The 72,089-nt window shown below is 34.2% G+C and overlaps 1 long non-coding RNA gene across 1 annotated transcript; it reads left to right on the forward strand.

Moving 5' to 3' along the window:
* Nucleotides 1-35,847: 35,847 nt before the first annotated feature.
* LOC308667114 lies at nucleotides 35,848-56,831 on the forward strand. Its single transcript, XR_014026232.1, has 3 exons — nucleotides 35,848-35,963; nucleotides 54,503-54,580; nucleotides 56,598-56,831. It is a non-coding gene; the product is annotated as an uncharacterized lncRNA (long non-coding RNA).
* Nucleotides 56,832-72,089: the final 15,258 nt, after the last annotated feature.

Consider the following 72,089-nt stretch of genomic DNA (forward strand, 5'->3'; position numbering starts at 1 on the left):
GCTTTTCGATCTATCTGGCCTGGACTGAGGGGGTTTTTAGTTTTAAGTTTTTAACATTGTTTTATTGTTGGGCTATTATTAATTTAATTCTTTTTAATTCTATTTTTATTTTAATTTTATAGTGTCTTTTAAATATTGCCCTGTAAACTGCCCTGAGTCCATCGGGAATAGTGCGGTATAGAAAACTAAATAAATAAATAAATAAATAAATATCTGGTTCTAACGATCATTATTTGGTATATCATATTCTGAAAATAAACAGTGTAGGAAAATAATTGTGTATTAAATGCAAACAAAGAGAGTAGTCTATAACCTAGGTATGGTATATTAGTGGATCATGGTTCAATGGATCACTCCTTCAGATGCTGGGGTTGAGAAACTATGACTCAGCATTTCCAGATCATGTTGGTAAAGAACTGAAGCAAATGGCTGAATTCTAACAGTGTGATTTTTGGCAGATTAGGGGAATTTAAATGTTGGGGATGAGAGACTTTGGCTCCTAGGTGTCTCCTAGTATAGTACCATTCCTATTTTAAAATTCCAATAAAACTCAAATAATTATCTTGAAAAAAAGTGTGACCATACTCCTTTCAGTGAGGTTACAGCGTTGTTGGACCACCCTCCAGAAAGTAGAAAGACTGAGTAGTGGCACCTGATGTCACAAAGATTGCTATCTCCATCCTAATTTCTGTTTGACACAGGACACTGGTCAATGCAGAAGCTAAGGAAATAGCTTTTCTCCCTATTTTGCTCTAGATATAACTGCACATCTTTAAAGCACATTTTTTCTCTCTAGCTAAGGATAAGGGATGGGAATGAAAAGTTTCTGATAAAGCAGTATGAAAAAATTTCCCATTCTTATGAAACAGAACAACATTTATTATCCGTCTGGCCATTACAAAGGCTGCTGATATTTTTTTATTTGTAAGGCACTTAAGCTTTGGTAGAGATTGGATTAAAATCTTGCAACTTGTGCCAAAATATTAGGGATTGTATCTTTCAGCAATAAGTGAAGTAAATTGTATGAATTGTGCTTTAAACCTTTTAATAAATATAGTTATCTTAGTTGATATCTTCCTTCTTTACCGCCATCAAAATTGTGGTGGCAACTAAGCCTTTCAAATCTACAATTAGACCATTCCCATCAATTGAGCTCTTTTGCTTATGATCTGTTTTTCCACAATCAAAAAGAGATTTGCAATATATGGTATCCTTTGAGTCCATGAGCATGGGTCACATAATTCTCATGAAAAGAAGTTACTTCTAATAACCTATTTTAATTTATTTTATCACAAATTGCTTAACTCCAGAAACTATTACACTTGCTGACAGTCTACTCCCATTTCATAATACACATGGATGCATATATACAGATATTCTAGCTGTATTGTCTGAATCTGCTCAAACATATTCTTATTGCTAGAGTTTTGTATAGCCTTAAAAGTTAAAAGACATAAACAATTTGCTTTCACTTTAAATGTTAATTGCAATTTGGGTTGTAATTATTTTGTAAGGAAGCTAGAGGAATAATGCAGTAATAAGCTTTAAACATGTGCTCCCAAAGATTTAAATAATTTATTACAGTATTCTGCCAGAAAGTGATGAAAATATTGCAAAGCATTCTGGAAATTTTTATTATTCTGAATAATTTATAGGAATTGGAAAGTATATTTCCCTTTTACAATTTCACTGTTTTGCTTCAGGAAAAAATAATAACAAGGAGATGAAAATCTTATTGTGACTTATTCACCCTATATTCTATGACTGAGACCATCAGATTCATGAGATCACTAAAATTCACATAATGTAGAAACAATATAGTGATAAGAAAAAGAAGGGACAGTTTAACTTTCCATAGGAAAATTATATGGAAATTTCTTTCTTTCTTTCTTTCCTTCCTTCCTTTTTCGTGTGTGTGTGTGTGTGTGTGTGTGTGTGTGTGTGTATATATATATATATATATATATATATATATATATATATATATATATATATATATATATATATATATGTGTGTGTGTGTGTGTGTGTGTGTGTGTGTGTGTGTGTGTGTGTGTGTGTGTAAATTATTCAAATTGCTAATAAAGAATTAGGGAGGCTGATATGGCAATTTCGAACTTATTTTGTTCTCATCAGTCAGTCATACCCTTTATCTGAGATTCGAACCTGGGCTAATTATATACGTATTAGGCAGTTGTTTTAACCCCTAGGCCACAGGCTCTTTCTCTCTTTATTAGCTAGGAAGCAAGTGACTAGATAAATACTTAACACACACACACACACACACACAAACACACAAACACACACACACACACACACACACACACACACACACACACACACACACACATATATATATATATATATATATATATATATATATATATATATATGTCTTAAGTGGTTTTTTTTAACACCCAGTGTCTTTTTTCTTTTTTACACACACACACACACACACATACACACACACACACACAATGTGTACACACACACATTCCATATAAGCCACTACTAAAGAATACAAAGCACCTATGGTGTTTTCATAACCTGAAGACAAAACATGGGGAAACAATGGGAGAAAGAAAATTTGCCATGTGAGAATGGAGAAAAAAAGTTGGTTTGATTTAAATAGTATCAGAATGTTTAAAATAAATTAAGCCTTAAAATAAACCCCATACCTTGAGATAGTGGAGTAAGGAGAATGATATGGCCTACTACGTGCCCACAAATCTATTTACATAACGTTTGAGGGAATGCCACATAACTGTATATATATGCATTAAGGTGGTTAAAAATAAATGCCTGATTATATTTGTGTTAGTCCAGGAATAGCTCACCTGATTCATCCAAATTTTAAAACATGAACTGTGAAAAACAACTGTCCACCTTCTAATTATGTAGCATCGACAAATAACATCATACAACATATGTATACAACATGTAGTATACAAAATGAGCATACAATGTGTTCCTTTATTTAGAATTTTTAATATCCATTCTGAACATGACAACTTATGAATACACATTAGAAGTGATGATTGGAGGAGGATTAAGAAATTGGAAAGAGACCTAATGTGTACAATAATAAATGATTCCTTTGTCCCAAGGTTCTTGTTTTGTGGATTTTAAATATGTGATTGTTTTCTTTGTATATCCTCCATAGCAAAAAAATAAAAAAATAATACTGATGAAACAGTTGATGCCAAATGACTGCAGCAACAGAAGAATTGGCACTTAATTAATTCTAGCTGCACTGAACAACTACAAAACCCTATTAATTACTGTTGTTACTTTGTGCCTTTGAAAGCTGACCTCTTAATTGTTAAACATTTTGAAAGACAAAAATGTTGGCATTACTTATTTATATGATAATGAATATATTGTTCCAAATTAAATACATACAGAATGGATTTTAGCAACATGATCAGCAATATTTTATTTATGATTTCTTTGCATAATAGAAAGAGGAACATGCTGTTACTTTGACCTGCTGCATAAGAAGCAATTAGTTCACAAACAAAAAAGTTCTTGTATCAATACATATAAAACAACTGGAAGAAGCACAGAACTGTTAAGGGCAAATAGTATATTGAGTGTGTGCTAGAATAGCTGTAAATGATTATCCCTAGAGAGCCATTTGTTTTGGTGTATAAATAACAGGTCTATGGCAGTGTGACATTATACTGTGATGTGCTTTTGCTGGGGATGATTTACCGATAAAAGTTTACTATCCTCCATGGCATAACGCAGATGATGAAAAAAAAATGACAAGCATTTTATGTCCCTATACAAATTTCACCTTTTTTTTCTGCATTTCAACATCCCATGACAAAGTCCCCAACATTAGTACAATGCTAGCAGTGATTGCAGAAACAATATAATTATTAGCCATTGATAACCTAATCATTAATTTGTCTATTTTCCTTTTAAATTTAAATTAGTTTTCATTATAACTTGTAATACAAATTTTACCTGCTATGTAAATAAATACTTTCAACTATCCTGAATTTCCCAATAGTCAAATTCATTACAAGTCTCCATTCCTATTATTATACCAAGTAATTTTTCTGTATTCATTGCACATATCTGCATTGTACATACTTTTATATATCTATGCATTATATGTTCTTATTTTTTATTTTTATAAATTCAGTCACCTCCAACATAGATTGTTACCTTTGCTATACACATTAAGACAGATGCAGTTGCACCACAGACTCAAGTTTTATGACTGTGAGATATTTTTAAAAATATTATTTTCTATTAAAAGAAAATACAAAAATATAATTGAGTCAGAATGATAAAATAAGTGTCTAGGTATATTCTTCACTTTGAGTAAGAAATAGTGTATTTAGAAAGGAATCGTATTTTCTTCTTTTTCTTGCACTACCAAGGGAAATGCTTATGAAACCAAGCCTTTTTTCTGCAAAATGCTGGCCCTGATTCATTGAAATTAAGAAAGAAAAAAGCTCTCTGGGTACTGTTATTCATACTGGCCTCAAGTAAGTGTAATTGGCAATAAGTTCAGGGAAGCAAATTACTACACCTTAGGAATGTTTAATTACTGAGGATGTCTTTGATAGGTTTATGAGCCCTTGACCATTATGAAAACTCTAATTGCAAAGCCTGTTTCCTTAGAAGCTAATTCAAAATTGACTTCTGTTGACTTGCTATTATGATTCATAACCTCATCTTTTCATATTTTGTCATAAAAATTTTATATAGAACATAAATCATGCAAAACCATTACATTGTTATCTCATTTTAGTCATAATTGTTTACTGGCTTAGAAAGGTTCCTGCTTGGTTACTACAAAAAATAATTTACAACGTTTTTGTGATGGCGGTCGTGGTATGGGAGGAGGAGGAGGAGGAGGAGGAGGAGGAGGAGGAGGAGGAGGAGGAGGAGGAAAATACTTATATACAGGAAAACTCCAAACAATAAAACACTCTACAATTTAAGTATTGCAGATACTTACATATCTCTTCCAGATGATGTTTTCAAGCAGAAAGTCTCAATTAAATATTTTATGTAACCATGATAGTGATTTTTAAAAAATACACAAAACTCACACATATATACATTTTCATGCTGGAATTTGAGATTTCCTGTAACATGAGTTGATAGGGCAGGTACTTTTCCTGACTGAAAGTTTTCTGTTAAGCACTTAATGGAGTGTTTCTGCAGTTAAATTGCATGGCATACAGAAGTATGGGATGTAATTAAAATGGCAACCTGTATTTGGTTCTGTAGGCCAATCCTCAGAGGCTGAGCATATATTTTGCATGCAGATGCAGTCGTTGGCATCTCTGGGTACAGAAGCAAGAACTGCCTGAATGCAGAGATACTTTGAGGATTGATGAGCCAGTGGTTCCTAAGTTTTACCTGCTATTGGTTCATTGACTGAGAAGGGCATTTTGAAGCTCAGGTATTTTGGTAAAATAAGAATTAGTACAAGGTAAGAAAGATGTTAAACTAGGTAGAGGAAAAAAGAGGGCAATGGGAAGCTCTCTGCCCCCCAGTAATGATTTGCAATGAATTATTCAGTGAGGAACAGCAAGTAAAATTTTGCTGCACCAAATTTCTTATCTCAGATGAATTCAGCAAGCCAGGTGACATTGCAGGAGGAAAGTCTTCTTGTATGCAGGGAGCTGTTGCTGTTCTTCAGGACAAGTGAAACAACAGATAATGCACGTTTGCAATAGTGGTGAATATCTGTAGCTCAGGTGTAGGATTAGGTTGAAGTTTCTTTCCCCGAACTTGTGGGTTGGTTTCCAAACGTTTCATTACCAGGTTAGGTAACATCTTCAGTGGCATTTAGGGAATGTCTGTACCAGTGCTCTTCTATTTATAAGGGCTTCAGATGTGGATGTGTCAAGTGAGGGTCTTGTGCTGAGTCATCAGAGAGCGCTTGTGATGGTTCTTGTGATGGGGAAATTACAGGGTCGTTAGAGGGTGTGAATTATCAGTGGGTCAGGGTGAGTCATAAGTGAGAGGCAGGTGATGGATCTTGTGATGGGGAGATTACATAAGGTCAGGGTCATTGGAAGGTGAACTGCTAGGGGAAGAAAGAGGCTTGAGGGTTGGTGCTGTCTCCAAATGGCTGTGAGATTGATTTGGACTCTGAGGGCTTCATAGGCTGGTTGTAGATCAATGTATCTGTTGATGGAATTGCTTGTGGAGTGCCAGGGTTCAATGAACTCAGAGCATGGTGGGTGGTAGCATGGCCAATGATTTTAGTGTTGCTCAAATTGAACTGGTGTTGGTCGGTGTGGGTAGCGATTAAGGATTTGGGATCATAGCATTTGACTGCTAGCTGGTGTTCGTGGATCCTTACTGCATAGCAACTTTCTTGACTAAGCTTCCAATTACACAGCCCGGCTGGTGATGGACTTCCCTGGTTTTATGGTTCTGGGAGGTCTTCAATCTGCCTTCTATGAGAAGCAATTCAAGAATTCGTAGCCAATCATTTCTTAGGCAGCCTTAACCAACCATCTATATCTAAAAGTCAAGTAGCTGAGGTCATAATCTGGAGGATCTTGTCCACACTTTCAGGATTACAGTTTCTGGCCCAAATAGTTCTACTGCTCCAGTTGTTTATACTGGACCTGCCCAATTGAAATATAACACCAAGAGAATCCAAGTGACTTTATCTACCAGATAACAAGCATAGTCATTACAATGGCCCCAAAGACATTCCTGTAGGCCAGGGAGTTCCTGGCAGGAAACAAGCACCTTAAGTGTCTTTTCTAACATTCAATCTCCAAACCTCCCGGGCTCAGCCTACAGAGAGAATGATCCAGAGCCCAGTCATTTACTTATTCCAAGCAGCAACTGAACTACCCATCAGATCCTCATGGAAGTTCCCATGCTCTATCTGGAGCCTATACAGATTCATCTGTCAGACCATTGTTATTAAGTTGAGAATTCCTCAAAATGACAAAGTATGCATTATGACATCATGAGTTCTGCTTGTTACATATGTATCATAATGCATGTTTAATTCTCTTATTCCCCATACCATCCAGTGGTCACTAATGAGTGAATATGCATGACTGTGAGTAATATGTTATATTCTTTCTAGTTTTCTGTGAATAGACAATTAAAATATGATAATAGAAAATCATTACAATTTAACTTTTAAAAATTATTTTAAAATGAGGACTACAATGATTTATTTGCCTTCTTATATTTTTCTTGGGAGTAAGGGAAACAAAATATTAGTATTCACTTCCCCCAGTTTGACTTAACCTTCAGTAGATGCTTCAGAGTGTTATTTATCAAGCCCAGAATCAAGGACATAAATACAATGCATGTTCCAAAGTCCATTGGAAATTTAGACACTCATTATTAATAACTCACTGCAAAAAAAATTGCATTGATGTACATATGGATGTTCAGCCAACGTATCTTCAACTTCTGTTCCAACAAATGAGGCACATGCATAAACCTTTAATTTGTCTTCTGTATAATTTGATCAAATTATAACTTATTTTCTCTGCATTACTTTCCCTGAGCTGTTGTTAGTGGAAAAATAGAACATAAACCTGATGGATGGTGGATCTGATAATGATGTGAAATGCCTGTGGGTACAGTACAGAAATGTCTTGTTAAATAAATCTTCTGTGGAGAGATGACTTGGACTCACAAAAGAAGATCTCATATGACCAATTTTCTCCCCCTAGTCCATGGATATTTAAATGTTGAAGTAGATTTTTCCAAAAAAATTAATAGAGTGTCATGAACAGTAGCTGGGGTAAAATTGATTGAATTAATCATCCATCATCTATTCTTGCAATCTGTTAAAATGCTGCTGTTTATATCTATAGAGTGGGTACAACCTCACTGCTCATTGATGCTATAGCCATAGTAATCCAAAATAATCTAGATGGAAGTCCATGCCTGAGTACTTGGCTAGGCAGGTTTTGGATTGAAAGTTTTGGATGGGAGAGGAGATTTTTTCCCCCTACTGTATGTCCCTTCTTTTAAATGTTAGTATTCAAGAGACCTGTTATCTAAAGAGGAGAAAAGTTATACTGATATGGTTTCTAAATTTGATTTAAAATTTAAATGGATTCTAAATGTAGACTGAGGTAATAATTAAAAAAATATAATTTTTCCCTTTTTCTGCTTTACTTTATAGGTCCCTAAAATTTGGAAGGTCCTTAGTAGTTGTAACAAAACACTTAGCTAGAAACTTGCACTTTTCTCAAATATATTTTTCAGAATTCCTTTCATATACATTGAATGGGGGAGTATACATTGACATGGACTAATTCATGCGAAATTTAAATACCTTGAATTAAATGGCTACCTCATTATGGGTCTACTCTATATCATTTTAGATCTGTGTGATCAGTGGGAATCCTACTATATCTATTAACCTGCTGTATGTCATATTGTATGTATTAAAAGGAATCTCCCATGATTTTTTTCTGAGTTTTATTAAATCATCCTGTGTTTATATAATTCTAATTGTTACACAAAACTTGTGCTTCCAAAATAATGGCTTACTTTCACATGTCGCTATTTTCACCATCTTCCAGAACAAATCTACTGAGGATACCTGTTTCCTTAAAATTCAGAAGCAGTAGTAACAAATTTGCACAGTATTTTTTGACACAGAAAAGTAATATGGTATTGTTAAAGGGAGGATGAAAGTAAAAAGGTCAGCCACAGCTTTTTAATAACTTTTTATAACATTATGATCCCCAGAAAAAGCAAAAACAATAACCACCACAAAACCTGACTTAGATAAATTGCCCATAATGCCAGATATCATTTCAAAGATGGGAAGATACCGAGAGTACAATCTGCCATCATTTCACAAGAACAACATTTTCAAATATAGGAGCCTTCACTTAAGCACATAAATAAAGAGTTGGCCAGATTGCTTGCTTATTTCCCAAAGGTTTTGAACATACCTTGTTCAAATTCACTTCAAGCTATTCAGTTTAAAAATGCTGTTTTCTGCTATCGCAGGACATGGTCCTTGCCTCATGTTAGGGACAGACATATAGGAAAACAACCACGGATGGTGCCTTTTTTTATCAAACTCATGATAACTTCCCAGGAATGTTGTTCATTCTAATAGAAATGTAGGGCGATTAATAAAAGCCATACAAGTTTGGGTTTATGACTTGCTAAGGGGGATCATTTCTCATTTGTCTGTTCATCTATAAGAGCAGTACACTTAGCCAGCCAGAGTATGAAATGTGCTCTGAATCTGACATCATTACAGTGCCAGATTGGATTGCTGAAGCAAGTGTTTTTGTCTTATCCAGTTCAGCGTTGAAAATGTTAGCTACGTTATTAACTTTAATTTAAATTGATAATATTAGAGTTGCTTTTTTGTGCATGTATATAGAAATATCATACTTGGTCATACAGTTAGCCAAATGTTTAGACTGAATTTGGTATTTTTGTCAACCTATTGGGTTCTTCCCAAGGATCTGGGATAAGAAGTTATTGTTTAATAATATTAAAGATATTGTCACAGGATACACTCTAACTTGTAACAAGTATAGCTCCTTTTTGCAATTGAGTGGTGGTGATTTTGTCAGTGCTGATGGTGTTCATACAGTGCTGCAGATGTTTGGAATTGCACCCAAAGCACCTATTGATAATACCTTTGTTTTCTTTTGCCACAGTCATTCTGTACAGGTCTTTATATTTTGTAAATTTCTCCTGGTATTGTAGTGTTCATTAACTTTTTTGTCTTTCTTAACAATATGTTAGGTCTGGGATGTTATTTATTTATTTATTAAATTTATACGCCACCTATCTCACTATGCAAAGCAACTCTTGGTGGGTGTTATGTGTCAGACCCTTGTCTCTTTAAATTTTAAAGTTCAATAGAGCCTGAGCTTTTCATATTTTATTATTTTGCTGATGTTATGGTCCCACTAGTTTTTCCTTGCAAGCAAACAATATTTCTTGCAGATATTCCAATGCAACATTATTGTCATATGATTGCTTCTAATTAGTTTGTGTGATTTTCATGTAGCAGCTAATTTGATGGTCCACTACTGCTTCTTTAAAGAGGCAGCATTTTCTGTCTGTTGCTGTCTTCTCAATTCTGGCTTTGTATATGTTTGTTCTTAAGGCTTGGTCTTGTGCAGCCAGAATTAGCCCCTCTGTCTCTTTTTTCAACTTTTGTGCTCTTAGCCATTGCCAAGTCTTCTTGTTATCTGCTTCTTGTTATTTTACTTGTGTGTGTTTTGTGTGTGTGTGTGTGTGTGTGTGTGTGTGTGTGTGTGTGTGTGTGCTGGCCATGCAATACTTGGCCTTACCATCTCTCTTTTTTATTATTCACTTGAACCTTCTTATAGACCATTTTGCTCTATTTGGGATGCAGTAAACGCAGTGGCTTAGTAGGTTAGGACGCTGAGCTTGTCGATCTGAAGGTCGGCAGTTTGGCGGGTCGAATCCTGAGTGCCGCGTAACAGAGTGAGCGCCTGTTACTCGTCCCAGCTTCTGCCAACCTAGCAGTTTGAAAGCACATAAAAATGCAAGTAGAAAAATAGGGACCACTATGATGGGAAGGTAACAGTGTTCCATGCGCCTTTGGTGTCTAGTCATGCCGGCCACATGACCACGGAGACGTCCCAGGACAAGCGCTGGCTCTTCAGCTTTGAAATGGAGATGAGCACCGGCCCCTAGAGTCGGAAACGACGAGCACGCATGTGTCGGGGGGAACCTTTACCTTTACCTTTAAATCTTCATACTGCCTTCAGTTCATTTTCTTCACTGCTCTTCAGACATTTTTTCAATGCCCATTTTTCTACTTCAATTAACTGATGTGCTTGCAATATTCCCCACCCACCTATTTTCCTTGGTAAGTAGTGTCTGTCAATGTTACTGTGAGGATGAAGGGCATGAATCATTATCATTATTTTTCTGGTCTTCCTATCCATGGCTTCTGGTTCAGCTGGAGTTCAGTCCACTATTCCAGTTATATATGTAATGACCGGAATTACTAGGTCTTAATTGCCTTAATGGTATTTCTGTAAATGAATTTGCACTTTAAGATCTTCACTCTTCTGAGGTATTCACTAATAACCTTTAAAAAAAACTTTTATTATATGGCAACTATGTTCGTTATGTATTTCAATGTTTTACTCTATTGCTTTACTTCAACTACATAACCTATTTTCAAATTATAGAAAAACATATTTAGTCTAAAAAAATTTACTTATTGGAAATTAATAATTTAATGTATCTTCTCACTTTTGACTTTGTTTCATTGTTATCTTTTTGTACTATTGGATCACTCTTCTAATGTTTCTTCCTATCTTAACCCTAACCCTAAGACTATTTGCTATTTGCAATGACAGTATGATAATTATTTACTGCAGTCTGATTATAAAATTAATGTGTGCTTACACTGGTTAACTTACATAAGTAAACAGATGCAATAAACCTGTATTCTTTTGACCTGCCTTGGCTTCTGATTTCCTGCATTTTCCACATATACTTTTATTAAAAATCTCTTTTTTTATTGGTTTGTCAAGTGAAATTAGATGGGTCATTACAAAGCAAAGGACTTTCTCAACAATTGCTTGTAAAATGCCATAGCTAAGAAAGAATAATTTAAAAGTTCCAGGTTTTACTATTTGCTTTTATGCTGGGTTGGTGGCTTTATATATTATAATGTACTGCTTATTAATTATTCTATTGCTATTTCCCAACTTACCATTTTTGTTTTCTATTTTTTAATCTTTTCAAGCAATATTGCTATTGATTACTGAACTTTTAAGAGGTTTGAAAGAATGATAATGTTGTGTGATAATCCCAATCCCCAACTTATTTTTAGATGGAGAAGAATTAAAGATATGCACTCAATATAAATATCCATTTAACATCACATGTACAATAGTACTAAGATTAGGGAAATTTAGAAATGAAAAGTTTATACACAGTAAAAGGATAACGTTGAATCTGCTGGAACTTATAAAGATTTCTGAAAACGTTTGAAGTCTGAACTTTTCCAATTTAAAAAAAATCGGATTGAAAATGATAATGTTGACTTTAATTATTAGGGGACCAGTGGCACACTAATATTCTAGCCAAATGTCACTTACTAACATGCTATTTTGAAACCATAAAAGTAGTAGTTCTAATATTGAACATTTATAGTATATTTTAAATATAAATGCATGTTTTCCCCTTTATTTCTTGAGTAATAATAATGGTGAGATTGCTCATATTAACTGTTACTTAGCATATTATCATGTCTCTACAATCAAGATAAATGTATTGAATGCTATAACAGAATTGTTAAAATCCAATATTTCAAGGAGAGAAAAAACAATCGCATTACATTACCATAAATCAGTTGAAGTGAAATTGAATGGGATAATAAAACGATCAAAAAGTGGAAGCAATATGACAGTTTTCAGACAACTGATAAAAATGGGAATTTAAAAAGACCTATAGCTTTCAATTAAAGCCACTCTACTTCTTAGCACTGCAATTCCAGGCAACATTTTAAATTTCAGACTGATAGATGCATTCTAAATTTCATCCTAGTAATTTTTCATAACACCCAAATGAACTGAAAGTCATGAATTATTGAAATTATTGGTTATCTAGTAGATCCTTTTATCAAAATGTATATATTGCAAAGCTTATACTGTAAAACCTATATTTCAATGAGCTAATCTGAGAGTAAAAAGATCTATCCATTCCAATAGCTTTAAGTTCAATTACATTCAATTGTATCTTATTTTTCTTTCTAGGAAAAATGCACATTTTTCAAAAAAGATAAAAATGGCTTTACTTATTCATGGTGTGGAAAATAAAACTATTATAACTAATAACAGGTATTTTCCTTTGTGAGAGAGGAATTTCAAAATGTATATTAAAGTCATTTGCAAAGGATAGCTTAAAATGAAATGTTCTACCAATCTTTTGCCAAGACCCAATTGTGAGAGAAAATTATCCATCTGAATTTGACTGTCTTAGCTAACGTGATTGGATTTTGCTTGAACAACTAGATGGGCTATAAAGGAAGGTAACAAAGGTACTTAAGATCTGGAATCTTATTCCAGCCATCCATTTAGAGGACTACAAACTTTGGAATTTGGGGGAAGCATACATTTTCCTCTGGAATTAATCAAAAAGATTGAGGCGAAATCTAATGCATCCGTTATGTTTTTTAGATTATTAATATAAATCTGAATATTCATTAAAAGGTATAAAGTCAATTGGCTTCAAATCTTCTCATATAAAAAAATAAAATAAAAATGGCACCTTTCCCAGTGCTGTTGCTGAATTTCATACTATTTTCTAACAAAGGTACCCTACTATGCTTAGCTTTGCTCCTATTGACAAGCTCAGTAATCATTTAATATTCAAGAGTGTGAACTGAATTACCTGAATAATTGAAAAAAGACTATATGCCTGCATTTGCATTAGAACATAAACTCTAATTCCAAGTGAAATAATTCCTTTTTAATTGCTCAGTTATTTTCATTTCTCTCTGCAATAATTTGTATAATTGCTTTTATCTCTCAACAGGTTTAAGAAAAGTAGAAAATGTATCTGTTATTTTCATGGTTATATGCAGAGTGCAAACATGCAATGCCCTTATCCTATAATCAATTATATTTGTATAATTAGTCAAAAAATATTTGATGAAAAATGAATAATGTTAATGATAGTTTTCTGAGACAAGAACTGAAGAAAAAAAAGCAAAGAACATATTCCTAGTTTTCTGCTTTAAATATTGTCATCTCATTAAAGCTAAACATTGCTAAGAAATTGTGTGATCTGATATTGCATATTGCTTGAAACTCCAATAGAGAACAAAATTAAAATCAATGCAGCAATATATTGATAACACAGGAGACAGCTGGAATGTCATTGTATCAAATTATTCATCCAAATCCACTATCACTGTAGGCTATTTTCAACTGATGCTGCATATGGTAATATTACCTTTAGCCCAGTACTTTGTAGTTAATATTTACAGATGTTCTACTTGCTCTATATTAACAAGAATGGAGTCAAACTTTCACAAGCACTTTTGCAGTAGAATTATTATGCAAATAGAATTCTGAGCCAGCTGTGTAATGAAGAGAGAACAGGTGGTCATCCATACTAGGAGCATGTTAAAGACAGTACAATGCTTGAGGATCATCTCTGGTGGTGGTTGTAGGCATTGTTAGATATGTGGCTTAATTGGAGCCCTTGAGGGGAATTTTGCATACCAATTTCCTTTAATTTTTTTATGAGTGGAAAAAAGAAATGCTATACTATGCATGGGTTTAAAGAATTTGACACACAAAACAATTTCTGAAATCAAGTACACAGTTTCATAGAATCTTAGAATCAAGGAACTGTAGAATTGGAAGGGACTAAAAGGATTTTAGCTTAGAAATAATTTCTACAATGTGGCAGAACATAATTTAAACTTAAAAACCTCTAGAGAAACACAACTCAGAACCTTCATAGGTAGATTGTTCCACTGTTCTATAAATCTTATTTAAATACACAGGGAACTATAGTATATTAACAATATTTATTGCCAATTTAAGTAGACACATCTTGATCAAAGTCACAGACATCAGTTTTATAACATGAAAAGAGCTATTTATTATTAGTTTATTATTTAGACTTTTGCAAAACAGCATAGCTTTTCTGTCTTCCACAAAATTTACCAACTAGATGGAAAATTGTCATTGACATGTGAAAACGGAATTAAGGCTTAATAATAAATGTGGCACAGATACTTGATTACTGCTTATTGGCTGCTAAGATACTGAAGAAGAATTGATACCAACAACTAACAATCTAAATCCAAGCATTTTGAAAATGTCAGATGTCTAAATTCTCAAGAAAATAAGGACTATTTTTCATATGTGCAAAGAAACCAAATCTCACATAATAGCTGTGAAAGTAATATTTTTGGTGCAACTGAGTGAAAAACTGAAAAATTTTCTGTACAAAAAAGCAACAACAGTTGTAACATTAAAAACCCAAGTTAGAATATTTGGAGGGGTGATAGGAAGAGTCGGGCTATTTTATCTGAATGAGCAAATGAAATATCTGCACATAATTGTCTTCCTTGAAATCAAAAACATATTAAGGAACCTTGATTTTTGCAATTAGGATATGTTTTTGTTCTCATTAATAAAATGAGTTAAATAATCATGGTTCTATTTATGTACAGCTTTTATTTTATTTTTTATACTTTGAAGATGGAAGTACAAAAAACAGACTTTATGACCAGAGGCAAAAATAGTGATCGTATGGTGAAGAAAAAAAATAGCTTGATAAAAATAAATATGAGAAATGAAGAAAAATATATATAAAAAGGGGGTTTATACAATGACTATGCATAAACTTTCAGAAATTTGCTGCATACTGTATGTTGAGACATATTTAAAACAATAAATACAGATCACGACCAGTAACCCTGTCCTCTCAATGTTTTTCTAATCTCAATGCCATGAAGAGAGAGGCTATATTTACATTTTACAGATTTTCATTTCACAATTTAAAAATGATGACAATAAGCGCTTTTATATATCCTGAATCTTCACCATTCACCTTCATTTGAAGCCCCCACCTTCTCATATTATGAAAAAAGCAGAAAAAAATTATTCCTGTTTACTTTCTCCTCATCATATATCATCTTCCTATAAGCTAGCATTCTATGCAGCTTTTATGGGATCTACAAAAGGAAGTAAACAATTTGCTAGGAATAAAATGAGTGTTTTAGAAATACAAAACTGTTTTGACAAGCTCAGTACATAACATAACATATATAAATGTTTGTTTAAAAAAGAGTAATTTCAAATAAAGTCATTTGTTGCTATTTAGCCTTGACACCTTAATTTTAGCAAAAATATTCCCATTGAAGATACCTCAATAAGAGTTATTTTTTCATGTGCTTTAATAAAAAAGTGGTGCTTCTTTAGGTGTTATTATTCTACATTTTAAAGGCTATTAATAGTTCAGTGCAATCCAGATATGGTATTTTCTTTGCTCCAGTTTTATTTTGAAAATCCATTTTGATATATTTTCATTTAAGCTTGAAAGCATTTGCCTCCTTCCCCTTTTTCTTTCCTTTAAGAAAAAGCACCCGATGCAGAATCCAACTTAAGAAGTTGTTTTGATGACTAAATAAAGTTAATTATTATGTTTTTAATATTATGTACCCTACATTCAAAGCTTTGTCACCTTTAATTACTTGATTCTTAAAAACTTCATTTTTTGTAAGATGGAACAATATTGCCCAGTATAACATCTATCATGTTTCTGATTTATTGGCTTCATAATGAGAAATAAATTTACATCTTTATTTAGTTTTGCTATAACACCAACTTGACACTTTGCAGAGTTAGCCTGGTTATGACCATGGAAAAGTAGGGAGAAAGAAAGAAAGAAAGAAAGAAAGAAAGAAAGAAAGAAAGAAAGAAAGAAAGAAAGAAAGAAAGAAAGAAAGAAAGAAAGAAAGAAAGAAAGAAAGAAAGAAAGAAAGAAAGAAAGAAGGAAGGAAGGAAGGAAGGAAGGAAGGAAGGAAGGAAGGAAGGAGAGAGATAGGGAGAGAAATCCTAGAAGAAAGCAACGACAACTGCACTTCCATACTGAAGCAAAGAAAATGTATGAATTTGTTCATGAAGTCATTAGCAGATCAAAATTAATTTGAAAGAGATTTTACTTTTGCCTTTTATATGCTATTACAAGAAAAAAAAACAGAGCTACCAGAATACCTCAGAGCTGCTACTAACTTTCACTTATTAATATGTTCTGAAGGCACCAGTTTTATCAACAATTAGATAATGTGAATGCTGTCATTTTTAGCAACAATGGCAAGGTATTCTTTCTGTTATAGTGCATATGTCTCAAAAGAAGTGGATAAGATGCTTTCTGGTATGACTGGCTTCTTGTATCCTTGAATTATGGCCTTCTGATTTTAACACAAGGCATCTCTCTCTCTCTCTCTCTCTCTCTCTCTCTCTCTCTCTCTCACACACACACACACACACACACACACACACACACAAACTATGTATGTGTGTGTGTGTGTAGCAACCTGATTTCAAGAGAAGCCAGGTTTTTCTTCAAAAGTGGTGATGCCAGTAGCTTTTAGAATAGCTGTGAAATGCTTCCTTCTTAAAAGGTTCTCACTGGATCCAAGGGTGTTTGATCATTATTGATAGTTTCCACCTTCTTTTTCTAAGAAAGCTTTCGAGTGCATGTAGGGGATTCAGCAACAGATCACCATAAGGCACGGGTGTCAAACCCTCAACGTCACCTGATGTGTCGCGACGTATCACGACTTTTTTCCCATTGCCAACAATGGGGTGGGCGCGGCTTTGGTGTCACACATCTGGCCTATGGTCCAGCAGTTTGACACCCCTGCCATGAGGGAAGGAAATGTTCTGGAGCATCTGAAAATGTTTTTACATTATGGCTCCCATATAACTAGTCTGCTACTAAAAGCTAGACTGACCTCCTTGGCCTTTGAGAAGGTAATGATAACTATACTCTTCTAGAAGGCCCTAGAGGATTGATTGAACATCCTTCGAATCAGATTTTCTTAATTAATTAATTAATTTGTTAGCATTTTTGTACTTTGGTTTGATCTGCCAATACTGTAACAGTTTTGTTTAATTTGTTGTAAGGTGCCATGAGATATTTAAAACATGATGGCATATAAGTCTGATTAACAAATTCTTTAAAAATTCAAATAAACATTCTTTATTTTGGTAAAAATAGTAACTTTGAATATAAAGGTATGAATATTTCCACTGATGAATTTAATATTTAACATAAAGAATGATAGAAATCTGGTCTAGATTTGTGGTTTCTTCTGGGCAGTCAATAAATTAATTTAGAAATATTTAATATTATTCTATGACTATATTTAAATGACACTTATTCCACTAACATTTATATATACATATATGTGTGTGTGTGTGTGTGTGTGTGTGTGTGTGTATATATATATATATATATATATATATATATATATATATATATATATATATAGAGAGAGAGAGAGAGAGAGAGAGAGAGGGGGGACGCGGTGGCTCAGAAGGTCGGCAGTTTGGCGGGTCGAATCCCGAGTGCTGCGTAACAGAGTGAGCGCCTGTTACTCGTCCCAGCTTCTGCCAACCTAGCAGTTCGAAAACACGTAAAAATGCAAGTAGAAAAATAGGGACCACTACGGTGGGAAGGTAACAGCGTTCCGTGTGCCTTTGGTGTCTAGTCATGCCGGCCACATGACCACGGAGTCATCCTCGGACAAACGCTGGCTTTTCGGCTTTGAAACGGAGATGAGCACCGGCCCCTAGAGTCGGAAACGACTAGCACACATGTGCGGGGGAACCTTTACCTTACCTTTATATATATATATATATATATATATATATATATATATATATATATATATATATATATATATATATATATATATATATATATATATATATATATATATATATATATATACACACACACACACACACACACACACACACACACACACATACACATGATTGTACAGTGTGTGTATATACCAGTAATGAAACCCTGTATTTTATGTAAAATAGTAAAACATATTTTCCTGAGCTGCACAGAATTATTGGCTAATGTATTTAATAAGAACATTTAAAATGCATATTAATGCATATAATTCAAACATTAAAAATAACTATTTTCTCAGTGTGATTTTCCCACACTTGGTCTGTCACTTGTATGCATAATATGTGGAAGTTAATAGTATTCCAGTTATGTATCAAGTGATGCAAACGGTATCTTTCTAACAATGGTCCATTTCCTTGTGAAATGGATTGGAAAGAATATGATAGAATACAGAAGACTATACTAAAATGATGATCCTTCAGTCTGATGAGCAATAGCACTATCGGAATTAGAAACATCCATCTACACAGTTTCTCGATAGTAAGAGTATACAGTTCTGCACATGCTTAAGTAGGTATTACTGAAGAGTTTATTATCACATTGCTTTCAGGGTCTTCCAGTAAAAAAGAAAAACTTGAAATTGTTTTTATCAATTATCTTTCTAGGTATTATTCTTAACAACATTAAAAACAATCTTGTGAAGGTTAATACTGAATTCATTCCACTGTTTAAATCTGCATGGCTTAATAACCTCATGATAAATAGAATTTGCTATTAATTTCTTAACCTTTAAATTTGCATTAATGTAAACTTAACATGGAAACATTTGGAAAAATGAACAGAAATATCTGGTGTGCCACACAACTTGATGAGTGTTTACATAGAATTCCATTCTACTGTACAATAGCTAATAACTGCATTTAAGAACTGCAATTTTTTAATTAATAACGTAATTACTACTATCCTCATTTGATTCTGGTGTGATATTAATTTGAAAGAAAAAATACAGAAGATCATTGATGTTTTTTCAGACATTATTTCTAATTGGTGGGTCCCTCTCATGTCAAAAAGCACTGAAATTGGAATGTTGTTTTTGTAAGTGTAATCAACTAGTAGTTCAAAGTAAAAATAACCAATGTATTTTGTTATTTTAGTCATATCTTCCCCTTTGTCTAATCTGAACAATATCAGTTTACTCAGCTTAATAAAATAATCAAGCAAAGTTTTTATATATTGAAAGCCAAAGCAAGGTAGTCTGATTCCAAAGTACATTAGAGAATAAACAGAACATCCTAAACGGCAACTAACTAGTACTAGTATATCATTCAGTTCATCATTCTGACAAAAATGCTCCTTTAGAGCCATCTTACTATGAACAGTTTTATATGAGAAATTTAATAAAGTTCCTCCAGCTTTCCAACGTGCTCTTTGATATTGATGAATCCATGTTCATTTTAGGATGATAGCTGAAGAAGCCTCATCTTTCCTTTGTTATTAGATATCTTATGTTGTCTGATAAATTTTATGATATTTTTTTGTTAATCAGATAAAAAATAGGACCTAATATTCCAAAATTTGGCACAGCTGTTGCCAATATCCACAAAAATATACCTTTCCACTGAGTAAATGCTCTTAATTGTCATTTTTATAAATTTTAACATTATTGGTATTAATATTACTTTTTTCATTTTATATATTTTGATTTTTGTTCAAAAGAAATTGGATTGCAGCTTATCAATACAATTAAGGACACTGAAATTTTATTCATGTGGTATATCTGAAGGGTTTAATTCATGCAATGATTATTGAACTTGATGTGTATCATTTATATAAATTTCTGAACATAATTAAAACATAAATATACATCAGCTTAGAATCAGGTTATGTTAAGGATCCACTATGTATATATGATCTCATATAGTTCTTAACTATGCTGACTGGAAATAATTTGAGGTTACCAAGTTCAATGTAGCAGATCGGAGAAGATTATTTTATGCATATAATTTGAAATAAAAGAATAATGTTTAGAACATAGGGCTGAATATGTGATCATCTACAATTCTCTGGCCTGTGTAGAAGAATACCATTTTGATGTTATCAAAAGCCACTGAGAATTCAAACAGGGCAAGGATAGATACACAACAACCATTTCACCCATTACAGACATCATCCAAAAGTGATAAATGATGTTTCCACCCCATACCTAAATCTGAATCCTGACTGGAAAGGATTAAGATAATCCATTTCATCCAAGATGTAGGTGTCACACAACTATCTTCTCAAACACTTTCTCCCCAAAAGGGAGGTTAGTTACAAGATGAAAATTGTCCAGTACAGTGGGGTCTAGTGATGGCTTCTTGAGGAAAGGATAAACCAAAGCATCTTTAATAGGTAAAGAAACAAGAATTTCAGTAACAGAAGATTTAACCACCACTAGAACCCACTAACTCAAAACTCTCTGCGCAGCTTTAACAGATCTGGAGGGGCATGGATCTAAAGAAGTGGCAATTGAACTTATAGTCAATATATACTGTCCACTTCATATCCAGCAGATTCAAACAGTTCCCAGTTAACTATCATGACTCCTCCCCAACCAAAAACAGATAGTACAGGACAGATCATACAGCAATAGCAAAAGTAGTGAAAAATAGCAAAAGCAGCATCTAGCAACAAAAAGCCACAGCATTCAACAGCAACAAAAGACAAGTAGTTTCTTCAATACAAATGAATCCATAGGCACCAGAGATCCCCCAAAGCTTGTTTTCTGGTCCTTTCCTCAGTTCACTCTTCTAAAAAGCAGCGACCAAGTCCAAATATTGTCAGATTAAAAAAAAAATGCACTGGCAGGCACAGCCAGCAAAATGCAATGAAAGTTGCAAAGCTGCAGACTTAAGAAACATAGCAAACAAATGCAGCTGCCCTCCTACATGTTGTGTTCCACTCCAGACCAGTCTACTCCTTTAAACCAAACAGGTTGAAAAAGTTTACTCAGTCTTGGTAAGTGGCACAAAAACATCTTCAGACACATCCAACCAACAGTTATGAGGACAACCCGTCAATGGCTCCCTCTCTCTGCCATCTTGATCATTTTATGGACAAGCCATCTTAAAACAACACAATGCTTCAAGCAGAAATGTCCTATTTCATACTGTATGCAATTAGTGTTCAGATAAGTCATTGTATTCCCCCCCCCTTTTTTTAATTCTAGCAGAAGCTATAATGGGGATGTGTGTGCAATAATTGTTCTGGAAGCAAGAAGGGAAATGATATTCATTTGAAAATAACAGCTTGTGAACTGTGCTCCTATTCTTTTTCAATTAATACTAATAGCAACAAACAACAGAGTGATATGACTCTTTATTTATTTGAAAAGCACCTGTGTGTACTACCATATGTTTTTGATTTCTAGCTACATGGTTGTTAATAATAAATGAAACATTACAATCAGTGGGACCACAGTGAACATCAAATGAATGCCCCATTATTCAGATCCTCAGAGGATACAAGGGATAACCATTAAGTACAATATAAAGAGCTTTGAGCTGCATGATTCCATGTATTAGCTAAATCATATTGACCATACTGACCAGCATTTGCTTTAGCAAGGCAACTTTTACTGTGATAGTAGGATAATATATATTGCACATCTTTAAAATGTGTTATAATCTATAGTTCTGTTAGCACAAAGAAGATCCAGTGTTATTGTACATGAAGGGTGGTGATTCTATGGACATGGCTTGACAGCTATATCAATGTGAAATCCACCAGCATCAATTCTCCTTTCCTGATGTCTGAGTTCTATTCTGATGAATAATATTAGTAGAGAGTATTGCTGTTCATACAGTTTTAATGCAGACAGTTCAAGGAGAGCATTTGGTGCATTCCCCTGCCTTTGTCTCCCTTCCCATCAAGTGTCACCTGCTATCAGGAAAAGCAACCAAAACTTTCAGTAAGATGGGTGGAATGGAACTGGATAACTGTAGGTGGGTATGTGGAATGGTAGAGTTAATCTCTATTAAATTGCTCAAATAAGAGGAGACACGCATAGAGATGTTCCACAGTTGTTACCTGTTAGCAAGGCTATTATCTCAATGGATTTAGCATTCTCTTGAAAGAGTAGTAAACTCATGCCCAAAAGTAATACAGCAGAGAGGTTGCTGTGCTGGCATGGAGGAAGGATGCAAGGTGAAGTGGGAGGTTGCTTGCCTGACTTGGGGGTACATAATGAACCTTCTATGCTGCCTTAGGCTACTACTAAATGCTATTGCTGGATTTGTTATATATTAGTGCATTATATGTATTCTTCTTCTACTGACAAGAGAATTTATAGACTGTACTTTTTTTACTGTTTTTATTATTTTCGTGAAGGTAATAGCACCATTTTGTACATTCAGCAGGAACTACTTGTTGTCAGCAGTGATAACCTGATGACAAGACTTCCATTCCCTTGCATCCCTATTTGAAATAAAGTATACTTATCATTGTATGTTCACTTTCAGTTCATCCTGTGTCTCTCCTCTGTGTTATGATTTGTCAGCTGGGCTATTTCTTTGACATGCTCTTAAAAAATGTTAGATCTGTATTCCCTCCCATGTCATCCTTTAATATTGGAATTAAATTCAATTTTAAGTTGCCTCTGCTGAGATGAGCAATGGGTCATGAGAACATAGATTGAACTTCAAAGCTGGAAAAATTACATTATATGTTTAAGGCATGTGCTGTTTATTTGAAATTACATTTCTTCCTGCTTATCTGCTATGAAATTCTGATTCTTTCAATTTTAAATTTATAACTCATCACTCCACTGTGAAATTTGTTCCACTGTCAAACTATTCTTGTTATTAGGAACATTCAATAATAATTCTAATAATTCAGCTAGAAACTTGCTTCTGTACCTGAAGGCCATTAATTGATGTCTAGTACTCAAAGTGAACAGGTTTTAAACTTATGAGTGACTCCCCCTTCAGGCTTTTGAACAATAGTATTGTAGTTATCTTCAGTTATTTTTTGTTAAAGCTAAATATGATTCCCTCCCTTGATCTTTCCTCATGAGACTTAGGTTTTCTGTTTTTGTGACCTTCTTACTGTTAATAGATGGTTGTCATATCAAGATTTATTCAATTTATTTATTTATTTATTTCAATTTCTATACCTATCCATCTCACACCAGTGGGGTGGCAAACAATGCAGTATTTCAAGTTATACCAAACCAATACAGAATTAAGTGGATTATCACATCTTGCATCTTAAAAATCAAATGTTTATTGATGCAAACAGATCAGGGAATATCAACCCTCACTCTCTTATAGGTGCATGGAAAATTGTCTCACATATAAAAAGAACAGGCCTCGGCATACGATGTTAGGCATACCATTTGGTATATTTGGACATGCAGATAGACACCCTGGTGCACACTTATGGGAATAGACTCTAAAACAGCATTTGCCTACTATGCAGCTACATTTATACTGGTGACACAAAAAAATCCTTTTCATACATACTATTATGAGGTCAGTGGTTCTGTATTCTGTAGATATACATTTGATTTCTGTTTTTTTTGTTTTTTCTTCTGTAACCAACAAACTTTGCATTTGAATCAGTTAAATTGGATTGTGTTATTTTTGATCCTCTTGTATACCCATCAAGGACATTTTGAGTATTGTCACTACTTTCTATAGCATTAGCTACTCCATTCAGTTTTAAATATTGTAAATTTGATATATAGTTTGAGACTTGGTGCTGGATTGACAAGTCCTCTTCTAAGACTATCTTTATTGGTATAAGACTTTATCACATTTCACATTCTCAAAGGAAGAGTTTTATAGATTATTTTTCAAGTTTCCTTCCAGTAATAATAGCTGTCAGAATGGACCAATCTTATAAAAGCACTTGATCTTGTCCCTTTAAAAAAACAACAGATGCGGAAGATAAAACAGGTTGAATAATGTTCACTGTTAAATATGCACAAGGGACCATTCCAAATAACCATGCTGAATCCTCACATGAAAATAGTAAAAGAAAAACTTCAAAAATCAAATCATTTATCATTTGGTTAAGGTTTGTGACATGGAGCTGTCTGTACTAAGTTTCTTAAATTTTGCATTGCTAAACTATTGAGAGCATTAGCTTCTATCTAAACCATGAAAAATTCATTGCAACGTGATGTATTATTAATCAGTTTAATTTAAAGTGATCTGGCAAATTCCATATTCATTTATGTTTGAAGATAAACTCTATCAGTGAATTGTCATAGCCAGCGCTTTCATTCATTCTAGTCTGGTAGTTATATTGAAAGGGACCACAGTACAAAAACACAATACATTAGCAACACATATCATGCCAAATATACAAATATTCAAAACATTCAATACTATTAATGTTTTATCATCAATTAGAAGCCATTAATTTTTGCCTATGTAACTGCAGATATATTCCTGTAAACCTTCTCAAAATTATTAGTACATAAGGCTCCTACATTCATAAAATTATCCATGATCAATATAATGATTTATAATGATTTAATTTATAATGATTTGATATATCAGATAGATCAGTCCAGTTACAAGATACTACATTACTATGCACATTGTATTAATTGTATTCATTATCGTGATTTCTTTCTGTTCCTTTGGGTTTTTCTTCCTGTAGAGTATATGAATTAGGCTGATAATCTCATGAAATGAAATGAAAGATCTACAAGTCTTATAAACAATGGTTAGAAACCAATATATCAGTCTAATATTAGTGAAATTTTCAAAAACATTTCAAAATGTTTAAATATAACTTTCCCTAATAGACTATGCATTCTAACACAGATAAGCTTGTGTGCAACTTTCCAGTATGGACTTTTTCTTCTGCAAATATTTTTAATACTGTATATACATTTTTGCACATAGTATTTTGAAATGAATTCCCATGGACTGTCTGTAGTGTGACAGATTTAATTTTGATGGGCTCATGCTATTTAAAATAAATCTATTATGGATTTATTTTATCCATTACAGTTACGTACTAAAATCTAATTTCCCTATAGCTATCACTCTATTATGTTAGCAAATAGTATAGTAGAGTTGATATGGATTTAGTAGGGTAGCATATTCCCAGTTGTTGTTGTACTTTTCAATAAGTATACTGGAGGGGGAAAAAATCTTCTATATAAAAGAAGAAATGTTAAATAGGAAAGCAATAAGGCTACCATGTTGATGATTATCTCCTGCTAGCTTTAAGGCCCTATTTATTTGTTCCCTTCAGAATATTTTTCTTACAAATCTTGAGCCATCATCATCTGCACAGATGAAGATTATCTCACAAGTCAAACAAACTCATTTCCAAATTTTATGCATTCCCATTTACTAAAGTATCTAATTCAGTTTTATCATACAGCAATTCATTTAGCACAGCCTAAGGATGCAGACAAGATATTGTACACTTGTCCAGTAGTTTCATAGTCCAAGAGTTCAAGATAGTATAAATTCTTCTTTGTGGAATGAGACAATACGAGCCTTGTGAAAGGAAAAAGCAATATGGCTGAGGAAGCTAATTATCCCAAATGTACAATATCATCATCACAAACATGATGCCCGAGTTACTGCTAGTTAGCTTCAGGGAATTTTGCATAGAGTAGATTTTCTTGACCTGCTTTATTTAGACATAAAATATGAACTCTCTTGGTCACTCCATGACCTACATTGATTAGATAACAATATACAGCCTTTGAATTTACGGGGCTTTCCAATACTGCAATATATAACATTTCCTAAATATAGTGTTGATTTGTTCTTGGAAAGATTATGCTGTATTTTTTCCACTTCTATCTTTGTCAGCTATTCCAAAATGAGAAGCAGAAGCACAATTATTTTCTATATAGTAACATCAATTTGTAGTTCAAGTAACTACAAATTATGGCAACCAGTTTAATGCAATTGTTAAGGAATTGGGATCAAACTTGGGAGATGGTGATTTCTAATTCATAAAACTGAGTGACCTTGGGCCAGTCTCTCTCTCTCTCTCTCTCTCTCTCTCTCTCTCTCTCTCTCTCTCTCTCTCTCTCTCTCTCTCTCTCTCTCTCTCTGGGTTATGAAGGAAGCAATGGCAAACCATTTCTGAAAAAATTGTGAAGATAACTGCAGGGACTTATCCAGGCAATCACCAGACTTAAAGGTGCACATACACAAACAAAATCCCTGCAATATGGAGATTCATTTAACTCCAATTTAACTTTTATGCTTTGTTGACCAATTGTATTTATATTAATTGCTTCTCTGTAAGTTTAAGGTACATTTATGAGGTCATCCCCATTACACTACCATAACAAACCTGCTTCAGCAAGCTTAAATACTATGGAAGACTCCATGGACAGAAATTCCTATAGGACACAAAAAGAGCTGGTATTTTTTCAGAAATAGAACATAGAAATACAACATACAATAGGGCATAGAATTTACACAGGGATATCTACAGGGACATCAAAGGTGTTAAATTGGATGGTGCAACTGCTACTGTTTAAAGTATATCCCACACATTTCACATAAGTAAAACAGATAGGACTTCAGTAAATGACTCTCATTCACCATTGCGACACCATTGACCTTTCCATGTGGATGCTCCTGTATTTTTAGTAAAAGGGGAAGGCAACCCAGGTTCCTATTTGTCTGAGCCTGAATGCTGGGAAGATCACTCATGTCACAGAAGCAGTTTGGTTATAGCTGAATTTATGGGGAGTGATTGTCAATTTTAAGTTCTCCTCTGGCATACACAAGCAAGATGCTAATAGTTTGGGACTAAAGTTAAGGGGGTTTTTTGTAAAAGTTTTATGGGTTTTTTACAATAACAACCTTAGTGCCTGGTGTACAGCGTGTTGTCTTGGTTCATATTTTTTTTAGAAAAGAATATACAATTAATAATAGTTAATAAACAATCAATAACAATTAATTTTTATATTTCCATAATCAGTATATCAATTGATAATATATTTCCTTGATCTTCTCTTCACCCAGTAGTATTTTCCTTCTACAACATTAAACAAATATAATTTCTAATATCTGATATTTTCCATATTTAAGTGATTAAATAAAAACATTTTCTTCTATATTTATATTAACAATAGTAGCGTCCATATATAGCATTTTTTTCTTATCAGCTTATGTTATTTTTGTAAGAGTCATCTTATTGATTCACCATGTATCTTATTTTCATAAATCTTTTTTAACCTCAATTTCTCCATAATATTCAAACAATTCTTGTCAATCATATTTTCCCAGTATTTAACATCTAAATATCCAAATTTTCCATTTAAATATATCATCCCAGTATTTTCATATTTCATATTATATATACTATACTACTTATCTATCATAACATCTATCTATAACATCTTTTTAGTCAATTTATATTTCACTTCTATTTGTAAAAATTAGTTAAATCACTATGTATCCTTTTTTTCAGAGTTCTTATTAACCCTAATTTCCCTTCAATATTTCAATCATTCCTTAATCCTAAATCTTTTCAAACTTAATTTTTCTTTAAAATTCAAACTTTTCCTTCACTTACAACATCCTAATATTTTTACATTTTGTATCCTATAAAAAATATTATATTACTTATATTTCTTATCCTACTTATTCTAAAGTTCCTTTATGGCCAAAATTATTTGTTTATTTAGCTATATTCAAACAGGTGTTTACTCATATAAAATTCCATCTGGTAGGGCAAATCCAATCTCTTCAGCCTGTCTCTAATCTTCTTCCTTTGCCAAATTGTTTTCTAAATTAATATTTTCAACTTGTCCAGTTCTTGTATTTTTGTTGTTATTGTAGAGGATACATAGTAGATAGGATGTATACTTTTTGTCTCCCAAATAATGATTCTCCTAGCAGTGTCCATTTTGTTAAGTCTTCTTTCTTCTCAAGTTTATTTTGACATTCTCATGCATAAAATATCTTTTCCATATTTATTGTTGTATCCAAGTCTTGTAAGTTTTTTCTTGTTTGTATTAAGTTATAATTACGTCAATTGTAACTTCACCAGTTAAATCATCTTTTTCTAGTTCACATTCTGTTGTCTGGATTGTTTGTTCATTCTTTACCATCATTCTTTGAATGTTTTTTGATTGTAGATTTTAAGTTAGAAGTATATTCACCCTATAGTATCAAAGTGGTTTAAATCTATTGTAGTTTGTATCTGTCGTAGCATTGCATAAATTTCATCTTGGAAAGTATTTTTCTTATCTTGAACTATTTCTAAAGGTCTTTGATCTTTCAGGCTAAAATCTTTCAGGAGCAGATATTAAGTGTGGTTTTCTATCATTTTTTGATGAGTATGTCATATCCATGTTGTCTCCCCTTTTTGACTAGTCCGTCATAAATGCCATAGTCTCTGTAATTAGCCTTGTCAAGCTAACCAAAACTCAAAATCCATACAGTCCAATTCTGTATAGTTCTTGTTTTTATATATAATTTTTGTAATCCACTGTAATTTTCAGTTGTCAAGGTTTCAGTAAAGTCAGTGTTTTATAACAATTCTTTCTTTCAGGAGGCAATTGTCAATTCAATATAATTAGCCAGCTTAAATCCTTCCTGTAACTTCCCTTCTCAATACTTTATCATAGATCAAAGTTTTTAAACAGTTCATAAATTTAAACCACAAAGTATTTCTTTTCCTTCAGACACTTTCCAATCTTATAGCTGGCCCAATATGCAATCTTTTCTCTGTTCCTTAGCAACTATCTTCTTAAAGGTTATTAGAGTTCATGGGAACAGATTTTTTTTCTTTGTTTCTGGGCATTGTCTTTAATATGCTATATTCTCATTGTCTATTAGATGTCAGCAAATATTTATTTTCCAGCTCTTTCACACAGCTCTTATTATTTTTCTTTTTTATGTAATTCAATCAAAATCCTTTAGAATATAATCTTAGCAGTTTGTTTCAGTTTCTCAGTTTGATCAGATTGTAGTATTTTGAATTTAACTTCAATAAGTTTCTTTCCTCCTTAAAAGTTAATTCGCCACTTCCGTCTATGGGGGAATGAGAATGTTGTCTCCTCCCCTCACTTTCGGAGGTTGTTTGCTTTGGGGATCTTTCCCAGAGACTAGTTGTAAAATAAGGGAGAGAAGATCAAACAAGCTGTTCACCGTTTTTCTTGGTAGTGCTCTTGGACTTCGGCTGCAGTAGCTTGAGCTAGACGGTGGCATGTGACTAGCCTTTCTCCTGTCGGGCTCGGAGGGCTTTCCATGGATCACATGAAGTGATTGCTGTCACTTCATGATCAATGGTCACCCCTCCTTTGCGGTCACCTCACTGGGGCGACTTCAGACCCATCTAGGGTCCCCCTGGTAGGGCAAAATTAGCCATGGGGAGTGGAGGTCCACTCATGCACAGCCATGCGCTATGAGTGCAAACTGGAAGTCTCCAGGACTAAAGTTAAGTTATTCACTCTCTTGAGGCTGTTTCATTTATGAAGTAAGTGAACAGAATACTGCTTCTGCTAAGTTTCACTACAAAGCACAGCAAGGGAGCTTTTTTTACTCATTCTTTTAGTGATGTTCACCACTGACTAACACAGCTCTATCTTTGTAAGACAAGAGGTCCCAGTTCCTTATACAAATATTCGTGACACACAGAAAAAAATTATTTCTCCTTTCCAAACACAATGTAATTCCTGATTCAAGTACATGGTATTTGGAAGGGATAACTAAATCTTTTCACAACGTACAGTATACTCAATAAACCTATACATCATCTATTGCCTCTCTGCAGCATACTTAGAAATTTCAAGGTTTTTTTTTAAAAAAAATTCTTTAGCAAGAATGAAACCAGAATGCCACAGAAATACCTCAATTAATATTTACTCATTAAAAATCTTTTGCAGTTACAAGAAAGCTACGAACATTTAATCTGTATTTCAAATTACATATTATAAACTAAATTAAATAAAATTTTGCAATATTTATTTATTTAGAGAATCAGTATGGCTATCCACTGCCTTCCACCCCAAATATTGTCATAAGGACTTTATCTTGAAAAATGTCCTTGTTTCTGACCTTCCAAAAGAAAGGAATATTTTCCCTTTTTAGTAAAGATGAACTTTATGTAAATCAGCAAACAAAATTTAAGGGACAAAGCCTTTTTTTTAAATGAAAGCCATTTTCCCTGTATATCACACATCACATAGGATGATCCAGAGTAAGCCTGACTAGAACACCTCAAGTTTATGCAGTGCTTTTTTTGTAAAAGAAAAAGGTGCCGGAACTCACACATGTCATACAACCTGCCTTGCCTACCCTACAAGGTTCCATCCAAAAAAGGTGCCGGAACTCCGTTCTGAGCGTTCTATGAGAAAAAAAGCCCTGAGTTTATGTATGAATTTCAAACAGTCAATTTAACAAAGGTTCTTATACATTAGTCAATACTGTCATTAATTATATTTATATAGCTCTCTTTGATTCCAATAGTACAGTGTTTTAACATTATAAATTGACCACGTGATCTGCACCTTGGAAGCTCCCTAAAGCGGTTTCGCCTCCCCCCACTCCATAAAGGACTTTTGACTGGAGTCGGAGCTGTGCGTGAGTTCCGACAGCTTTTTTTTTTTTACAAAAAAAAGCACTGCCAGAGAGTGATCACTTACCATTTAGTAAGGACTTATTGTGGAAATAACACAGCCAAAGAGAGTCACAGTATAGAGGGCAGTAGAATTAATAAGAAACAATTAAGGTGGACATCTCCCTTGGCCGAAACTGTAAAATTTATGCTACTGTACCTTGTTTAAAAATGTTATAGCACAGGCTCATTCAAAAAACTAGAAAATGAAAAGACCATATATAAGAATGTGGCCAGCAATATTAAACTCCTGGTGTTCTAAATCATGCCAGATGAAAAGGACTGCAACCAAAGTGTTTACGAGTTAACCATGAATGTAGACATGTAATAAAGGAACTTGTTAGAATAGTCAGTTAAATTATGAAGGATGATTGCTGAAGGCATCATACTGATAATAAGAAGGAAACAAGAACATTATAAAAGTCAGCAGCAGGAAGACTGCTATGCTTACAAAATAGATATATGACATTCTGGGAATTAGTTTCCCAACGCCAAAGAAAAATAAAGGTGCATGTTTCACCTAAATCTTGGATAGCTTTTTCAAGGATATTTTTTGAGGATATTAGAATATCAAACCAACAGCTAATGGTATGGATATATTAAAAACAGTACTAAAATGGTTTCCAGTTACTGTCACAGAAGTTAAAAAAATAGCCTCACAACAGATAGCTGGCAAAGCCCTGGGGGAGGACATATTACCACCAGAATTTTTTAAAGGCATTTCCGGATTGGTGGACAGTTTTGCTTGCCTTACTGTAAACTTATAAACTTATATTAATGCCTCTGGGTGAATCCCTCTAGGGTGGGAAAACAGTGTAATAATTCAAATTTTTGTGCCATAAATCTTAAGAGTGTAAATTATGTTCTATTCAATACTTTTAAGCAGAATGAATGACTAGGTATCTGCTGGGCAGATAATAGCAAAAAAACAGACTGGCTTCAGATGTTGAGAGCATTATAGACCAGGGCCCCCAGCCACTTTTGGGCACCAGTGACTGGTTCCATGGAGAAAGGTTTTTCTATGGACTGGAGGGGGCGTGGTTTCACATACTGCCTGTATCCCATGGATGGGGCTTTGCTTGTTTGCATGGCCTGATTTTTGACATGCTGGGGCCCAGTGCTGGTCCACGGACTGGGAGTTGGGGACCCCTGCTATAGACCATTGCTTCTTGTTATGATATCCAATCCACAGGTCAATGAATGGCCCCTCAAAACTATTATATTTGCTGAGGTAGATGCTATGAAACAAAATATAATAAAAATATATGAGTTTTTAGAAAAAATACTTTAAGTAGCAAATAATACAACTACAGGATTTAGTAATTGCCACCAAGTTGGATCACTTAAATAGAAATTAGATAAATTTGTGAGGATAAGAAAATTAGTGATTACAGTTATTAAACCATACAAATATACATGCCTTTCTAGAGTGCTTTCATCTGATTCATCAAAGGTCAAAGGATTTTTTTTTAGTTAAAATCTATGTACATGTACTCCTGTGACAGAAATGTATCATTAGCAACTATCATGGACAATAATAATTTATGTCTTTTTTTCTGTAAGCAATTTAATTTGCAATGTGGTGAAACATGTTTATAGAAATATAAGGAAATATAAGGAAACATTTCTTAGCTGTTCTTATTTGTACCCATCTTGAGAACCTTTTACATGAAAAATACACTTGCTTTATGAAATAATTTATTACTTTTATAAATACAATAAATAGAAAGAAAAACAAAGCAATAATATCTTTTATCTACAATAATATGAACCCAAGACTGGAAAACTAACACATAACATGCTTGGCGCACACATTAAATGACAAAATGAGAGAAAGATGACTCTTAATAAATGGGCAGTCATTGCCCATGATATAATCTTTCCATGCTTTATTAATATCCTGCTTCCTAGCTAATGAATCTTTTCAGCTTTATCAAGGTAAGGAAGAAGTTGCAGTAAATAACGTCATTGCCTCTTCTAGATAATATTAAGCTATAGTCACCATTTGTTAGTAAAGCATCCAGTTTTTCTTTATTTGCCTTTTTGCATCCTTTTATGCTTACAATATTACTTCAGCTCGATGTACACTAGTTCAGACAGAGTGTTATATCATGCTATAAATAAATGGCTGTTAAAGTCAAACTTTTATCTATAGTAATTAATGAAAGAATAAGGTCCTGAAGTTATGCAAAAAAATCTTCAATAAATAGATGTTAAAAAGATTTCAAAAATATATTTTACTCCTTAATGAACTCATAATTACGACATGAAAGATAGGCTAGATGAAAAGCATTTTTGTTTGTTTGTTTAACTTTCATAGATGATTTTAAACAATACACTGAATTATTCAGAGAGCAGTGTGCTCAAACTAGATAATCCTGTATTTTATAAATTAATATGGATTAACAATGTAGATGTTTTGCCAAAGGCCATAATTCTCCCAAAAGCCTGTTACCAAACCTGAAGATGACACTGACCTAGATAATAAACACAACTCAATTTTACAGTGCATTGGCCCTTTTATCTTCATATTTTGAGATTAAGTAAGGACAAACTATAAAGTAATATTGTGTCTGTGTATTTCTGTTTTTTCAGCTTGCCTATCTCCCATTTCTGCAAATAATATTGAATAGGAATAAATAATGCACATCATTATGTCACTTGATGTTTTTATGCTACACATCAAAGAGAAATGAGAGAGAAGTCAGCATACAATTCCCACTTTTGGAAGCAATCCATGATTATCATCATCAGTACTTTCTAGGATAAACGACTGGGATCTAATAAGCATTCAAAAATAATTCATCATGAACTACTTCTAATGCAAAATGGTATCATCTTTCGATAGAAATCTCCCATGACATGGATGGATACTTAATTCATGGGATCAACAAACCTCCATTTCCAAATCTTTCATGGCTCAAAATTTGCATATAAAATATATAGCATTTATTTAAAGGGGTTTTGAATGCACATGAAAAGGCTTTTGAATATATTTAGAAAAGCTACATAAAATGTGTATGTTTGAGATACAGGAATATATTTGATACACACACATACACAAAAATAAAATTTAAGAATAAAAATTATACATTTACATTATTTTTAACTAACAATTTCTCAAAAATTTGAGGGTATAAATTTGCATTTTCATGTGTGTCATACTGATAAAGAGTAGATTAAATCGGACATATATATTCTATCATATCATATGAGTCTCTCATCTAGCCATAGAACTAAACTGATCTGCATTGGTTCATTTGCTGGATAAAAATCTACCAGGAATGTCTGTGTACAATCATCTGAGTATCACACAGAAAGAAAAATATAATTAATACATATTCAATTTTTTAGAATGCCATTTGAGAGTACCTTGCTTCCCTACTGAATTCTGCAAATACAAACAAAAGTTTTCTATTTTTTTTATTTATTTGTGCTTCACTGGAGTGGGATAAATGCCCTCTTATACTTTTGTTTTATAAGTAATGTGATTGAATACTTATGCAATTGTTATTTCAAAAACAATCAGGCTGGCTGAAGTCTAGAATAATATATTTAAAGCAATATTGATCCAATGTCATTTAACATGTAACAAGTACTGTATAAGAAACCAAAGATCTAGAAAAGAGGCACAGCAATGTCTTTGTGCAATAATTAAATAAAATATAATTGCGGTTTGATAAAATTATAAACATCCTAAGGAGAATCAGATAATTCTATTAATCCAATAATAAATATTACAAGGGGCACCATGAGTTTATATGTGATTGGTCAGAAAGTATGATATACAGCAGGGATCTTCAAATTTGGCCCTTTTACCAGAATTCTGGGAGTTGAAGTCCACAATTCATAAAAGGGCCAAGTTTGAAGACCCCTGATATACTGTATAATGCAGGAGTTTCTACATTTTTTTTACATTTAAAAGAAAGCTGAACAGGTTATGAATTCTTGCTTACTTTACCATCCATCCATTCTTTTTTCTCTTTATCTCACTGCCAGAGAAGTTGACTAGTCAAACTCAAACAGGAAAGATGGCTAATTGGATGAATGAAAGAAGGTTTGTGATTTGGACTAATCCTAGAGTTCTAGCTCTTTTTTAAGTGGCAGGTAGACTAATTTAACATTTAAATTATTGTTTCAGCTGGAATGGCCTTTGAAACTGTAGTTAGTACCATATTATATAGACCTGAAGAAGATTTCTGGCATCCTTCAGTTTAGTCCAGCTCTTTCCAGCCACTGGTAGGATTTCCCAATATCTGCCATGTCATTCTCTGTTTATGAGAATCAATGATCCCATGCAGGGTCTTGTCTTGCCATGTCACTTCCTCTGCTTGAACTTCCTCCCACGTCTGCTGCTTTCTCAGGCATTCTCTCAGCTGCCAATCTTTGGGTACCATCTTACTGATGTACTTCTGGATGCACTGGGTTTTATCCAGGACAGTGACATTTACCAGATATTACCTGCCTCTTCACATCAGCAGCTTTCATGTCCTGCTTTGGCCAGCTCACTATACTGACAGGATATCTGATGATTGGGAGGGCCTATGTGTTGATGTTGTGGCTCTTGTTCTTCTCATTGAGTTGGCTCTTCAATACCTGTCTTATCCTTTGGTGGTACTTGGATGTTGCTGTCTTTCTTGCCTCCTCATTATGGTTGCCATATGACTACGGAATACTAAGGTACTTATAGCTGGCCACTGGTAATTCCACCCCATCAGTCTTAACTACCTTCCCTCTCTAACTAATATTTGATCACATCTCCCCATCCAGATGATATTCCAATATCCTCACTGTAGAGCTATGTCAGATGGATCACTGAGTCAATGTCTAGTTCACTCTTAATATACAGCTTGATCTCATTTATGTAGAGGAGACAGCTGATGGCTGCTGCACTTTTGAACTTGTATCAAATCCTTGTGCTTACCTGGCTCAGAGGGAGTGAACCTATGCAGAACAGCAGCAGTGCATCACCTTGGTATCATTATCAGGTATGCATCACCACACCTAACGGCCAATTGTGTGTATTTCTCTTTTATATAAATTGATATTGTGTGTGTGTTTATATTGCCTGTGTTTATTGAAATTAAATACATTTTAGTTTCATTTTGTGCCATTGACAATACATGTATCTATAAACTGTTTTACATCAATACAAATGCATATAAGGAAATAGGCAAAAAGACAAAACTGTAATGAAGGGAATGTATCAAGGTAACATGTGACAAACATGACAAACAATTTGTGTTGTTTAAATATATTATAAATTCTAACTAATGAAAAATTCCATTGTTTCTGAGTGTCTGCTTGTGTGTGCATATTTGTGGGTTTGTGTGTGTGCATGTGTATGTACGTGTGCTTGAGAGATTTTTAACTGCCTTTGTATTTTTCTCTTTTCAAGTCCTATCCAGCAAGATAAGAACAGAAGACCTAATTATTACACATAGAAGTATAACTCAATCTAAAACTAATTTACCTTGGAAAAAATTCCACTAAACTCAAGGAACTTATTTCTTGCTCTGACTTCATGTCCTTTGTGAATAACCCTTGATTATTATTTCTGTTTTCAGATAGCAATAAAACAATATTACTTTTTCAACTGCCTAAGGAATAAGTGTCTAAGATGTAAAATGTTTTCTGCAATAGATCTGTTTCAGGTTTAATACTGACAGAGCATAACAATGACATAAAACTATTTTTATTGTATAATGCAATATATAGTGTACAGGTGGACATTACTATAATTATAAAAACAATTAATTGGTTTGAATGTTCTGATTTTGCATTATTTTGAAATATTTCAACAATATTCAAGGACTATAAAGGTAAAGGTAAAGGTTCCCCCGCACATGTGTGCTAGTCGTTTCCGACTCTAGGGGCCGGTGCTCATCTCCATTTCAAAGCCGAAGAGCCAGCGCTTGTCCGAGGACGTCTCCGTGGTCATGTGGCCGGCATGACTAGACGCCAAAGGCGCACGGAACGCTGTTACCTTCCCACCGGAGTGGTCCCTATTTTTCTACTTGCATTTTTACATGCTTTCGAACTGCTAGGTGGGCAGAAGCTGGGATGAGTAACAGGCGCTCACTCTGTTACGCAGCACTCGGGATTCGACCCACCAAACTGCCGACCTTCTGATCGACAAGCTCAGCGTCCTAACCCACTGAGCCACCGCTTCCCTTTCAAGGACTATGGCAATACGTAATTAGTTTGTCTAACCACTTTTTGAAATGGATTCATAAATACAGGCAGAACGTTACTTACAACCATAACTGAGCCCCCAGTATCTGTTGTTAAAACTGTTGTTGACTGACCTTTGCCCCATTTTACAACTTCTTGTTGCAGTTGTGAGATCACTGCACTTGTTAAATTAGTAATAAAGTTGTTAAGTGAATCTGGCTTCCCCATTGACTTTGCTTGCCAGAACATCGCAAAAGGGGATCACATGAGCCTGGTACATGGCAGCCATCATAAATACGAGTCAGTTGCCAAGTGTCTAAATTTTGATCAAGTGATCATAGGGATGCTGCAATGGTTGCAAGTGTGAAAAATGGTCATAAGTCACTTTTTTAAGTGCCATTGCAACTTTGAACAGTCAACTAAATGAATTGCTGTAAATTGAAGACTACCTGTATTAGTCAGAAATTGAAAAAACGTAGTTGGCCTAAATGATTTGATTTCTGTGCCAAATAGTTTCTTTCCTGTATAATTTTCTTCATAATAGTATAGAGTCACCATGGAAAAACCTGTGAAGAGGCATGGTAGTATGCTCCACTTTTTCTTTTTCTGGCCATGTAAGATCAATTCCCTTCATATTTGTGGTTAGAAAGAGTTAATTAACCAACATTTTAAAATGCATTATTGTACTTATTTGACAGGACATGTCATCAAACCATCTCCAAGTATAGTACACTGGACACAGCCTTTTACTTAAATATATGTCTGGCAGATGTCAACTGTCTAAGTTGTGACCAGGTCATTGAGAAGATATGCCACCAAGACATCCACAGAATTGCATTGTTTGTGCTCTCTCAGTGTTAAGAAAATATATGGAACTGCATCTCTACTGCATTGCTATTCATTGTTAATTGCATTTAATATTATTTTAGCATTAATTTTTAACGGAAAAATGTGTTAGCTGCCAGTACATGCCATAGCTGAAGGAAGATTATAAATTCAATTAAATCTTGATTATACATCTAACGTTAATATCATCCCATTCAAGAATTTATCTATCATGTTTCAGGACTAAGCATTTTATATAAGCATAGGGAAAGTACTTCAGGTAGTTGTCATTTAATGATGGTAATTGGGACTAAAATTTCTTTTCCTAAGTGATGAGGTCATAAATGTCACTTGGCAATGGCAATTCTGAATGGTTGATTAAAATTTAAATAATTTAGATGAACAGACAACTCCAGTCCTGGTGTTGCTACCTCTCTGAAGACAAGCTCTAGGTTCAAAAGGATATGTAGACTCAAATCTTTGTTTCTATCCAACAAAATGCTCAATGAAATGTAAGGTTCAGCACTTAAATAAGGGGGGGGACTACATAGAATAGCAGTAGTGTTTATGAAAAAGATCTGGGTATTCTTGTATATGACAGACTACATAGGAACTAGTAGAGTGGTGCAGCTGCCAATACAACCAATGAGGTTTTGAGCTGTATCACCAGAGGTATAATATTTAGACTATGAGATCATGCGAAGTAATAATTCCGCTCTTAAACTGCAATGGATTTATCATATCAGGAATATTGTGTCAGTTTTGGTTGCTATAATACAAGAAAGATGCTATCGTGCTAGAAAGATTGCAGAGAAGAGCAATAGAAATAGTTAGGGGGTTAGAGGCTAATTCCTATGAAAAAGACTTGAATGAACTAGGCATTTTCAGTGTAAACAGAGGAAGAGTAAATGGAGACATGTAGAATTCTTCCAATACTTGTAGAAGTGTTATAGGGAAGAGGGTATAAATTTATTCTCCATGATGCTATAGAGTAGACATTGTTTCCCAAACATAGCAACTTTCATATGTGTAAAGTTTAACAGAATTCTACAAGCAGCCTGGTCACAGAGAATTTTGGCAGCTGAAGTCCACACATCTGGAAGTTGACAAGGTTGGGATTGTATCTAGGACTAATTCAAAGTACTGCTTAGAATCCTGCTTAATTTGGAATCACATTAGTGAAAAATGATGGGCCTATATGCTGTGCTGGGAGCATATTTACTAGACGATGAAAGATAACCTTCTTTCTGGATATTCCTGAATTCTTAAAATCCTTACCCAATCACACCTCCTTCTCTGTATTCAATTTACAACAGTCTTATTTTTACTTCAGGTCAGTTTAACTTGTTGCTTAAGTATGTGTTAAACCTGTAGGTATAGTTACTTCTCTTTCACTGAGGTGCTTATGCTTGAAGAATTTATTTGCTTGAGTTCTCACGGTTCTCATTATTTCTTTACAACTTTTGGGGATTTTTATTTATTTTTCAAATATACTTTTAAGAGATTGAAAAGAATATATTTTACAGATAATAATAGAAAAGGCTGCATGGTTCAAAACCTAGACACATGAAGTATAATATTGTATTAAGACCTAATATAGCAAAGAGGATGCATCTGTTTCCATAACTGGCCAGAAACAAGTTATGCATTATTAATTTATCTGCTTTATATATAAACTGTATGGTCTGTGTTCATTAAAAGTAATCCCAGGGTGAGATTTCCTTCTAAAAGGTGCCTTTTAGAACACTTAAATCCCACAACTAACAATATCCTGGTATAATAAAGTGGATTGAAGATGTTTAAGCCAAACATAAGTAAAGAAGTACGTATATATATGCAGACACTTACTTACACTTCCCTAAGGATTGTTTAAATGTTTATAAAAACAATATAAAATTATTATGCTAGGTGCACAAAAGAATACTGTCTTCTAAATTTAAACCTCTGATATTTTAGCACTCTTACACTCTTCATTATTCTTAGCAGTATAATGTTTTAGGAATTATCTATAAAGATAATAAGACCTAAAAGTTTAGAATTCCAAATCCAAAATCACAGGTAGATATAAATAGCAAGTTTTATCATAATCAAACAAAACAAAAACAAAACAAAAAAACACCCTTACTTAACTTCTATGCAATAAATAGCTAAGTATAATTACGGTATGCATAATAAATACAGACAATACATATCTTGAGATGTCATAATTGCTTACATGCTTACATAGATTTTTTTTACATTTATTTTTTCTGGATTAGAGTTTATTGAACCTAGGAGGTATTCAGTTTCCTATATTTGAAGAGTCATGGAATATGGAAAAATTATACAAATTTCTGTAATAAGAAATAATAATTTAATCTCAGTCTATATCATCTGGTTATAATAAAAATTTGTGTTTAGCTCCTGCCATCTTTATAGTCAAAAAAATCATTGCCTAATCAAATGAGCTAATTTTATGTTTGTTTGTTTCGGACATTTACATGGCCACCCAACTTATATGCATAATTCTGGATAGCTAACAAGTAAACCAGCATAAAAGCAATAAAAATAATTTTAAAAACAACATAAATAGCAACCAAGAACATTTATAGCATCCCATATTCTGTATAACTATGACCATGAAATGAAATGAAATGTGAAAGGAGGTAAGGGATATTTGATGAGTTTCACAACCATCTTAATGAAGTGGTAGTTCAATTTGAAATAAAGACCAAAAGGAATAATCTTTATTTAATCAAAATATATTTAAAAATTAATCCGCTAAACCATTTTTGTGGCTATATTGAAAATTCTCACAGAAGGCTTTAAAAAAGCCACTGCTAGCTCAGTTTATCTCTCAACCTTCTGTGAAATTTTCAAAGCTATTTAATAGAAAGTATAGCAAAATGCAGTTTTAATTAATGAATAGAAGGAGGAAGTAATAATTTACATGACAAGGAAGAACCTAGAAAGAAAAGAAATAGAACTTAGCAATTAGTTTATATACTTTGAAATATACTTTATATTTTAATGTATTTTATACATACATATTTATACATAAAATATATTTTAATGCACCTTATATATTTAAATAAACTAAGTTATTTAACTTAAGGAAAATCTTATGCCATTTTTATCAGCAGCAATCTGAGCATTCCATTCATCCCTTGCTGCTATACTGTAATTGTTCTGACAGGAGTACAAAACATCAAGATACGTTAATTCGTATTAGAAGCTTTCACAAATTATTTGATGAGGTCTCATTTTCTTTCATATGTGTAGGATTTTTAAAAACATGTTTCTTGGATCTCATTAGTATTTGTAAAACTGTTTCTAGGAACACAACTAATATTGTAAGGGTACAAGTAAAAAGAATGTAATTATGGGAAAATCAGAAATGGGGTTTTCTTTTTGGGGACAGAATTTCCCAGTGTCTGCAAAATTGAAAATAACAAATAGTATAGTGTAAACAAGAATAGCCACAACACATCTAATAACAGCATTTTAGCAGAAACCATTTAAGCAGTCATTTTGACTAAAAGCCCTATTTAGTACATAAATACCACCAATTTTCAATTGGCTCTGAAACAATGGCATAAATAGTTTAGGGAAACTGCAGTATATATTCTGGAAAAAAAGCACACAGAATGAACAAATTGCTTTCTGGAATTACTTTACTGTTGTACATCACACTGAAAGATTATAAATTAACCATTTCTTCAATTGTGCCTTACTCTAACTCAGAATTAGGCTTCATGTAAGAAAAGTAGGAGAATATACAAAGAAGAATTACACCCATTCCCAATATTTAGGCCAATGCAGTGAGATTTAAATGAATGCTTTGATTCCTGATATTCTCACATCTCATGTTTCACTTCATATATTACAATAAAAAGGAGATGAGAAGCCAACTTTCTGCATGACCTATAAACATGGGATTAAAAGTTCATTCCTGCTGCAGTAATCATAGAATCATAGGCTTGAAGGGAACTTGGAGATCTTCTAGTCCAACCCTCTGCACATGTTAGAAGTCCTTACATCACCTGGACACGTAGTTGTCCATTTTTTTCTTGAAAATTTCCAGTGATGGAATAACCACAACACTGGGAAGCAAGATTAATTATTAATTATTTTGTCAGAAAATTCCTTCTTAATTCCAGGTTGAATCTCCCTCTGACAAATTTCCACTCCTTGCTCTCTACAATGGCCTCAGGTGCTATGCATAATAAATTGATCCCCTCTTCCCTGTGACAGCCCTTCAAGTATTGGAAGAGGGCTATCACATCACCCCTAAACCTTTTGTTCATTCAGTTAAACATACCGATTTCCCTTACCAATTTATCATACGATTTAGCCTCCAGATTGAAAATGAAATTGAGACTGAAACAGCCAAACGATGACTGATATTCCCAAATGTTTTTAAGAAAAGGAGATACAGTGGCTCAGTGGTGAAGATGCTGAGTCTTAGACCATTATAAGTCTACAGCTCAGCAGTTTGATACTCAAGTGCCGTGAGACTGAGTGAGCTACCATCACTTGTTCAGCTCCTGCCAACCTACCAGTTTGAAAACATGCAAATGCTAGTAGATGAATAGGTATCACGTATAAGCATGCAGGAAAGTAAGGCATTCCATGTTTCTCTGTATGCTTTATGCTGCAATATGATCTCATGCCAGCCACACGACTGCAGAAATATCACCAGACAACACTGACTCTTTGACTTTAAAAATGGAGATGAACACCATCACCTAGTCAATCATTAGCAGGGTAAAACCTGGGGGACACCTTTATCTTATTTTATCTTATTCCCAAATGTGGTGATACAAAATGATAAAACTTTAGCTTTTGTACCAGAATTGGGACATTGCGCACAAATACACAAGAGATGGATTTTGTACTGTGTTGTTGCCATCTGTCACTTGTCCCACCTTGCACATACTGTGGGTATCTATGGATTAATATAGCTAACAAATGCTGTATTATAAGAGAAGATTTTCCTTCTCTTTAAATTGAATGATTATAAGAATAAAGGTAACCCTCCCTTCTCTAAATGGAAGTATAAAATATACCATTTAGGGAAGGGGTAGGCTACCTCGGCTCTTTTATGACTCATGGACTTCAACTCCCAGAATTCAATTCTGGGAGTTGAAGTCCATGAGTCATAAAAGAGCTGAGGTTGCCTACCCCTGATTTAGGGTGAAAGTGGTATCATTACAACTTCAGATACATCTAATCACATGAATCCATTTTATTCCAACATCCAGAAGAGACATGGAGCTGCTCTACCTGCCTATGTGAGAACTTGATTCTTCTTGATCACAGTATTTTGTCTAGATGATTGTAGGCTTTGTCTTGTTTCAAATTTCAATTACTGACTCACTCATACTTGCTATGGTATCTCTTCATTTCCTCAAGATCAAGAAATAACAATAGTCCAGCATGTGAACCAAAACACAGTCTCAGACACACTTATCTGAAAGATCTGTTTTTTAATTGGAACATGAAAAAAAATAGTCAAACTTGGTCCAAAATTCAGAGTCAAGACAAGGTTGTTAGCCAGTCCAAAGGTTAGTCCCAAGGTTTCTTACACAGAGATGTCATACAAGAGCTGGAATTTCCAGCAAAAAGAACATGAGTCAGAGCTACTTCTTAAATAGACTGCTGCTATCCAAAGATCTACTCCCTTGCTTGGTCTCATAGATTGTCTCTGCCTTTTTCTGTTCTTTATTTGTTGGGTGTGTGGGGTGGTAGTGGCTGGGAGGCCTAATGCTATCATCATCTAACTTTTCCAGCTGCTCAAGTTGGTGCCAGTATTTGATTCACCTCATGTAATCCCTGCCTTTGTCTCTCCTGAGGCTGACATTCCACAAGATTCTGTCAGTATAGCTTTACAATAAAGTAGAATTAGCTCATCTGGTTGTGATCCTCGCTGGTTTACCCTGTGATGCCAATATCAGTCTTGAAAGCAGGAAAGTCTCCCCCATCTCCTTTACAGTTTTTACTATCTAGCTGTGGGCTATGCTCTGACCATTCCCTTGGCAGTATCTCTTTGCCCAGTCCCCAAGATCTTTGCCGCATAACATGACAACAGCCTTACATTATTTTTTAAAATTTTGAAAGAAAGGTTTTTACACATCTCTAACATTTTATTTTCACAAACCAGGTGTCCTAATGTAAATAGAGGTATTTGAAAGCAAATGCAGATTATCCTCTGAACTGGTCTGTATAAAAAAATAAACTTTCTCTGCAGGTACTTTCAGCACTCTGCAAACCTAAGAAAAATGTTCAAATTACTACTCGGTAAAAGTTCAATGTGTGTGTTATCCCTGCTATCTCCTTCTAAGATAATGGGTGTAATTTTGATATACAGTACATTATTTGACAAGGGGTGTTTGGAGATCAATTCACAATATGGTTTTTAATGCTTTTCTAATGCACACTTAAGATAACTATTCAAAATAGAAAATAGGAGATTGTATTTGACCAGCAGAAGGCAGCATTTGAAGTTGAATTACATACAAATGATGAAGTTGATGAATATGCCAAAACGTATAACCTTTGATTGAAATTTGAAACAGAAGAATAAATGAAAGACTGTATGACAAATTGGGCTAAGGATCTTGTATACAATATACTGATGAAATAGTGAAATTTTTAAAAAACACTTTAAATTTAATAATTTAAAATTTTTATAAAATGATGTACCTTTGGTACAGGACTCCAGGAAAAATGTTAGAATAGTACTTCAAATAGGTTGGAAATGTGGACAACATCAAGGTTTATTTTTATCATCCCGATGACCTTATAACCAGAAAATTCGGATTCAGATACATATAGTGATACAAACCAGAACTTTTCCCGCTGGGATTGATGAAGAGAAAAGAGTCATGGAAGATTCTGCTTATATATGATTGGTGTGTGAGAAGACTATGTACTAAAAATGGAAAGATTCTGAAATGCCCATAGTGCAAAGATGTGAAATTAACTTGTTTGTTTAGAGAAAGATCACTAACTATGTTATATCGGGACTGGAAACCCCTCATGGATTTTCGATGAAAAAAGAGGGGGGGAAATGAACTTATCTGTGAGTTTAAAGATTAGTAAAGATAACTTATGAAAATAAAGAAATTATAATGTAATCTTAAAGAAAGAGAAGATAAAAGATAAATGCATTTATAGCTGCTGTCAAAAAGATTAGTAGCTATATTTTTTCTTTTGTTTTTCACTTCTATTATTTTGTGATTCTTTCTCACTTATTCGCTGTTCTTCTTCTTTGTTTCTTTTCTAATATTTGCATTGTTTTTACCATGTCAAAAATTTCATTAAGAAAAATGTTATATATTTAAAATGTGGTCCTCAGTAGTGTAACATAAAATATGTTCAGAACACATATTGTCTAGTAGAAGAGGACACAGAAAAAGAATTGTTGTTTTACAAGATTCATGGACTTTTAAACATAAAAAAAATAGGTAGAAGGTCGTATGCAATTTCCCCAAGGTTATAGTAACTCAAATAAAAAGACCCACATCCCTGTGGGAAACTTGAAAAAAAGCAGCAGGGCAATGCATAAACTGTTATTAGGATAATATTCAGAATATTTCTTCATCTTTGCATGCTGTGCCCTTGCTCTGCCTAGCAAAAATGAATAGCTGTCATCTATACAATTTTCTAAGTATCAAATGGTGCAATTACACTTTGACAGACATCCATGACCCTTTTAATTGTTTTCACCCTATTAGATGAACCTAATAAAGTAATAATAATACATATTTGTTGGACAAGATATGAAAGGGCAGAACAGCAGTATTCCAACTGAAGATGAGAATATAGGCATGCTTTTTAATAAATCTTTTAAAGGCAGTGGTGGGATTCAAATATGTGAACAACTGGTTCTCTGTTTGGATGCCGCTTCTGGAAGTCTGTTCTGGGCCTGGGCAACAAAAAATTAGCAACCGTTTCTGCCGAATTGGTGCAAACTGGCTGAATCCCACCACTGTTTAAAGGGCAGAATTTGAACCAAGCAAGGTAAGCTTAATTCTAATACTGGTTATCTATGGTTTTTAAAAACAACTTATTAAGTTTTTGAATGAAATTGTACTTAGATTAAAGGATTCTAAACAGTAGAAAAGCTAAAATATATTTTAAAGCTGAGCACACCAATATTTGTTCTGACTAATAATAGATGAATAGTATTGTAGAGAAATATACTGATATATTAAGATATATTCTTTTCCCTATAATTTATTCTCCTTCTAGGAATAAATTTCTTAAATACTTCTAAGTTAATAATTTCTAGTTAAAAACACAGACTCTTTACTTTGCACAACTTCTCCTAATATTCTAACTGCATATATGTTGCTGATAATAATGCTGATTACACTATTCAAACATGGTTTGTATTCATGTGACTGTACATGTAAGAAATTAAAACACTCATTCAGGCAGACAGGAATTGACTTTGAAAGCCAAATTACTCCCTTGGAGGCTGTTACAATCTGTTCTGTAAATACCTATTTATGGACTTTTTAATTGAAGGATTATATTCGCATATACACTGGAGTACATTTTGAATATAAGATTTATTTACTCTTAAAATAGTATGGTTGTTCAAGGTTAATATTATTTTACATGAAAAAAGTGTTTCACAGTTCAAATTGTTAACAGAATACACGCCTTAGTCAAGTATTTTTATATGCTTAGAATTTAGAAATGCCCTTCAATTTTGAATAAAATAAAATAAATAAATAAATAAAATAAAATAAAATATGGTGATTTATATATGTATTATTGAAATGATTATACTTTTATTACCTATGATATCATAGATGATGTAGTCAATTCAGAGCTAACAATGGCCAGAGTGACAGATATGCCTACTAAAATCAATCTAGTTGCCAAAATGTTTATTCCAGTGAACAGCTTGATAATTGTTAGAAGAAAGTTCTGGTTCAAGTCCAAAGCGAGTTTTCCTAAAAACACTCTGGATAAATTGCTTGGAGCAGAAACCAAGTTTATTCAACAGTCTTTAGCAAATGAAGGTAGTTACAAGATTACAGTTTTAAGAGTGGATACCTTTATAGAAAAGTCTCCCCCCACATTGTCCCCAGAAAGTGTGTAAACTCAAGTCTACCTTTTGGGAGTTATTCTCACAGGGTCCCATAGAGAGGAAGATATGAATTGACTCCCTGGGGTCAATATTTATCTATTAGAAGTTACTAGTGCAGGAGCAGGCAACCTTGGCTCTTTTATGACTCGTGGCCTTCAACTCCCAGAATTCCTGAGCAAGCCATGTTGGCTCAGGAATTCTGGGAGTTGAAGTCCACGAGTCATAAAAGAGCCAAGGTTGCCTACCCCTGTACTAGTGGCAACTTTGAGGAGGGGACATGGCTGGCTCAGGAATTCTGGGAGTTGAAGTCCACGAGTCATAAAAGAGCCAAGGTTGCCTACCCCTGTACTAGTGGCAACTTTGAGGAGGGGAGTGTTATGTCAGGAAAATGTGGGTAATTTTTGTGCAAAGAAATGAGGAACTTGTAATATCTAGAGGAGATTCTCTTGTTTAGATAATTTGCTGATATTTGCCAATTTCTCCTGGGTAAATAAGTGCTTTGTTAGCATTAGCTTGGGTGTTAAAAGGCTTAAGCAGTCTTTTGTTTTACTGACTGGAGTTCATTGAAAATAAGGGGCATATTAAGATGGCATGTGTATGGTGGTGGGGAGATTTGTCATCCTGCAATATTCTCATATAATCAATCCTTATAAAACATATTTACCGAAACATCTGGCTCCTTTAAAATCAAGAATTCTTAGGCCAGATCCTGATGTTTATATGCTTATATCATTTGTATAATTGAATCCATCAGTATAGAGTGACATATATGGATTAGTTTATTTCTACTCTATATCTGCTTTATTTTTATTATTTAGTAATCCCATTCTGATCCACTTCAAAATGAATCTACATTTAGAATATGATGAAAGTTATAGTAAAATAATGCTAAGCATTATTATATTGATTGCAAGAAGAAACAATTTCTGAAACAGGAAATAAAAGCTAGAGTAAAACTTAATAATTATGAATCAGTGTAGTCAAAGTAGGGCAAATTTTACAAATAGCTAACCAAAACTTAGCTACATTCAGAGAAAAAAATTGCATCAAAGAGAAAGCTGCAAATAACCTTTTAAAAAGATTCTGAATGAAAAAGACCATGCAAAAATGATTAGAGAAATGTTTAGATGATATTTTGCCTGTCTGGTCAGAAAATAAATATCTGTGTAAGGCTTCAGTGCTTATTTACATTATGAATTTTTTGTTTTAAAATGGAGAGCTTAAAAAAACCCTTTCATTCCTTAACACTAACAGAATATTTAAATTGAACTTTCTTCAATGACAAATTTGCAATTCAACCAATGACCTAGTTATAAACATTAAATGATATATTTGCTTAACTTTGCTGTAATAATAACTTGCTTTCTCTGAAACCATGACACTGAAAAATATAAATATAAATATCTACATTGGCCATCAAGTTAATTACATATCAGATTAAATTAAAATATACATATGCTATTAGGTATGTCACCCAGTTAAGATGAATTCATATGGCACTGAACTTCATGCTGCCATTTCCTTTGAGCAGCAATTATACTGTAATGGTATATGTTAAAATGTGTAAAGATAATATTTTAAAAAGCATATGGCAAATAACAACAATTTTCAGTCTTCTTATTCACTACTCCATTAGTGCCTGTGTTACAGTTTAATCAGATCTACAATTCACGATCTTGAGTTATCTCCTTAGTTCTAGGTTGCTTCTCTCTTTCATTAGTTTCCATCCGTTGCTTCTTGTTCTGCCTTCAGGTGCTTTGGAGAATAGCTTGACTCCCTCTTCTTTGTGGCAGTCCCTGAGATATTGGAACACTGCTATCATGTCTCCCCTTGTCCTTCTCTTCATTAAACTAGACATACCCAATTCCAGCAACCATTCCTTGTATGTTTTAGTCTCCAGTCCCCTAATCATCTTTGTTGCTCTTCTCTGTACTCTTTCTAGAGTCTCAACATCTTTTTTACATCGTAGTGACCAAAACTGGATGCAGTATTTCAAGTGTGGCCTTACCAAGGCATTGTAAAGTGGTATTAACACTTCACGTGATCTTGATTCTATCCCTCTGATAATGCAGCCTAACACTGTGTTGGCTTTTTTGACAGCTGCAGCACACTGCTGGCTCATGTTTAAGTGATTATCCACTAGGACTCAGATCCGTCTCACTACTATTGAGTTACTACTATTGAGCAAGGTACCTCCAGTACTATACCTGTGCATTTGGTTTTTCTTACCTAAATGTAGAAACTTACTTAAATGCATCTTACTTAAGCTGGTACCCACTATCAATTCAAGTTGGAGGTACAGTTCCTAAAGAGCTTTTTTTAAAATAGAGCTACTGTTTGGAGGTAGAATAGAATAGAATAGAATAGAATAGAATAGAATAGAATAGAATAGAATAGAATAGAATAGAATAGAATAGAATAGAATAGAATAGAATAGAATAGAATAGAATAGAATAGAATTGGAAGGGATCATGGAGTTTTTCTAGTCCAGCTCCCTGCTCAAGCAGGAGAACCTATACCATTTCAGACAACTGACTGTCTAGTCTCTTCTTAAAAATCTCCAGTGATGGAGTGCCCATGATTTGTGAAGGCAAGCTGTTCCATTGTTCAATTGTCCTCACTGTTAGGAAGTTTCTCCTTAATTCCATTTCTCTTTTGGATCAGTTTCCAACCATTGTTTCTTGTCCTGCACACTGGTGCTTTGGAGAATAATTTGACCCCCTCTTCTTTGTGGCAGCCACTCAAATACTGGAATACTGCTACCATGTCACCCCTTTCTTCTTTTCTTTAGACTAGCCAAACCCAGGTCCTGCAGCCATTCTTCATATGTTTTAGTCTCCAGGGCTTTGACCATCTTAGTTGCTCTTCTCTGAATTTTTCCAAAATCTCAACATCTTTTTTGTAGTATGATGACCAAAACTGGTTGCACTATTTTAGTCCAGTTTGCATTAGAAAAGGAATTTGGGAAGTCTTCTTGGATTTCTCACCAGCTTCTACTGCTTCTAGACAGGGAACTATTTGCACAGTATCTATCACCAATTGGGCGCTTGCGACATTACTGCCTCAGGATGTCTTGTGCTCAGCCTAGAATGGCTTCCAGTAGAAGCTCCTGCAATAATCTTGAATGATTAGACTGTATGGCATAGTAGGAAGAGGAGTTAAAACTTGCATGCAGCTCACTAAAGTGAAGAGGATGATATAGTCATGGCACATTGACTATGATTTTGTTCCAGTTCTTTCCTCAGTGCCTCTTAATCTCTGCCCATTCCCTACAAGTCTTTCTCATTCTCAGTAACGGTATAGCGCAATACTGGAAGAACAAACTTTTGTTTTCCTAAAAGTCATGCATATAAAACACAATATATTGACAGACCAAAGTTAAGATCTAACTTTTTAAAAATTAAGATTTGGCTCAGTAGTCAAACTGTAATGAAGGAACAATATCATCACCACATTAAATGTTACATCAACTTTTCCCCTCAGGGAATATAATTTAAGCAAAACCCTTATATTTACATGTCCTTGTTAAATGAACTAGCAATCCATTTAAATCTGAAATAAGATGAACTATTAGGATATCAATAGAGCTATACTTTAAATAGGGGAGCTTAGGGTTTGAGTTATATCATGCTCTTTTGAAGTATACCAATCTCCAGGAGAGCGATAGTCACATTCAAACAGAAAAAAAGTTTATCATAACTACATGTCTGATCTCTCTTATGGGCCAAACAAAATAATAGAGTTACAGTTGTGAAATGGAAGTGTGCCTGCAACAGGGAGCCAATAGGAGCTAGCAGATTGTGAGTCTGAAGATATCATTCCAGGTTGTTTAATGATCCATTATAGATTGCCTGAAAGGGAGACTTGTTTTGGACGAAGAAAAATACACAGCAAAGAAATTGCCAATGTTCCTTTTAAGAATCTTCCTCTTATTTGATAAAGGGAAAACTGTTTGAACAGGAAATTGTGGCAGAAAAAGAAAAAGAAAGAGTGGTAGCAATGGGAAATGAATAAACCTGCGTATCTCTTAGTGCGTCATTGTCATATACCAAAATCATTGTGATTTCCAATTAAAGTAAGAAGAAAATGTTTAGGAAGTTAGTTGTGAAAAATAATGTAATATAACAATCACACAAAAAGAACAGAAGGTGAGAAAGAAGGAAAATGAAAATACATTCATAATTGTTTCAAGAAATTACCTTAGTAGTCTTATTTTTAAAATAAAGACTCTCTTGGCAAAAGAATATATTTAAGATTACTAACTATTGTTTTAGTCAGAGAATGTCTTAAAATGCAGGAAAGGTGACTAACAAAAATGTATTTCATGGACAGTATCATACATAATTCTGAATCCTTTCCATATTTTATATTTTATTCCTTTAAAAATAAAGTATTATAACTCTTTTTATTTCTTCTGCAACATGTGTATTATCAGTGTTTTTTAACTTGTTTTGTTCAAAAATAAAGGTACATAACTCACTAGCAACAGCATGCGTATAGAAAAACTAATTTATGTGCTTTAAAACAAACAAGGGCTGCCTTTGTTGTACTGGGTTCAAAAGTGGATAAAAGGAAGGGGTGTGCACTCTTCTCAGGTGCTATTTGTCATTGTCTAGCCTTCCAAAGGACAAAGTCAATACTGTTACTATAGATTTTTCTTCCTCACTAAATACTGTAAAATGTCCTATGGTAGAAAAGTTGTTGGTTAAAAGAAATATAGCTTGGTATATTGGTACCATAACTCTATTAACCTACTTGAAAAATGGTCAGATAGAAGCAAAGGAGAGCCATTTGCACAGTGCAATTGTGTGAAGGTTATGGAAAGAAAGATAGCAACCTGATGCCCATAATTCATAGAAAGAATAACTGTTGCTGAGGCACAGCCAGTCCTTTAATGACAGTTGCTTAAAGTATAAATGAGTGGCCAAACAGAATAAAACTATTTTCCTTTGAAGCATCCTGAAAATCAACAGAAGCTTTTGTAACCAAAATGGCTATGTAGTGCGCTCATGAATAGTAGCCATATAAAATGAGTCAAACTGAGATACTAACTAGGTTTCTATATAGTATTTGAGACAGCATGCTGTACCTTCTATGTTCAAAAGAGAACTGTTGAAAGCTGGAATAAAAGTAAAATAATAGCTATATTTATTTTCATACTCTTTCAAGCTGGGAGTTGGATGGCATATAAATGAATAAAAGTATTATTAATAAATTTATATATTTAAGAGTGTAAATATAAACAAATAATTAAAATAATTTTATGAATACTTTGATTTCTTAAAGCCTTCTATTCTCTTCACAGTGTATGAAATTGTGATGCAGTTGCTCCCTAATTATGACATCAGATGCAGCTGTAATATATGCATGACAACGGGCACCATGTTACTAAGTGGCTGTGAGCCACTTGACTGTTAAAATACATCAAAGAACTTCCTACAATTTCACCAACAAATCAGATCTTTATGAGCCATAACTTGTGCTTTGTAACTTCTTTTTTGACAAAGGAATATGAAAATATTGAAATTGTATTTAATACTGGGTTATTATTGTATAGTTTATTTTACATCTTTCCTGTTGACCTAGGAAACTACTCAGATCTTGAAACCTTTTGGAAAAAAACAACTATATCTGGCATAGAATATCTAAGTAAATACGGAAGAGGATGGGATGAGGAGGCAAGATAAACATTTGCAGATCTATAGAGAGGGAACTGTAGGTGAAAGACCAAAAAGAAAATTTCTGAGAAGAGTAAAAGATTAAAGAAATTCTGATGTGTGTGTATAAGTCAAGCACAAGAACCAGAAATGACTATGAAAAAACCAAAAAAACATCGTTATTGTGACTGAGATGGCATTCTCTCCAGTTCAATTTACAGAAAAATTGAATTCATACCTCATGATATGACAAGATTTTATGGGTACTTAAGGTATCGAATCTTGCAGAAATGTCTAAGATTTCTGCTTATTTGAAGGATCATTCGCAAGAAAGATATATTTCAGTTTGGAGGAGATGGAAAGATTATATTCAGAATAAATATGGGACTAAAAAGTTCCATTTAGCTTATGAGTAGATTTTAGATTTTTATTAACTTTAGTATTAGTATTGATTATATTTTTGTTTAAGTTATTATTATTATGTTTTTAATAATTTGAATGTATTAATGTTAAAGGGGAGTTAAAGCACATTATGAATTTGGTTAATTTTATAATGGATAATTTTAGTTAGAATATGATTATTATATTTATGACCCTGTATTCAGCTCTGGGAAGTGGGGGGAGGGGGGGTTGGGGTGGGTGGTTTTTGGGGATGTTTTGTAAAAAATTTTTTTGTAAAACTCTTTAATAATAAAAAAAGATTTTAAAATATTTTTAAACAAGATAGAGTATAAATCATGGTTTATAATTCTAACAATTAGGATTCAATATGATATACTAAACCATGTTACAATTGATATATGGGATATGGGGATTCTGAGCAGTAAGAAAAGAATTTGCATTAGAAAAAAATCCTTGGCATCTGATGAAGAAAATGTAGTCACAACAATTTTTTGATCCACTGGCACATTGTTGTTTATTTTTATTGTCCTTATTAGAACATGGCTTTTCCAGCCTAAAGTACCAAAGTCCAATCTCATTTTTATTCCCAACATTGGCCTTTGGGTAAGAGAAAGTTCACAGGTTTTCTCAAAAAATCAAAATGGTTACTCTTAAAGTATCCCCCTCAGTCTAGAATAGGGATGTCAAACTGCCAGCCGGTGGGCCAGGTGCACCATAGTGAAACCACATTGCTGGGAATGGGAAAAAAGTCACGATACATCACGACACGTCATGTGACGTTGCAAGTTTGACACCCCAGATCTAGAAAAAGAAAGGAAATAATTGGTAATGAGAAAAATCCTGGAGGACCAATATATTGTTTTTTAGGGGGGGAAAATCTGCTATTACATGTTTTGGGAAATTATTACTATACTTTCTTTTTTTTCTTTTTAAAATTCTTGTGATGCAGACCTAAAAACTTTTTTTAGGAATGGAAAAATAGTTTACACTGGGTGAAGTTTCATACAGATTGACAGGAGATTACTTAGTGGTGAGATAATATATAAATCAAATGTGGGAAAGGAGCTTTGTATTTCAGGTTCTCAAAGTCTTACATCCTGGTTTGAAGGGCATATATCCAATTCCAATTGATTTACAAATAGTGTTGAAATCTTACTGAAAGAAAGCTCACATTTCTATATAGTTTGATTTAACACTTATCCTTCTTTGATCATGATCACTGTTAATGAGTATTAAGCTTTTGATTATCAAGTTCTATTATGGCTTTAACTGTGGCTCTGAGAAAGCTTACTTGATATTTATGAAAATGTTGGCCTGTATGTTTGGAAAGACAGTTGGCAATGATACAACTGTCAAATTTTATCTACTTTTTCGTTCCCTGTAGATTCATGACTTTGTCCTACTACTGTGTATTTTGATCAAGAAAGGGAACAGAAAAGATTCACATATGTGATAAATTTAGGTGAGTCTTCAATGTCTCTCACATCTTTAAGCTATATTTTTATATAAAATATTTTAAATGGAAGAAATTATATTCCTTATTCCTCTAAAAGTCTAGTCTTCACATTTCTGCTTTTTAAAATGATTGTATGCATTATTAATGGGTACTAAATGTATTTATTATAATTAAAGTAATGTTGATAACTTTAACATTTAAAATATATATTAGCTTGAGTATTAAACGTTCTGAGGTACAAGTCTCTGATATCCCATTTGAAGTGATAGAACTGCTTCAAATGATGAATTAATCTGACAGCACCTATAAACAATCTTTGATTCATATACACTGAAACTTGTTATAAGTAAGGAATGATTAGACAGAACACATTTAGCACTGTCCAGCTACTAACATTTATTACAGAAATTCTACTGCAGATGAAACAGTGGCAGATAACATGTCATAAATCAGAACAGACCACCAAAACAAATTGTGCCTCATAAACTACTTTAATATGTCACAAAGCTTCCAAATATAGATAACAGTTCCATTTGTTAAGAAGCTTGAGGCACTTTTTCACTGACAAGTGCAAGACACTTGGTATTTCCATTTACATGTAATATCTCAATGATTCTAAGAACTTATTCAAGCAAAATTAGATTGCTGTGATTGCAAACTTTTGATGCATTTCAGAATGACCACGTTCAGTATGCATCATCCTACACATAGACTTTACTAAGACAGTAATATGAAATAAATATAAAATATTGGTTATGTTCTTTGTTTTTCTTAATGTTTTAGCACCTTCTGAAGTTTTAAGCATGCTTCAGAAGACTTTTAGAGAGCAAACAGTTCAATACTATCAGTAAAAACAAACAAACATGGGTTTGTTTGGGCAATTCTAGAATATAGAATTATATTATCCTATATATATCACAAGATAGCAGTGTACTGTAATACAAAGTTTAATTAATTGTTCAAAAATTGAACTACAACGTTATAATTATAAAACTATAATGTTCATATTGTAGAAAACTGAAAGATTAAGGGAGAAAATCTCAAATTTTCAAAATTTGAGATTTCAGGGTTATGATATATTTATTATACCAGGTTATTTTCTTTTCTTTTAGATTACTTTATCTTTATAGTATCTTTATGCTATTTTTTCTAGGTATTTTTCTCCTTTCTTTCCATTGTTCTTTCTTTTTTAAAGCTACTTTAAATTCTCAAAGGAAAACTTCTAGTCTGGATTTTTGTTTTAGAAAGTGTTCTCACCTGGCATTCTAACACTTCAGAAATATTTAAAAGGTGAGGACATTACTGTTTTGAGCTGACACTAGAGGTGATAGTTTGACAATTGTTGAATACAATTTTTCATATATTCTTTTCATACATTTTGTCTTTTCATAGATTTTTGAAAATCAGCTGGCTAGCAAAATGTGGTAGTGGGAAATAGATTGTTAGTTTTAGAGGAAGTTGGCTGCTGATCCTATCTAGATTCAATCTAGAGAAGGTTACTGAAAGACCAGAAAATGATGAAGAGCACCTCTAATGCAGATGGCATGGCATGTTGGGAGAGAGAGAGAGAGAGAGAGAGAGAGAGAGAGAGAGAGAGAGAGAGAGAGAGAGGGAGGGAGGGAGGGAGGGAGGGAGGGAGGGAGACTATAGCTCAGGACTATACGATTTCATGGATTGTGTAATGTATTGGCCATTTTTCTGTGTGTAATCATTTGCTTAATGTCTAATCACTTGTTTAATGTCTGACCTACTTTTGTCTGTGTTATGTAATGGTTGCTGGACTGAACCAGACTTGCTACTATCTCCAGGCTGATAATGAGGTTTGAGGTGGGAAACTGCTACTTTAAACCTAGTGGTTGCCGCCTAGAGGCCAACCGTATAAATAGCTGCGTAGCAGCTATTAGCTTGCTTCTGTTCTGAGTTAAATAAACGTGTTTGCTGTTTCAATATCTCGTCTTGCTTAATGCCTAAAGAACCGAAGATCTAACACACTGTATTAAATTTTTCTAACATTATTTTGTAGATGCTGAAGATGCCGCCAAGCAAAATTAAGTGCTGAGCAGAGAGAGTCATCCAGGTGGGCCAGATTTCCACTTGTGACAAGCAATTCATTTGTCATAAACATGGCAGAAGTTGAGCAAAATAGTCATATGTATTGGCTTTTGCTAATTTTGCAAACATAAACATTTTAAAAAAACTATTTCTAAACCATAGAAAAGCAGTTTGAAAATGTACATTAAGGAAGAATAATGTGAAGTTTAACAAAGACTTGCTTGTCTGATACAACACATTGCTTCAGTAACAGAATGAAATATGTCATGACACAGTAAGGTTTGATTCCTCCCTTAGGTTTCATTTTGATGCAATAGAGTTGGAAGTCCTTTCCCTTACTGCTTGACTGTTGACATAGTAAATACAATAAAGATTAACCACACTGTGTTCAGCATGTTTCTGAAACCAGTTTTCTCATTTTAATTTTCTCCCTTTTGCTAAGAGAGTTGTTGGTTGCTTTGAAATAAAAAAATTAGACAAGACAGCTACATAGAATGTTTGGTGAGATCTGAGGCTAAAATCCCACATCAGTCTTGGCAGCTGTGATAATGATGTATAATTTAATTGAAGCTATACTGGTGATCTTTAGTAGTACTTCAAACCTTTTCCTTTGTTTATGCATTATTCAAACTAATGGCAAGCCTGAAATAGAAAAAGCTTTTTATCTCTTAAAACTTTTATTGCCCAGAGTTCAAAATCATATTTGAGCCCTAGTCTCTGAGTTTTAACAGAGAAAGAAGGATATTGCTTTAGAGTCATTTTAGCATCACTGACCTGGTAGAAAAACAGATACAGTGTACATATATATAATATTCAATTCTAAAAAAGTATTATTTTTGAAAGTAGGTTCTTATAATATCACAGCAGATGCGGTTACATGTGACATTCAGTATGATATTCATGACATTCATACTTCATCTCTACCGGTTGGTTTCAAAAATAGAGCACCATTTAATTGTTAGCTGAAATACTATCATTAGTGCCACCTTCACACAGCTTTCATGTCACTCTGCATAATGACTTTCTGTGCATACTGCCAGAATTACTGCAATGCATGATAAGATGACTACCCTACTGCTATATGGCAGGCTTCTTGGCATAGTGTGGTAGGTAACCATGTACTATAGTATGATCTAATCAAATGGCAGAAGGTGATGTCATTCTCTGAAGCAATAAAGAGCAGACTGTAGTTCCAATTAAGTAAAAAAATAGGACTAGACCTGAATGCTAATTCAGACACCTATTCTGACTACTTTTAAAGTGTACTTTAGCAGCAAATTCTGCATACAGTACTTAAAACAGTAAAAACAAGCTTTAAACAAACAAAACATACAGTTACACACTGCAATATTAGCACACACTACAATATCACTGTAGCTGCCAAATGTCACATTCCTTCCCACCGTAGTGGTCCCTATTTTTCTACTTGTATTTTTACGTGCTTTCGAACTGCTAGGTTCGAAATATTAGGATCATTTTTATCTGTTGTAACTAAATTATGGAGGATTCATGGGCAAGCTAGCAAATGCTTTAAATTAATGGATCTGAGGAAAAGTATGTCAGAGAAACAATCTTGTGGTACAGCACCAGCATCAGTCACTCTGATGTTTTCTTAAAAATACCTTTTAAGTATATTTCTGGAAAAAATATGATAAAGGAAAGATGTATTTTTCAATTTTCATTACTGTACGAATGAATAGACAGTGCACCATTATTACTGAATAAATGTACGTTTACATACCTCTGATTTGGAAAACCACACACACACACACACACACATATGCATATTGTGTGTGTGTATGAATTATACTCTTGGTGTTTATATAGGTAGGCATTTTCAGTGGAAACAATTCAGAGCTAACTGTAAAAGTGAATTGATGCATTAAACCCATATTAAAGGATCATATAGAGAAAATATATCAGATTGATTAGTATTCTAAAGTCACAAGCTTTTTGATTCATAATATTAATTTTAGACTCTGGATCAATACTCCATTTCCTTTTGTGCATATAATTCTCACTGGGTTTGACATCTCTAAAGCAGGATACCCCACCTTCATTTGGTTCCATAATATTGTACAACTGCTGTCTTTCTATAGGTATAATCCTATCTTCATTTTGAGATTGTTTTGGGATGCATTTTGTGTATTTAAGGACCTATAAATATATTTAGATGGAACTAATAACCTATTACTGATAGCTGCACTTAAGCTTTGTAATTTGCTTACAAGACAGGTTCATCTCATCCCACTCTAATGGTTTTTTTGTAACTTGATTAAACATTCCCCTTTCTGTTTCCTCCTCTACTACAATATAAACAAATTTCTTTCTGTGCTGTCTATATATTGCTTTTGAATGTAAATATAAATGAAGCAAGGGGTATCACTGAAATATTTCCCTTTATTTGAACAAGTCCATTCAGGGGTCAACCTGAAACATTTCAAAGACTTTAATCCTAATATATCAGAAGTTTACTGCCACTGTTATATCAGTATAGAAATTCCCTAACCCTTGAAAATATAAGGACCTGTCCTACATTAAACAGAATGGGATAATTATCTCAGTGATAGAGGATTAGTATTACAGCGATAGCAACAACTGAAGCCTTCTGGTATTTCCTTTATTTCTCAGACTGCCATGCATTTAAGACTGAGTTACATCTCTCAGGTGAATTAAATAATGCTGTCTCATCACTGGTGCTGAAAATTTAAACTGAATGTTTACAAGGCAAAAACTCATGTCTACAATTTATTTATTAAACAAATTTATTAAACAATTTTAGATGGCTGCCCAACTCACACACGGTGACCCTCCCCCACCCTAACACAATAAAAACAATAAATAAACAAAAACAATAAAAAACAACCAAGTCTGCTGACAGAACCACATCTTCAGGACCTTCTGGAAAAGTATCATTTCCTCTGGGGGAATGATTTTGCATAGGGAGAGAGCCACCACGGAGAAGGCCTTTTTTCTTGGTCCTTATGGATGAACTTCCCTTATAAAGAGGACCCACAACATATTCTGTCTTCCCATTCTGGAATTATTATTAAGCAGCAAGACTTAGTCTCATAAACATGCTTTATAGATTTTCACAAAAATTATTCAAAATCTAATTGGGTAATCAGAACATCAGTGTCAACGCTCTTAAGTGCAAAGAGTGGGCACCAATTTGTCTCTTGTTGCAGGCAACACGGTGTTTTATACCTGACACATCAAAACAGTATCCTATTTTGCCATTGTTTTAAATGGAAAGAATATTATTTTTTCTGAGGCTAGTTCATTTAAAGAAATATTATTTGACTAGCTTTGAGACTGAGATTAAAACAAATATGGAGCTTCCTTTAAATGTGCTACCATAAAGCTTGCCATAAATCCAGACTGTAGAATTACACTAATTTCAAAATACGATGCATTGTGACCTATGTATGCATTTTTATCTTTTATACTTTTTTTCTGTTATTTTGAAAGCGATATTTTTTTTAAAAAAGGAACTTCATTCAATCATAAATTGCCAGAATCAGATGAACTCTAAATCTTGAACTACTGTAGGTAAGATGTTTCAACTTCTTACTCAGCACTAGTTTTACCATAGTGTCTCTTGTTTTTTAAGGTCCCTGCCAGAACCAGCTTTCCTACACTGGAGGATACAGTAGCATGACCATTGGGGGCCAAGTGGTTAACACTGTTTAAACTTACAATATTTTGCTGAGACCATATGCATAGCAAATGCTTTCAATTTATGTAAATAACAGCTATATCAACCAATTATAAATCTTAAATTCAAAGCTTATAGGGTCAAAACTAGGTATTACCAATAAGCAGCAAGAATTAAACTTTGTTCATACATTGTACAAGTTTAGAAGGTTCAGAATCTAATCAGGCAATCAAAATGAAGCTTATTAAAATACACAGTTTGCACAAATCTTTAAGAAGAAATATCACTACATTGATAATAATTTGTTGGATCTAAAATACTCAAATTCAAAACAATTCTTCAGAATTTTGTTTGCTTTGTACAATGTTCATTACAAAATGAGGTTGGAATACATAGTACAAAGCCTTTTAATAAGATGCTTTAATTTCATTAAATCAGAAAGGGGAGATAGATAGATAGATAGATAGATAGATAGATAGATAGATAGATAGATAGATAGATAGACAGACAGACAGACAGACAGACAGATAGATAGATGAAAAAAATGAACACTTGTTTATTTCCATTTCACCAACCATGGTTTAGAGTACAGTCATCAAAATCACCAGGGTTTGCCTATTGTTTTAAAATAAGATTTGCTAAACTGTACTTTATACACACAAGTTGATGGCTTGTGCAACATGATAAAACAGAGCTAACCAAGTCAGAATTAGCTTAGTGTGGTATGTGAACATGATTGGCACCTGATCAGTATTGGATGAGTTGCTATAAAATAGCATTTCATAATGAACCTATAGTTAAAAGAATCTGAGTCCAACAATGAAAAAAACAAAGTTTTTTGTTACTAACATTTGATGTCTTAGCACTGCAGGCAAACTTTTACTGAGTTAAGTACCCATAATTAATGTTTTGAAATGTTGAGAGAGTAAAAACTCTGGTATTTATCATCCACACTAACTGCAATTTGAAAAATAAGTAAAAAGTACAAATTATGAGACTGAAGTACTTGCCTTATTTTTCTTTTAACAGTTCAATATTTCATTAAATTTCATCATATTCACTAACAGTTCAGTATTTCATCATTTATAACTTTTGAATTCTTCAAACATTTAATGGCATACTTTCATTAAAAATATTTGTTTTACATGTCATACTAATTAAGGAACATTGCTTTTGCCTGCTGATTATCTAGCATTGATAATACTTTATAACTGTTCCAAAGCTACATTCTCACATTCATTTTCCATCCTAATGAAGTTTTTCAGATTGTATTTTCTTTCTCCCCAAATTACATTTACTTCTTCTAAGTCTGTTTTAATAAACAATCAAGCAAGCAAATACAAAAGGGAAACCTACTGAAGTCATCTAGAAGATGTGATATTAGATAAAAGAGATCTGATTGCTGATCCTATAAAATACCATGCCAATTTTTTTCCTCCCATATAGGAAAAAAGTTACATTAAAATAATTAATGCATTGGAATAAAGAATAGAGAATAAACCAGGAATCAAGACAACAAACCTATACAAACAAATGAATCAGTAGAGAAAAAGTTAATCAGTAGAGAAGAACAAAGCTATCCTATAGCCAATTACCTAGGAAATTAAATGGGTAAAGCAAGTTGTCTTTTATAGCAAGCAATTAAACTCTGAAGCAACTGCAAGCTTATTTCAACTTAGAATGTAAGCTCTTATATATGCCTCAATTGTTTTCTCAAGCTAGTCATCTACAGATTCCATGGAATGAAAACATGGTACTCTCCTATGCTATTAAAATCTTAATGCACTTTTTTCAACTATAATAACGGGAGTGAAAATGTTCACTACAGGACTACTACAGGTATTCCTCAACTTACAACCATATATATGGTGACATTTGAAATTACAATGATGTTGAATGAAGGGACTTACAGCTTCCTCCCAAAATTTCAACCATTCCAACAGCCCTGTGGTTTTACGCAATGCTTTTTTTTTTTTAAAAAAAGGTGCCGGAACTCAGAGGTGCTGTCACTGGGAGCAATGCCGGTGTCTTGCTACGGCATCGCCACCTGTCCTTTGCACCCCCGCCCCTGTGGCTTGGAGCCACAGGCCGCGGGGATTCCCCTCCCCACAGCCGCCATGGGGATTCCACTCCCCGCAGTTGCCATGCCGCAACCCATGCTGAGCCCCTACCCGGAGCTGTTCTGAACCCGGACCCAGAGTTGTGTTCCTCGTGGCAGTTGTCTCCAGCATCAAACAGCTGATGGCCTCCGGCACCGGCACTCGTTCACTTACTGCTCCATCGCTTCCAAATGCAGTAAGTGAGTGAGCAAGCAAGTGGCGTTTGGAAGTGTTTGGAAGCAATGGGGCAGTAAGTGAGTGAGTGAATGAGCAAATGGCATTTGGAAGCATCGGGGCAGTAAGTGAGCAAGTGAGCAAGAGGCCTTTGAAAGAGATGGAGGAGTGAGTGACAGTGACTGGAGGCTTTTGTGAGCAAAGTGTGAGTGAGTGGGGGGCTTTTATGAGCAAAAAAGGGAAAAGTGAGGGGGAAAAGGGAAAAAGAAAAGGCACTGACTTCTGACTTCCTCTGTTACAGGAGTAGAAGGAAGCATTAACACTGAACCTCAACATTTTGCTTTTCTATAATATTATAAACTAGCCAATTCTATAACAATAAATGAATCTAACCAATGAACCCCCCCCAAAAAAATACCCCCCCTTTTTTTTAGTCATCAAGTTTTTGACACCTTGTTAAGCACTGGTGGTGCTTGAATATTGTCATGTCCTAAAAGTGGTACAATTTCTGAAAATGTTGAAAAGCCCTGATGTAAATGCAGCCTAAATTGTTTATTGCCATCCTATTTGCAAATAATATCTTACTTACTTGTGACTAAATAAAATTTTAATGTACAGATAATACCACAGATAATACCACCAGAAATTATTTTAGCCTTTTTAATGTTGTTATTGATGGTAAGCTCACCATGGAAAACATCACATATTGTTATGTATATACTAGGTTAATTATTTAAAGACTGAAGTGCAACATAACTAGATTCTAAATAATCTATTTTTCAAAACACACAACAGTCCAAACAGTAAAAGTAAAGTCCAAATTAAGAATATTTCATTCTTAAGAATTGTTTAATTTAAAGTGCTTTAGTTGTAATAGATGGTTATAGATTCAAAATAGTTTTCAAGAGCGTACAAAGGATATTATTTTTTTCTAGCATCAGCTAAATTAGACATATTACATTGAGAAAAATGTTTCTCATTTCTTTCCTGTTACCTTTTATTGATTTCATTGCAGAGATGTTAACATAGGAAATAGATTATTTTGTTATCTAATTTTACCTTCCAAAAGACAGAAGCAGATGAAAAATGTGAGGTTCTTTCCTGTTGGCTTTTTTGAATTAGCTGTTTTAGATTCTAAAACTTTAGTTCCTAAAGAAGTAACCTTGTAAATAATTTTAATGTCCTCCTCTAGTGCAGGGTAGGCAACCTTGGCTCTTTTATGACTCAAGGACTTCAACTCCCAGAATTCCTGAGCCAGCATGGCTCAGCTTGGAAACCTCTCTCTTTCCCCTCAGCATGGCTGGCTCAGGATTTCTGGGAGTTGAAGTCCACAAGTCATAAAAAAGAGCCAAGATTGCCTACTCCTAAAGCCAATAGAGGGAGCTTTTTTCTTCAAAAAAAAAAGAGGTGCCGGAACACCGTTCTGAGTGAGTGAGAAAAAAAGGCCTGGTTTTACGTGACAAAAATGTGGGTGCTTCTCACTGCACCTCCCTTAAAACCATGGGACTACTGCAAGTCTTCACCATCATGGGCTGGGAGGCCTCTGCCAGATAGGTCCACTGGCATACCAAAACCTGCCTTCCCACATCCCACCTCTCTGAGGCACTTTCTAGCCTTAAGAAATATTGCAAGACAAGCACCAACCTTTGCAATGTTTTGAGGCTCTTTCTATATTCAAAAACATTGTGAGATGAGCAGCAGTTTTTACAAAATTCAGGGGCTCTTTCTAACTTTGGAAATATTGCAATAGCTAGATTTCTATAGTAGCTGTAGTTTGCATTGGCTGGGCATGCTTGTCAGCACTGCAGAGAAGAGGAAAGTAAGTGAACCTGTAAAATTTGGCAGGGGACTTCCAGGACAGAGGTGGAGCAGGGAGAAGGCCCAAACCTTCTGGTGAAGTGATGGGGAGGTGAAAGGCCCAAGGTTTTCAGGAAATGGTGGAATCATGAGGAGGCCAAAAACTTCTGGAAATGATGGAATGGGGGGAAGACCCATATCCCAGTGGGCCCAGCTGGCCAAGGCCTCCCAGCCCATGGCAAGTTTCTGCATGCCAGTGGGTTCCAAGTCTCCCAGGGCCTCCTCCACTCCCTGAGTGTAATCATTTAATGGTTGCAATGTAGGAGCTGAGAATGCAGTCATCAAGCAAGGCAGTCATGTGGGTGCCTTGTTTAATGACTGTAGCAACGTATGAGCCAAATTGTGGGCCCAGTTGTGGTTGTAAGTTGAGAACTACTTGTTTCGATAAATATATTTATGATAGCCATTCTGTGTGGTAGTCATGAAAGTGTTTTCCCTTACTTTGTTTGCATCTATACACCCTGTTCTCTAGGCATTTTCATCTGGACAATATTCTTTGTTGTAGCCTCTGTAATAGCATGAAGGGAGATTTCTGGCATATAATGCCACATTGCTTAAATTCTGAAGGTAGTGCTAAAAGAAAAAGGGAGAGAGACTATTTTAATACTTGAGGTCAGAACAGCATGTCAGCTTCCTTCTCAGATGATCTTCCAGTGATTCATGAATTAAAATTAGCAACTTTCTGATCTCTTCTGTCCACTGTGAAACTTTTCAATAAGTTGAGAGAACTACTGTTATTGATGTCATCTATAATGGCAAGCCTCCAAGGTCAGTGAAGGTAAACAGCTCTGGTAAAATTGAGACTTACAATACACATTTTTTAAAAAATAAAGCAATATATGTGGGTATGTGAATCTTGTGAATGGGAGACAGGGGAAAGAAATAATAGAGAAAAAAGGTAGAGAAATCAATGTTCAACTGAGTATGCTGAAGTAGACTAACTTATTGATTGTAATGTAGCAGTATTGTGGGCTGAGACTTTCCTGTTATAGCGTGGGAAGATGCCTTGCCCTTTGTACTCCTTTTGGAGTGTATTTGTAAGTGTTTGAAAGATAATTGGAAATGATAGTGAACAAATGTACTGTATGTGATGCTGGCCATGAATATAGTAGCTTAGCATTATGTAGTTTTTAGGGTATACAGAGATTTTCTTTTGATTGAAACCATGATTATTTCCCACCTAACCAGATCTATATTATTTTATTTTATTTTATTAAATTTATATACCGCCCTATTCCTGGAGGACTCAGGGCGGTGTACAGGGAAGATTAAAACAAACATACAAAAATTAAAATCAGATTAAAACAATTAATTAAATAAAGTCCCCGAAATATATATGTCCTAGCAACATTTTACTTTAATACTACCTTGGCTTATTTGCTTATTTATTTTTCCTAAACTTTATGGCAGAACAACAATCTAAAATATCATAAAGTGAAAATGAACCATTTCAAAAATAAATAAACCTATCCATAGTATCCCATAGTATGTATTAAAATTTTCAAGAAAGAAAATATCCAAATCTTGTGTTTGATAAATTACAGTCTTCTCCATTGGGAACGAATTTCAGAGTATGAGAGCAGTAACTGAAAATATCAACTTCTAAGTCCTTCTCAGATGACCTGAAGGGAGCTAATCATTCTGAACCTGATTAGATTATCAAAAGATAACCCAGTCCAAATTCACATAAGGCCTTAGAGGTAACAGCATAGAACTTTAAAACATATCTGAATCAGATTGCCAAACAATCCAGCTCTTGAAGCAATAGGTCACCCAAGTATTTCAGGATATACCCATCATTGCCTAGAGGCCTTCAAATTTAGCAGTTGCATTTTCTAAATCTGTTTAAAAGATATCCTTGTGTAGACTGCATTACAATAATCCAAACAAGATGTTATTAAGGCATTAGTGACTGTAAGTAGGTTTTTCTGATCAGGAAATGATCAAAGTGGTTGCATAAGTTGTAACTGTGCATAAGCTTTCCTGGCCACATCTGCCACCTGTTCATTGACCAGGAGTCCAGGAAGACTCCCAAATTGGAAGATACTTCCTTAATTGGGCTACAGCTCTGTCTAGAAACAATGTTGATTCTTATGCTGACCTGGAGAGAAACAGTCTGAGTCTGTTACTTCCCATGCAGTCCCTGATGATCCATAAGCATGGTGCTTGCACCTCTGCTGCATTGCTAGTTTGAGTCCTGTAGCTGATATTGATGATAGCTGATATTGTACAGTGGTTTCAGGCAGTTGTTAAAAAGAATGAAGAGATGAAGAGAACCCTAAGATGCTCCACAAGGTTGAAACCTCCAGGCAGATCTCCTTTTCTCCACCAACATCAATTGAGTGCCTGTTACTCATCCCAGCTTCTGCCCACCTAGCAGTTCGAAAGCATGTAAAAATGCAAGTAGAAAAATAGGGACCACTACGGTGGGAAGGTAACAGCGTTCCGTGTGCCTTTGGTGTCTAGTCATGCCGGCCACATGACCATGGAAACGTCCTTGGACAAGCGTTGGCTCTTAGGATTTGAAATGGAGATGAGCACCAGCCCCTAGAGTCAGAAACGACTAGCACGCATGTGCGGGGGAACCTTACCTTTACCTTTTTTTTAGGAAGGAGAAGAATTCCTGCACTGTTCGTTTATGAAAGCATGTTTGAGCAAGCTGCTGAGAAATCAAGAAGAGGACCAAAAGGTTTATTCTTCTCTAATCTGTAAGCATAACCAATCTATTTTCACCAATGTGCTGTGCTTTGGCCTGAAACTTCAATATACATATAAAATCTTCATCCCATCCCTTTGAGTAAGACAGATTTTTGAGCTATGAGGAAACATGCATTTAACTTAAATTAATGTTACAATAGTATTTTCCTCCATATTCTAAAGCCATCCAAGTTCACATAATCTGTTAGCGTTTGTCAGCCATCAATTAAGTAGGTTACTGGCAGTGGCTGAAAACAAAGGCACACAGACAGAATAGGGATTAGCAACAGAATATTAGCATATATCATGTGGGTAGATATTGGTCAATTCAAAAATTGGAGTTTTTCAATGTAACTCAATAAAAAGATCACATAATTATCCTATGTTACTTTAATGCAGGGGGATGTTTTATTTTCTTTTGACTGTGACAAAAACTTTATGGTTCCTCCCCCCTTCCATTTAATCATGCCTGATTCTTACAGACTGACTGGACAAGTTCCCACAGTTATCTTTGCAAGGTTTTTAAGAAGTGGTTTGTCATTGCCTCCTTCCTAGGGCTAAGAGAAAGTGACAGGCCCAAGATCACCTAGTTGGCTTTGTGCCCAAGTTGGGCTACAACTCACACTTTCATAGTTTCTAGCCTGATGTAGCAGCAGTAGTGATCAAATTCATATAGCCATCTACTGTATCTCACTGAAGGTAACCCTGGGTGGCAAACAACTGGATAGAAACAATAAAAAAACAACCCAAAAATGTGCAAGATAAAAAAAAACCCTTATTAATAATATCATAAAAATGAAAGATACGAACTACAGGAGAGGGAGGATAAAATTTGCCACCTTAACAATGGAACCATCTGAGCAAGTTTCCAGTTGCCTGGAAGCCCCAGGCCTGACAACATAGCCCAAAATAAGGGATTTTTGGAAGATGAAAAGGGATGGAATTAATCTAATTTCTGGGATAAAATGTTCCATCAGGTGGGTACTGCAGCAGAAAAGGGAAATCTTCTGGTAGCCACCAAATGAAGATTCTTAGCTGATGGTGTGCATGTGCCACTCTGCCAGATCTAGTGGGGTAGGCTGATATAATCCGATAAAGGGGGTCCCTCAGATAAGCCGGTCTGCCTTGACTCTTCACATGATGTTACTTCAGTGTAAATACAGATTTATTTTCTTTTGACTTAGGTGCTTGACAAAGAAAATCAAGCACTGGCTTTCAGTAATAACACTACATTATTTTCACATCTCTCCAGCAATGAAATTACTTCATATCTTATAGTTTACATTTACTATATTCTCAAAAGTATTATAATACTTACTGAATATGAAGCTTATCATAACTGATATATACAACAGTAGAATGCACACACAATTAAAAAAAACACTTTTGCTTTACCTTGATGAGACTGAATATTATTAATACGGTAGAATGACTGGTAGAATTTTTTTTAAAAATGAAAGGTTGAGAATCATTGCTCTAGAAAACACATGCCCTGCAATATTATTTCAGAATGAAGGTGTTCACTTTGTTTCCAAGTAAGATTCAGTCTGAATACCGAACACTGCACTGCAAATTGGCAATATTAATTCTTTCCCTTCCTTTCCCACTGCTATATTTCCACTGCTATATTTCCTGGCTGCCTGAAGCTTATGAATACCCTTCATAATTAAGTATTATTTGAGAAATCCAGTTATTTTTCCCTCCAAAGTAAAGAATTACTCAAAACATCTTACAAATATCACAAGCAGGCAAGTTAATTATTAAAATGGAACAAGATAGAACAGCAGCAAAACCAAAAACTCAAAGAACCAAAATAAAAAATCACATCAAGGAACAGCACATGCTGGCAGTTTTCATACTTATTCGTAAGGTAATTCCCTGCTGTTCCTCTAGCAGCAAGAGATAAACTGATGGTGAGCTTGCATTTGGGAACTATTCCACAAATCTGCTTTAGGCAATTAATGGCAAAAGCCGTCATCCACTAAACAAGAAGAGGAGTACAATTATTGCCCAATTAGTTCTGACTCTTACAGAAAAAAGTCACAAGATACAGGCACATTATCTGTATTCCTTATATATCCATACTTACAGTATATCCTCACACAGTTCCTCATATATCCTAATTACAGGCTCTAAATATTAGGACAATATTGAAAAATTCTTTGCCACAAGACTACATTCTCTATCACAGACCAATTTACTCACTTTTTACTCTCTAGTTTTCTTTTACGTTTTGCCTTTTGCAAAGAACTAGTAGGAATATATATATATAAACTCTTGCACATACATACACATACACATGTATGCATGCATGCACACAAACACATAAACAGAGTACCTCTGTGTCCTGTTGAAATATGAATTGCTTACAAAATGAAGGCCTGCCTTTCCTTTTAAATGATTTCCAGGACTTCTGCCTCATCCTAAATCTTTTAAAAAAGAGTCTGATTTGTCTCAACATTCCAGATTCATTCAAATTGGATGTATTTTATTGTATGAAAATACGCTGTCCTATTGGTATTTCCATTTATACTTAACTGCCACTATTACTCTTTTTAATTAAAAATAAATAATTTCTATTTTTTAATGTGCATGCAGGGGTATAAAAGTCCCTAGAGACCATTATACAACATGGCCCAGACAGAAAAGTTTACCTAATTTATCTACAGCCACTGAAAAGCTAATTACCCTGTCCTCAAAATAATGACCATTAAGTAAAGGTAAAGCTAAAGGTTCCCCCGCACATGCGTGCTAGTCGTTTCCGACTCTAGGGGCCGGTGCTCATCTCTGTTTCAAAGCCGAAGAGCCAGCGTTTGTCCGAGGACGTCTCCGTGGTCATGTGGCCGGCATGACTAGACGCCAAAGGCACACAGAACGCTGTTACCTTCCCACCGTAGTGGTCCCTATTTTTCTACTTGCATTTTTACGTGCTTTCGAACTGCTAGGTGGGCAGAAGCTGGGACGAGTAACAGGCGCTCACTCTGCTACGTGGCACTCGGGATTCGACCAGCCAAACTGCCGACCTTCTGATCGACAAGCTCAGCGTCCTAACCCACTGAGCCACCGCGTCCCTCTGAATGACCATTAGACAATGCCATTATTATTTTTTTCACATGTTTAACTTTAATTGTCATTAGATATCTTCAAATTTTATACTTCTAAAACCATATGAAGCAATAGTTACAGCATTTCAAAGATATAGAGAGTCTTCAACTGAAAACAAAAGCATAAATAATTTCAAACCATGTTGAGTTTTTACTAGTGCAATAATAGAGGATGATTTTTCATGGACTGCTGTGTTCTCCTCAGTTAATTTATAACTGCTGGTTTTTATTTCTAAAGCCCAAAATGGCATAGTGTCCAAGTACCTTCAGGATTGCCTCCTATAACTGAAATTCACATGCCCTGTGTTCTTCTTTGAAGGAGTTGTGTTTGATTCCCAGCCCATATGAGTTAAGAGGATTGTGCCTAGAGACTGTCCTTCTTGGTAATGTCCCCAACCATATGGAGTATCTTACTCCATAAGGTTTCTTTGACTCCAAACTTGCTGGCTTTTCACAAGGATATAAAAGCTACTTTGTTCTGAAGAATGTTTAGGCTTTAGTTTTGAATGTTTCTTAAGTTATTTATAATGGTTTTAGTTAAAGTTTTATATATTGGAGTGTCCACCATTTAGAGTCACGTTCTGTGAGGTAGGCAGCCATATGTATTTGATTAATAAATTAATAATTAAATTTATATAATGGTGGCATTGTTCTAATCCTATCAACTACTTGTAACTAATGGTCTCATGGTCTCATTAAGTAGATTTATTTAAAGGAAATAAGACTTAAGTTACAGTCTCTTGGAAACTGACTATATATGTGTTAGTCATCTTTTATGGAGTAGGTTAAGATGGGCCTCACTGATCCCATTAATTCTCTTCATACAGAAGATATGCTAGGAAGGAAGGAAGGAAGGAAGGAAGGAAGGAAGGAAGGAAGGAAGGAAGGAAGGAAGGAAGGAAGGAAGGAAGGAAGGAAGGAAGGAAATTTATTTCTTCTTCATGGGATTTATCTCAGATAAAATCTTTAATTATCATGACAGATATACATAATCTTTTCATTTGAAATAGTCAAATGCTGGGAAAAGACAGACCTTATAAATTATGGAACAGCACACAGAATACTTCATACCTAACTATAACCATCAAGCAATAATTTACTTGTCTCATCAATAACTAACATCTAAAATGCTGAGATGCCATGTTAGTATGGACATGGCAGAAGGCAGAACTACTATCTGTTGTGTAACATAATTTGGCATAAACAACTATTGTATGACTCAACAATTACCTGTATTGCATTTATGTGTGTGTGTATGTATACATACACCCACATGCATAGACATGCACACACCCAAACATATACATACCTTTCTTCCTCTACTTCCTGCTGAGTAACAACAAATAGGAACTCAGTAGGTACCTGTGCCTATGCATCAGATGTATATAAGGTTCTGGCAGTGGAGAATCTATCACAAACTGAACATAATTTTGCTAGCATAAAGAAGAAAGGACAGAGATCCATAATCTTTTGGTTACTTTATGCTTTTACACAGTTCAGGCTAATTTCCTGCTGAAACAATTCCCTTGAAGGTACTGCACGTGGATGGTTTGTAAAGTCTTTCATGTGATGAAAGGGAAGGGAGGAGAAAGCAGGGTGGGATGGGAGTCTCCTGCTGAGATATTGTGATGAATTATTAAAACTTCTTAATGTTGATGTTACTCTTTAACCTCAGATCACAATAGTGACAGAAGAGGAAAATAGAAAGTGCTATTAAATCAACTTAGGAAAAACATAAGTCATGGGGTGCATCCAATCAACAATATAAGGAATAAATTACAGAGAGAACAGTTGTGAAGTAAAAAAAATGCTGTCAAACATTTACCACAAGCACACTTTCCAAAGTATTGATATCATAGAATTAACATTCACAG

This window comes from Vipera berus (genome assembly GCF_964194415.1).
Source record: "Vipera berus genome assembly, chromosome: 4".
NCBI classification, from domain to species: domain Eukaryota; kingdom Metazoa; phylum Chordata; class Lepidosauria; order Squamata; family Viperidae; genus Vipera; species Vipera berus.